We start from the raw sequence: 72,089 nt of genomic DNA, 5'->3' as shown, positions 1-72,089 counted from the left end.
TCTCCTCTGCCTGTTGGGGGTAGATGTCATGAGTGCTCTGCTTGCCAAAGGAAACCACTGTTGTATTTATGTATGAGAGCACAACTATTATTACAGGAGATGTTTTAAACAGGAGAAAATGGAGGGTAATGAATGAGGCTCACACATTCCACAATTCCAGTGGTTTTTCCCGCTCACCCCACCTCTGCAAAACAATGAGACATTGTCGCTAGAGAGAAGAAATCCCTATTGAACTCATTGCTGCTGTCGCTGCCTTTTTTCTCCATTTTTTTCCCCTCCCCTGTCTGTCCTCCACTCCTCCACTCTCCAGTTTTTTTTCTGCACTCACTTTTTCCTTATTTGTCGTTTTATTTATTATGAGCTCACTACGCTCATGCTGGGCAGCTCCAGAATGGAAGGTCCCCCTGGGGGGAGGTAGTGGCAGCCGGTCGAGAAAGGTGTGTATATGTTGCGTGTGTGTTAGTGTCTGTGTGCGAAACCGAGTGTGTGACCCACTGGCCACCCTTACACAGAGGGCCCTTTGTGCACCTCTCCAGTTTATAACACCTCCACTCTTCTCTCCTCCAGTCTTCTTTTATGCCATTCCCTTTCTGTGCAGCCACTGCCAATCCTGCCCACTGACACTTTCATGTACACACACATAAACACACATCAAACTGCTGCCAGGTTTTTACTGCAGGCAGGGATCACTCATTCTTTCCAGGGAGGGAATCGTGTCATGAACTCTGCAGCTCTAAGCCCAGGGCTCTGGCAGTGACAGCCTGTGATGCAGCCACAAATTCAAACCGGGTCCCCCTGGTCTGGAACATCTTGCTCCTGTGTGTCTTGCTTAAATGGGAATAGCACCCAGATGTTCAGATGTATTATAATGCTTTTGGTGTACTTGCAAGTCATGGTATCAATTTTCTCCCTTTCCCTGCTGACATATTCATCCAACCTAAATGTACCTTCAGGCCCTCACCAAGCATCACTTCCTGCACAACCTGCTACTACTTTCATACTACTGTTTTACTTCACCTCTATGTAAAAGATGGTTCGGCGGTGTGAATTATGTTGCCAAAGGGATTTAGACATATTATGTTACTGTAATGAATAGAAATTATTTCAGACTGTTTTTCTGTCTGCCCCCTTGAGCAGTGCTAGTCAATGCAGCAGTTTTTGGCATAGTGGCCACACTGCATGAGGATGGCACACCTCAGCATAAACAGAGCCCTGGTTTAAACAAATTCTTCCTCACTTATCTTGTGTCCCTACAAAGAGTTCTCCAGGTTATCTGGAGCAAATTCAGCTCAGAAAATGTTAATACAATTTGAAATTAATATAATTTTTTTTTTTGACAGAATGTGATACTTTCTGAAAATGAATACCTTCAAGCTGCAGCCAAAAAATCTACATGCCGAAGCAACAACACATGGTATCGCTGAATGGCAGTTCCCTTTTAACACCAAAGTCCTTTTCATCACTTCAATAAGAACAGTTCGCACATTCCTCCAAAATAAATGGTCTCATATTTTCTCCATATGCGAGTACTCATGACATCTGTCCGTTCCACTTTAATGAAAACGAATGCAGTTTCTTAGAAGAATCCCTATTTATGCATTTCCGTGCATGATTGTCAATGTGCTACGTTTGTTTAGTACGTCTGTAAAGTTTAAAAATTTTGTCACCAAAAGTGTGGCACATGGTTTTGTTTTAAAGCAATGTTCTCTGAAATGTATAAGGAATTTTGACAAGACAGGAAGGAGAGCACCAAAAAAGATTTATGAAGCTCCCCCTAAAAGTCAATATGGGTTTCAAGTTACATCTATAGAGCTGAAGAGATTTATGTTTAATAAGCTTCAGGTGTTGGCTGGTTTGGTTTTGGACTGGGGAGGGTAGGGGGTGTTGAATTGCTTGCAGGGAGTAGAGTGAGTGACTTTCACGATTGCACATGCATACACACATCCTGCTCACAGCCTATTCTAGCTGTCACAGTCTATACCGATGCTTCAATTTGCACGGCTGCCTTGCGTGTGGAAAAACAGAGCTACCTTTGTGCCCACTCCTCAAATGATTTCATGTGGCTGTCTGCATCGCGCATATGACAACACACACACACACACACACACACACACACACACACACACACACAGCCCATGAGGGGTGAGTGGAGACAAATGGCAAAGCTAATATACGACTAATAAGCAAAGAAGTTGAGGAATGTGAAGGAGAGGTCGGGGGGGGGGGGACTGACAGCAGTTATTAACACTGCCCCTTCCTTCTCCTTCCATCTTTCTACTCTGTGTTTATGTGAGCGGCAGGAACTTTTGCACACGTACAAACAGGAAAGAAGTCAGGCTGTAAACAGAAGGTAGTTCCACCCCCAACAACATACCCCATGGCTGTAGCTGTAGAAGCTGTCAAGACCACAGAGGAGCATCTTGAGTTGTGTGATGGTGGCGTTGATGTGGTTTTGATGTGCATATTTTACCAAAACTCCTTTTTGTACCTCCACCCACATCTGTCTGGTCTTGACCTGAGACCGCCTGCATAGACCCCATGCCCCTCCACTTTCCCCCAGCCCCTCATAAATCCTACCTGTCATTTACAAGCTGATTGTAAATCATCACAGCGAGCATTCCTCATGACACCTGAGAGTGTCTCAACAAGATGGACCAAAACTGCAATTGCTGTACTTCTGTATCCATGACTATGAAATGGAATGATGTGAAATACAATAGCAGGGATTGTGCCGTGGCTGTATGGCCTCCCTACCTGCTTTTCTCACATTTATTTCCCCATGAGACAGTATGAGAAGAACCAGCTGTAGTAAGACAAAAATTTTTTATCTTAAGCATAATGTTCCCTGGTCTCATTTCACCACTTTCAGTCTCACTCTTTTGTATTTCTGTAAAGGTAAACATTAGTTTCATTATAACCATTATGGGGGCTCAAGTGGACCACCCACATCAACAGGCTATTATGTTTGTAAAGCTGAAAATAAGTCAGATTAAAAGTAGTCTCTATGATAAAGTGAATTGAAGAAAACAACTTAATTGCGTCTCGCCTGGGCTCTTCACCCTAATCTTTGGTTGCAGAATCCCTGCATTCAAAGATAGGCATGAGAATCTATTGTCAAAAAAAGTGCATCACCTACTTTGCTTCCCAAAATATACACTGAGCTAGAATATACTTTTTCAAGGTCATATGCTTTCACTGAGAGGAACAATGGTATGCAGTGTTCATATGTGATCATGATATTGTTTAACAGTGGAGTTGAGGTGGGAAGTGATAGTTGCAAGTATTTGTACACAAGGTCACAGTACAGAAGGAAAAGAATAGTCTGTTGATTTGATTGGTTCATCCTGTGGTGGTGTTATTGTATTTTGTGTAAAATGGCACAAGTGGCTCTTATTCAGCAGACACACGCTGGAGGGCCCTGCCTTTCTAGTCTGCACAATGACCCACAATTCCCTGGGCAGTTCTCAGGTGGATAGCGTTACCTACACTCCTTCTGTGACTTACCTGAGGACCGGCCCAGCAGCTTGAAAACCCGCTCCAGACGCACAGAGATGGTTACAGTTACATACTTAGACCTAGATGCATGGATATGTGTTCATAAGCACATGTGTAACCACATTGACAATACACCTCAGAGAGACTTCACACTGCTTATAAATTGGTGTTTAAACTTCTAACGACTGGAAACCCCCATTCTTGAATACATGCACACACATGCTAGCAATTATGAGACATTAGTAATATACTTTCAGTGCATGGAAGCAGTTCATTCGACTATGTCAACGGAGAACCGTACACCGTCACCTAAGCTGCTGCTGTAGACTTAATTGTCACTCTCAGAGCCAATCACAAGTTTCCCTCCCAGCTGACTGTCCACGTGCTCACTGAACTGAGATCTCAGATTCATGGGGAAGATTAAAACTTGACACTTTCCCAAGACAACAGGGCAACCCAACACTACACCACACACACATAATTATTATCAGGTTTTGACCCTGGTTTCTGCCACTGGCTGCACAAGCAAACACCTTTATGCAAACACACTAACACACACAGCACACAGGGACAATTAGACATTGGGTTTCTTTGCAATCAGCTTTGTATGTGGCCTTTTCACCTGGTGGCAGTGGAATATATGTGATAGAAAAAGAGTTGCTTTTCATCAAATAATTGGGGTAATTATCCTTGACTCTGACAGTCAGCATGCCCATTCAAGCACTTAACTTTCTTTTCACCTTTATTGTTTTTACATCAAGACAAGGCATCAGATGTTGGACACATGCATGGACCCTTCATAAAGTATAAAGATAACTTTATTTAGGGTGGTCTGCACGGTTTGGGGCGTCCAACCATTTCTTTACAGCTTAGACACCTCTTTCTCGGAGAGACACAGACAATTACCCACAGATCCACACAGCTGAACTGTCAGAGTCTCTAGTAGTGGGTTTTATGAACATTGGTGGAGAGAAAAAATGAATAAAACAGAAAATGTATAAATGTGGCTAATCTGAGCATTGACTATCCACATATTTCAGTGTTTGACTCCTATAGTATTTGTATTTGTTTTTCAAAAATGTCTAGCGTGTTCGAGGGTCATTTAAACGAAATGGATTTGACAGATCCTGCAAATTAAAACTTGTGCCACAGAACTCTTATAGAATAATATTCTTTTTCCAAAGGTAACTTTTGGGAGCATTACCTCTCACAATAAGTCATAGAATAATAAACTACTCACGATTTCACATTATATGTATTAAAAAAAACAGGCCTTTATATTGCTTTCAGTCTTCATACTAACATCTGCTACTGTGCTCTGATACACTCTGCCCAGGACTTCACGTGGTGACATTATAATATAAGAGAATCCCCAAAACTTATTAATCAAGCACAAATAATAGAAATTCTCTGATTGCTTAGAAGAGACAGCCCAACTCAAAATTCTCTGCACTGTAACAGTGTTGTTCAGGACTTTAAAACAAATTCCCCTGTTCTCTTTAAACTGATCCATGTGGTGGGGTATCTCCACCGTAGCACTCACAATCCCTCTCCTACTACTGGAATATTTTAGACATCCACAAACTCAATTCCCAGTGAAAGTAAGTACTCACCAATCAACTCTACACAAGAAAGTAGAAGCAGCACATTCAATTGTTTGCATTTGATGAAAAAATAAGTATACATTTGTAAACTGGCAAAACCTACAAGAACACCACAGAGAGAACAATGGATTTTTAACAGAATTTAATTTGATGATGAATTATTTAAGTCTAAGTCCAGACTGGTTTGTTCAAAGGTGAAAATTATGGTGAAACAAATAATGGAAACTAAAATTGAATTAAATTAGTAATTGTATTTGTTATTAATAAAAAAGATGTCAGGGACAAAAACAGCACAGCACATGTAAAGGTGGAGCTGATTTTAACCCCTTAACGTCCACATAGCCTGACTCATATAGTGATTGGTGCTATCTCCTCGCTTCCTATACACTGACAAAGATACGAAGAAACATAACTCTTTAAAAAAAAATTATTATTATTTTAACAATTTGGATTTCTTAAGAGAATTAGTTGATTTCCAAAATCTTTTGTTCTTAAATCAAGGTACATTTCTGCTGGTGTAATGAAATTTTATTCTGGTACAAATCAATTTGTTTCAAGGGGCCATCTGTACCTGCCTGACAAAGAAAAGCAACTGCAGTGGCAGCAAACGCAGCCAGCGTGACAGTGTACAGTTCTCCCCTTGCACAGTTGAATGCACTGCTTCCTCACACTGAAAGCGTGCCGCTAATGTCTCATAATTGCTAGCATGTGTCAAAGAACGGGCTTTTTTAGTTTCCCATTTTATAAGCAGGATATTTGTGCAATCCCTTTCAAGTGTCCTGTCTGTCCTGTCTGTTTCCTAGGCATGTGGTTCAAAATAAGTGAGATTATTGTATAATGGCTTGTCATTGGGGCTGTACCCTCTAGAGGCCAGATTTGTGCCTTTCACATTGGGTACTTACAGTATATGGAGCCTTATGATTTCTTTGGAGCAAAGAGCAGCTGCAACAAGGCCAAGCAATTTCTATCTGGGGTTAATAATGTTTGAATCCTGAACCTTGGCCTGCTACAGACTGGCTTCTGAAATTGTACATTAACTGAATAAATTATATATATATATATATATATATATATATATATATATATATATATATATATATATGTGTGTGTGTGTGTGTGTGTGTGTGTGTGTGTGTGTGTGTGTGTGTGTGTGTGTGTGTGTGTGTTTGTTTTATTGCTAGGAATATATATGTAACTTTTTAGCCCTGAAAAGGTGCACATCATTACCTTGAGGGCCCATAATTGGCGCTAAAGGGTACATCAGTTTACTGTAAGTAAAAAAACAGTTGTAGGTCAGTTCGTATAATCTTAAAAAGTTAGTTTGCAAGTCTGTCAACAAACTGGTATAGTTGGGTCAAGCTTTTAAGAAGATGGGCTGAATGGTGAGTGGTGCAGACAAATGGATAGACAAATGGGTATGTGAAAAGACGGCACATAAAAACTGAGCAGAGAGAGAAGAGAAGCGGTTGCAGAACATCAGCAAGATTTACTATTTCTAAACAATTCTGGATGTCTCCGGCCCCTCATCAGTTGATGGATCTGAACAAGCAGACATTTGGACTGATGCTCGATTTCCTTCTGGAGTTTGTTTCAGTGCTCTAGTTCTCCTCATAACTCCTTCCCACAGCCCCACTGTCTTATGCACCTTTGAACTCCAGAAGAACCCCCTCTTGGTGACTCCTGAGCCTTAAAACCACTTGTTGCCAACCAGGTGCAAAGCTCCACTTACTTCCATCTGTACTGTTATGTGGCCGATGACGCTGAATATTGGCGTCTACTCGAATCCAACCAGACGATGTATAGAGATAAGGCAGAGAGCTTCATAAGACAGAAATAAAAGATTGGAAGAGGCTAAAGTCCAAGCAAAGGGAAGATTAAATTAGCAGGAAAATAGATGAGATGAGAGGAAATAAAGGAGGTTGGAAAAGGTGTGGGAAATGAGGAAAGTGCATTAGTCACCGGGTAACTTTAGCTCCCTTTGAGTCTGAGCAGAAAGAGATTTTTCATCATCAGCTGACTGACTTGGCTGGAGCAGACTACAGAACCACTACCCATGCCAGACATGCCATTTGTCCATCTCTCTACCTTTACAGTATGTCTCTATTTATGTATTACATCCACATAAAACAGTGCCTAAAGTAGACCCAAATCTAGGGTTGCAACCTGTCCTCCAACATTATGACCCAGGTTGTTTGTCTCCACCTTCTTATACAACCTGCTCACCCCTTTGCTGAAACAGCGACACCACAAAAGGAGGCAGTCGCTTGTTGGCATCGCACTCCTCAGGCAACAAAAAACAGCAGATAACGTTGCTTACAATGGAGCCAAAATGACGAACAGTTTCACACTTCTTTTTTGTTCTAAACATTTAAAAACATAAAAGTTAACTGTGCAAACTGAATAAATATCACGTTTCACAAGACGTGCATCATGTGACTGTTTACAAAAACAACAACACAATAGCGGTTGTTTTACACTGGACTTAAACACTAGGCTCCTGTGGTCCTGTATTTTGTAACCCATCCACCAGGCCAAAATGGATGCTGACAAACTCTGCAGAGTCTAAATAGGTTACAGCTGTCATATTTCACAGGACAGTCTCTATTGGATTTAAATTGCCTCTCATATTGGGTTGTGAATAAAGTTCTATATTAATTCTATACACAGTAAATTATTGGTGCTTTTTTTGTTGTTACTGCAGAAATTAGTAAAATTTTAATACACAAGGTAGTTTCACATTTGATCTCACACATATTAGACAGCAGCTTACTGCAGGTTGTTGACAGAATTAAAAAATGAGAAACAACATTTTGCAAAGGGAAAAGCAAAAATAAAATCGGGCTGAATCAGGCTTCCACTGCTAGGTCCATGTATTCTTTAGTTTGTATAGAGATATACTGCTGCTGTTATGTCTACATGTAGGTGGCTGTGCACACAAGTTGTGTTTGTTGTGTGTGTTGGTTGAAGGACATTAAAAGTCAAAGTTTCTGCCTGTTTCTCCGCCTTGCTCAGTCTTTGTCCTCTTTACCTCTCTCTCTTTGCCTGGAAGTCCTCATCACAGTCTCTCACAATCTCTGGGTGCTAGATTGGTGTGAAATGTGTTTCACTGAGTAGAAAATTGCTGTCATTTGTGTGGATGCATGTGCGTACTGTATCTTTGTGCGTGTGGGGGTCTTTGTGTGTGTCCTTGTGTTTTGTGGGCACTTTTCCTCCGTGACTCTGTAGTCCAGAACAACTGTCATCACCTGGCCATAAAGACAGACAGAAACAGAGCCAATTAACTCAGGTTACTAACCATACAGATCAACACACAGTCACAAACACACACTGGCATCACAACCTGAATTTCCTCCAGGCCATCTACTTTATCTACAGTACAACTTAAACATATACGTAAAATGATATTGTTTCAAAGTTTTGCCTGAATATTGCTCACTGTAAATATGGGAATATATGTTTACGAGTGTATAAATGTACATATAAATGTACAAATAAATACAGTTTTTTGTTATTTAATTCCATTCATAGTAATTCATTTCATTCTAATATTTTTTCTCCTTTTCAATGAATTGTTTTTCTCATAATAAAACAGGAAAAGAGAAATAAAACTTTATCTGAAGTGGGAGAGTAATAGATTTGCAGGATGCATTTTTTAAATTAAATTAAATTAAATTTTATTTATATAGCATCAATTCACAACAAAGTCATCTCAGGGCACTTTAGAGGATAAAGTCAAGATTATAAAGATGTATAGAGAGAACCCAACAGTTCCCCCTGGAGCAAGCCATAGGCAACAGCGGAGAGGAAAAACTCCCTTTAACGGAAGAAACCTCCAGCAGAACCAGGCTCAGGGTGGACAGCCATCTGCCTTGACAGGTTGGGGTGAGTGGAAAGTGAAGAGAAAAAAGAAGAGAGCAACAAAAAGCAACAACAAAACACCAGGCAGGTTGGTAGGACCAGTAGCTGCTCGCTGGAAGACACTGAGCTTCAAAGCCGGGGACACCTGCAGAAAGGGACAGAGAGAGGGGGACAGGGAAGGAGAAAGACAACTACAGGAGAAAAGACACAGAGTTAATGACATACAGTGGTGACAATTGCGGGGTGAGAGGAGAGGAGAGAGGGTCAAGCGGAGGAAAGGAGCTCAGTGCATTGGTAGCCCAAGGTAGCCCTTGATGGCTGTGTGGCACCACACTTGTTGGGGTGGGATTCGATCCTGTGGCCTTCTGCATCCCAATCTGATGCTCTACCCATTGATCCACCAGGCCCCCTGGTGATATAGCTCTGCAGTGTATTCTGTGTTATCTCTCATACAGGCATGGTGGCTTGTGAGAATAACAACAATCACTGTGTGTGCAATTAAACAAAATGCCGATAAAAAGTGAAACCTCACATCAAATGACTGATGCAATGATAACAGCCAGCTGCCAGTTTAAAACACTTCAGACCACTCTGTACAGTTTTTGCAGTTTGTACAGATGGTGCTAAAACAATAACTTGGATTTCTTATCTAGCTCTTGGCAAAATCAAGCACATTTGTGTGCTTCCCCAAAATAAAATTGTGTTAAAACCGTGGCACATAAAGCTAACAATGCCAGCTAAGTTGAGACTAAGTGTAAGTGAGAAAACATGTTTTCCTGATTTTGCTGAACTATTTATTGACAATTCAATCATTCACCCTGAATACTCCATTTTTGCCTCCAGCACTTTTCATCAGTGGGAATGAGAATCTCTGGCTCTTGAACTGCTGTGCCTACATGTGTAGTCATGCAAAGTGACTTCATGCCATAACTGGGTGTTTTCATTAAGGCTGGGTGCTGGAGAGCCTGGCGGGTTTTTCAGAGCATCTCTGCTCTACGTTTTGTTGGCAGGTCGCAAACAGTCAAGAGCAAGACAGAGACAGAGAGCACTACTCCCAGGAAGACACACATGCTGCAGGGCAGAATTAGAGATCATAAATAAACCACTTGGAGGAGATTCACTCAAGTTGTTCTTTTTTTAGCAGTGTCCCAGCCTAGCAGGGCTATTATCCCACCCTTGCTGTGGATGTGTGTGGTTGTGGTATTTCACACTAGGTTCTTGTCTAATTTTCTTTAACCAGGTGCAGAAGAACAAATTGTACTGCAAAAAAATAAAGCTTCTAGTTTTAAAACACATTTATCTCTGAGCGGAAGGTAGTAGTAATTTACCGAGTAATGCTCCAGACTAGGCTACAGGTTGACTTTTTTAAAATAAGTCCTCCGGTGTTTAAAATTAAAAATCTTTGACTTTTTCCTACGTTTTCATTTTGCAGCAGTTTTTTTTATTACTACTACTCACAAATGACACCAGAATAGATGTTCATGTACCACCTGTTATAAAATGTTTTTTAAAAAGTCTGTTAAACTCAACATTTTAAGGACAGGTTATTCCAGTGATAACATTATAACAGCTGTTAGACAAGAGACAAAACTGGCAATAACTGTACTCTACAGCCAATTGGTTTTACATGCCACATACCAGTATCTCCAGTTGATCCTTTCATTACTGCTGACCATGTTATTCTGCTAGTTTCAGTATCTGAATTATTTTGCAGAGATTTGCAACTCAATGACTAGTTCATTCCTTTTTTTCTTGTTATTGTCACTTGAGAAGACAGTTGTTTTTACAAAACCTGCACTTGCTGTAGGTTAGTTTCAGTTTTAGTTTCTTGTTGTGTCTCAGGTGACAGAGCACGCCCTCTATGAACTGCAGTGTCGGCAGCTTGATCGTTCTCTGGTTTAGTCGTCTCTGGTTTAGTCTTTGTAGTGGATTTAAGTAAGACAGTGAACTCTACCTTGCTCTTGTGTATGTTCACTTGTAATGAATTTAAATAAAAGAACCTGCCAAATGACTAATGTAAATGTGAATGCAACAGAAGCTTGCCAGTTGTGCTTATGAGGCCAACTGGGGTAGTAACTCTTACTTGATTAGAGCCATTTCAGGCCACAGGACAATCTGATCATCCATCTGTCCTGTCGTCTCACACTGAGCTGCTAAACAGTCAATAAAGTAAGCCAGGCTTTCCTGACTAGACCCTCGGGTGAGAGTGATCTACTGTGCAGACTAGTAAAAAATGTTTTCCTGTCCCTCTCACTCTGCTTTTCCTCTCCTTCCTTCCGCACCTTTCTTGTCTGTTATTATGATCAGCCAGGTGCCTTTGACTCATACTATGGGACATGCCTTTTATCAAGAGCACTTGGCGAATGTGCTTGTGTTAAATACTGTCCATTTTATCCTGATGTCTGGTGTCACAAGATTCTGGTTTGTCTAAATGTTGCCCAGCACTGCAGTTCAGGAAACGGCAGCAGAGCTGAGACTAACCATTTGGTAACACATCCATCAGTGATCTTCAAAGCCACAGAGTAGAATAAAACATTGCATAATATCTTTTCTAAGCTTGGTTTTCCTCTCGTTTACCTTGTTGGCTTCTTAAGTACACACACCACCTGCTCTAATCCCACACAACATCTTTTGAGGACATTTTCCATTTTTCACAGGATTTGGTGACTTTCAGAGCCATCGTAGATGTTCACTCATTACAAAGGGAAGGCACGTTTTGACTTTAGTAAACCTCATAGAACAGGGCTTGTAATACAAGAGAATAGAAAGAAACACAATTGTATAATGTCAAACAATGTAAGATACATGCAAACTGGCATGTTTAAGCACATAGTCAGTCTGAGCATTTCTAAAACATTTGCAGAACTGAGTGATGATCCACACTCATAAACTGCACTGTTATCAATTAGTGTAGCTGGTTGGAGCATCGTGACAACACAGGCGAGCATAAATCTCTAGCTCTGTATATGAGAGAGAGTGCATGTGTTTTGTGGGATCAGTAAAAGTTTTATTTTCCAGCATCAGCCTTCATGTGGATAGGCTCTCTTCTTGGTATACCAAAGCTCTCAGGGCAAAACTGCTGTTTGTCAAATGAGAGACTTCCACTGGATTAACTGGAAACATCAGGGCTCTGGTCAGAGCTACAAGGCTCATGGAGAGGTTGCTGTCTGGGGGAAAAAACAAAAACATGTCCCGAGAGTGAAAGGGAAGCAGTAACAGTAACATCTGAAGTCAGTGAGGTAGTGAGGGGAATAGGTTTTTCCACCAATCAGGTTGTTGTTGGTTTCACTTAACTCAAACCAACCGTCACCTCTGTATCAAGATTAAAGCTCATGTTTCTGTGTTCTCTTGCAGTTTGACCTCTTTCTCTTACTCAACCCAAGAACGTCTTCCTCTCTTGACCCCTCCCATAGGACCGACAGCCTAGTTTCTGTGTTTCTATCCTAACAAGAGGGTAGAAAAATTTCAATTTCACTTCAAAGCACAAGAAACATGTATCAGTGAGCGACAGAGATGTTTGCCTTAGGCCTAAAAGGACACAATGCAAAGGAATGCAAAGGGGGACCACACCATGACACACACTACTGTCTTCTGGCCAGTCCAGGGTGGTGTGCATACAAGCACCCCGCCAACACTTTGCAATAAAACTGGTGACGCAGCTGCTGGGCTCTCCAACACAACAGGAACAGGGCATGACAGTTTATTAAATTATAAATTCATTCTAAATAGCTACAAGACAAGGAAGAAGGCTGATGTCATAGAGTGGGTGGGCGGCAGTGGCTACAGTGCAGGTGCTAGCTGATTTTAAATTATGTGTGTGTGACGTGCGTGATTTCACAGCATGAAGTAATGAGCATGGTGTGTTCGAAGTCAAAATGAGAAACAAAAGTTGCAAGTGTGCATAACTTGAAGAATATACATACGAAACATATTAAAGATGAATTGTTAGCTTTTGTAGTGAACCCCTAACAGCCCATTTCCCCTCCCAGCGATGCAGTGCCGGTCCAAGCCCGGTAGAAATTGGGGAGGGTTGCGTCAGGAAGGGCATCTGGCGTAAAAACTGTGCCAAATCAACATGCGGACAATGATCCGCTGTGGCGACCCCGAACGCACGGGATAAGCCGAAAGGAGAGTAGTAGTGTAGTGTATTAGTAATCCTGGAGATACAACAATTAAGCCCTTTGTCAGCGTAATACAGACTCTACACCATTTGATGTATTGCCATTAAAATAGGTACAGTCATTCAAAAATCCAGTTGAAAACAGGATTCTTCCTCTATTTACAAGAAATAAATGAGTAAATAAAACAGTCTGGCTTAGGTTTAATTAAATCGAACCATTTCCTCTCTTTTTCCTTTCACTTAGCTTTTTTGCTTGCTTTGCACCTCACGTGTAGGTCTCTCTGGATAAAAGTGTCTGCTGAATGACTAGTCCTGTATGTAAATGTAAATTATGACAGTAGCCATCAGCTCAAAGCATTACAGCATGGCTGTAGATATGTCATGTCCCCCACAGATGTGCCAAAGTCTTTATTAAATAAGACAACAGGTTCACTGTATGAGCTAAAAGTGTTGAAATAAACCCTAGCTTGTCATGCCCTCTCAGACCCAGTCATGTGGTAAATGATTGCCATGATTGCCACCTTACATCACTGAGTTTTATAATTTAACAGGATCCAGCTAAGCAGATGTTTAGTGCAACTATTAGTGTCTTCTCTTTCTGCAGCTACATATCAATATGCCACAGAGACCGCCAGCTCTGAGCAGGTGTTTCTGCTCATGTGTGAGATCATGATTTGTGAGGGAGACATTACAGCATTGAGTAGCTGAGAGTCTTTCTTCCACAATCTTCATTCTCATTCTTCATCCCTCGCTTTCTACATCTGGAGTTCTATCTCTAACCCATCTTCTATTAATTACCACATCGTCCATCAGCAATAATGCCAGACGCTGTCTGTCTCCTCCCTCGTAATTCAGGCTTAGCAATACTACTGGTCTGATATCCCCACTGCACACACATCAAAACACATAGACTCCATCACCATTACCAAATCCATCAACCAAGTTATTTTCATGTTAATCACAGGGCTGTTAGTGCCTCTGCTGCCCTGCTCACCCCTGCGCTACCTGCCCATTCACCTTGCTGCCCGCTCTGAAAAGCTCTGATTGTCCCTGAATTTTCAGGTGCCTTTGGGTGACTCTGGGACAGAATTGTTTACCCACACCTCCTGAGAGAGGATCCATCCAGCCACCCAGTCAGGTGCTTATCTGATGCAATGGACCATTGATCACCTTTTGCCCCAGCAATGAATCAACTCTCTGTTAGTTGAGCAGAGAATCATCCATTTGGTAACCTAAAACTAAGCCAATATATCTATAGCTCCTTCAGGTTCACCAGACCTTCACTTGTCTGTGTGCTTGTGTTTCATAGAGCATCTGTATTTGAGGCAAAGTGGATCAGGTTCAGCAGCCAATAAAATGAGAAGTTGCATTTCATTTAAAATGCGTTGACGCATGTCCCAGGTTCAGAAGTTTAGCAGCAACTATTGGATGGCAGCACTTTGGATAATCATCCCACCAAAACAATGAAGCAAAGTGACATCATCAGAAATTAAACAGAGAAGATGAAGAAATGAGAAACACCCTATTTTATAAACTGTCATGTTCGATAAATCCCACCAACTATTCCGACCCGCCTCATCCTAAGAAACCATCAAAAACCTGATGAATGACTTTTCATGTGTGCAGTAAATATTTATCTACTGCACAAATCCAAATTCCATTATGAGAGTAAATATAAATATATTTCTTTCTTAAGCAGTCATACATGAAATTAAACAATATAATGCTGACAAAGAGTTCAACTAAGTGCCACCATATGGTCAGTGGTGGTTCTAAGAGCTGCATTGTTACTGGAGTTGTGTGTTCTGTTTCTGACAACAGCTTGGCTCTGATTGGCCCCTCATCTCCAAACATACTGCATGTGGTGTTCCCACCAACTCAGAGCACTGAAATCGTTTGTAATTTGTCACAACTGTTTCAAGTTTGAACTGATGTGTTTGGGGTTGTGGAAAACATCCACTGAGAGGGGGTCGATGATGAAGGAACTCGTTTGTTGTGGGTGTCAGTGACACAATAAATGGCTCACACACACTTCTGTGATGTCCACACGCCTTTGTAACTGGGTTTATGTTAGTGCTCACAACCACAGACCTGATGGGTGCCAATGCCAAGATATGGTGAACTTTTTACTCTACATTTGGCAAGTAAATTATTTCTGTCTTGTAATGATGTGCAACATCCTTATATAAATAATTTTGCAACTCTAGGACCAATTTATTTAACACAGCTGTAATTCAGGCAAGTCCGTCCTGAGTTTGACGTATTTTTAGTTTATAGTAGGTCATTCAGAGTGAAGGAAGTGAAATGTTTCCTTTACGTAGCAGTAACAAGATACATTTAAATCCAAAGAAAGGTCATCTTCGTTAATTACAGTAAACGATATTGCAGGAATATATATTACAGGTGAACCAGGTCTGGAGTGAGCTATGTAGTACCTCTGAGAGCTCTGCAGAAGATACACGGGGACATGGGCCACATTGTATGCTCTCATTTCTGTTTTGGGGGGCATTAGCCACCATTTGGTCCATTACCGTTTCCGGACTTCGTGGCACCAAGCTGTCTGCACCCATAGTTTTCTAAGCAGGTCAATGCAAGAGGTTGATCCTGTGTGCTCCCCTGAGTCTGAGAAGATAGCATCGCGCCAGCAGCAGCAGTTAGACACTGAAACCTAACGACCAGCACCTCCCCTCTATCCCCCGACTTAATGAGGCCATAATTTTACTGTATGCAACAGTGTGGAGACATCAGGGTTGAAGGAGGTGGGGGTGAACAGGGGCTTAACAGTGGTTCCAAAAGACCCATTAAAGGATTTCAGCAGCTTTCCCGGACTCACAGTGTCACTCACTCCACCACAAATGTTTCAGTACAAGTCAGCATTTCTTGATACGATCAGCAGTTTCAGATCAATAATAGTTGCCAAGCTGCAACCCAGCAACCAAAGTCCTTAAATCTAAAACATGGTTTCACCATCAGCTTGGAGAAAGTACTTTAAGTACTTTCCCTCACACCAGCACACTGAGGTGAGCCCTATGACTCAAGAATGTAAAAATGGGTAAATAGATCAACATCTCGTCCTTCATGTTGTTTTCACTGGAGCCTATCCAGTTGGCTTATTAGTGAAAGAAACGATGTGTCCAGTGTGTAAGCATTACTTTGTCAACTTTCATGCTCCACCTTTCAGGGAAATGTTTGCACACACATAGACTTTTTACACTTTGACACATTAATTGTCTAAACACACCCACAACTGAAAGTAAACAAGTACATTTGTGGACACTGTCATATCTGGTCCAGATTACTCAGCAAATGATTTCTTCAACTGTCCCACAACCTGGAAAAACACAGACAATAATCAAAACTTCACACCTGAAAGAGGAATGTGTTTTTAACCATTGGAGGAAAAAAAGCTACTCCTTAATCGCTATTTTTGCTCTGTAATTCTTTCAGACCCAGCTAAAACCACACTCAAGCACAGCAATCCCAATTTTGGTGGAAATGTGTGGATTTAATGCAGCCAGATAATTAACAAGGCAGTAAATTATGCTATAGTAAATGGGGTAGGCTGTTGTTGGACAACCTCTACATTTAATGGCTTTTATACTCACATTCTTTCATGGAAGGAATGTAATAGGGTGTCAATACAGCGCCAAGAATTACACAGATTCAATCGCCCTGTAGGTCTTTCTCCTTCTCACTTCTCTTTGCACTGTACTATCCACTCTTGCTCTCATCACACATTCGACTCAGTCCCTGACTTGGTGGTTTACTGCAGAGAATCGTGCTGGCATGCATGTGTGTGTATGTCTATATCCATACAGTGTGTGTATGTTTAAACACAAACACATTGGTCGTTTTTATTGCTTACACTTATTTCACAATCGTTCCTGACCTGGAGGTAGAGGAAAGACCAAACACCCTCCATCGTAAATATTCTCCCAGGGCACAACCAGGAGAATATGCCACACAGGAAACCACGCACACACATACACATGCACACAAACACAGCATCACATATCACAAGCACAAATGAAGAGTTTATTTCAACAGAGACTATTTGCCATTTTAACATCTACTTTAAATAAAAGGTTTCCAACTGTGGATTTGTTGTTTTAAAAGTTATTTAAAACAAATTTAATTCATTACCACACCTTATTTCTATTTCACTTCTCATATGAATAAACATCATATCAATCATGGTGAATGGTTTAGGGTTTGTGACTGTCCCTCTTCACTTCAGCAGACTAATGTGAAATCAAATCTGGGAATGTCTTTAGCCCATTGCTCATCCTCAGGACACGTGCCCAATTAAATGGATTCAATTCATCAGACATGATTCATCTTCAACAGCAACTCATATTTACTTCCACTGTGATTGATGAGGATCGTTATGATGATTAAATTTGGTCCAAATGTGTTCGTATGACAGCTGTCTTTGTCTTCACAAAGGGTTTCTGTCTGTCCCCAACAGCACTGTAAATTCATTTCTCTTTTTTTTTTTGTGAGTGGGGGCAAAAGGGGAGTTAGTTTTTATTATAAGCAGTGTGTGCATGTGTGCAGTATCAGTATCATTCATGGTGCGTGATTGACTTCTACTGCTACATTTGTTACTCCATGGTCTCACATGTTTCATGATTTTGGTTTTGGACTCAAGGAAACTGGGCACTCTCTGGAATTTGTGGTCAGTTCTTTTGTTACACATACAAGTTTTTGTAGCTTTCGCACACCACAGCACTAGAGAGGAGCCAGGGCAATGTGTGTTTGTATTACCCAGTGTTTATTTGGTTTCTGTTTTGAGTGTGTATGCAGATATGCACAGTAACAAATGCAAGGCATAAGGGAAAGAATGAGATTTTTATTTGCTTTTGTGATGACATTCATGTCGGGAAAGCAGTGGAGTCATTATTTGCTATTCATTAAGTTCACTTTAACTGTTTGTATGACCTTGACATAAAAAGACATATGACTGGGCAGACAGATGCCTGGGACATGAGTATAGAGACCCCCCTCCCCCTTTCCATGATGGGCAAACACACATTCACATAACTGTGCATAAACTCTGTTTTTACGAGATATTATTGTTGCTGAGTTCAAACTTTGTATATCCAAATTGCAAAAATGTGTATGTGTGCAGATAAACAGACCCAGTTCTAAATACAGTAATTACTGTTGTTTATATATGAATATTCATAGAGTATATACACATTAATTATTTTAGTGTGTGATTTTCAGGGTGGTTTCATTAATGCATTCTTTTTATAGAGTCATCTCCCCATGGTCATATATGAACTAAAGAAGTGCTGTTGCCAAAAAGTATAAATCCCCCATCTGAGCTCTAATTGCATGATTTAAAGCATACAGAGGCCCCATACTGACTCTGTGTGGCCATTATACTAGAAGGCCTGCCCAGGGATAAGGAGGGTAAAAACTCAGGGCAGGTCAGAAAGGTATAAAAAAGTTGCAGTTGCTGATGTGGGACCTCGTTGTAAAGGGTAATACCTGATTAGATTAACATACGAGCAAAGTTCCAAAACTCTCCCCCTTTTTTAAGTCATGAGGATTTCCCATTTAGGTATTCATGCCAATGTATTTTTAAAATGTTATATTATGTTGCACATGATTTTTATGACTTCAGTAGCACATGCTGTCCTGTGTGCTGTGACCTCCAGAGCAAGTGGAAACCATAAGTGAATTCCCTCTCATCTACATGCTGGTAAACTTGTTTTCTTCCTTTAGCATTTGGATGCTGATAACTTACTAAGATGTCCTTTAAGTTTTGTTTATTTATTTCCTTTATTATAGAAGGGGGGAGTAACGTCTGACATGTACTTCTCATATAGAAGGGGCGACTGTGGCGCAGGAAGGTAGAGCGGTTGTCCACCAATCTCACAGTTGTTGGTTCAATCCCCGGCTCCTCCAGTCACATGTCGAAGTGTCCTTGAGCAAGACACTGAACCCCAACTTAGTTGCTCCCGGTGAGTGTTGGCCAGCTGCATAGCAGCTCCCCCATCGGTGTATGAATGTGTGTGTGATTGTGAGTGTGAATGGGTAAATAAGAAGCAGTGTAAAGCGCTTTGAGTGCCAATAGGTAGAAAAGCGCTATATAAGTGCAGACCATTTACCATATAGTGTAGCATCATGAAAATGTGTATATTTACGGTCTATATGCTCTAATGGCTCCACCTTGCAGCTTTGGTAAGCTCTCTGTCACTGAAGTTCTTTAACTTTGCCGTTCTGTTAGCCTATACTTGTGGAAAAAAGCATTAAGGAAAATAAATTAAGTAAAGTAGACGGAGAGACAGATTAAAGAGTTTCCTAGTTTGCAAGCTAGAGCCCTCTGGAGATGCTCTTTTGTCACTCGCACTAAGTGCTGGTCCTGGAGGAGGTTTAAAGCTCCCAAAATCCACCTCACCACACTCATAGCCATGAGGCCCAGGAAGATCATAAAGCCTTTTTTTACAAGGTGACACGACATAAAAAGTGAGGGAGAACAGAAAAGAAGGAGGTAAAATGGGTGAACAAAGAAGAAAACCTTTCTCATTTACTTTTTCCTTTTCTATTGTTTGTATTGGTGCTCATTGTGTGTGTGTGTGAGAGAGAGAGAGAGAGAGAGAGAGAGAGAGAGAGAGTGTGTTTTTCCATGTTTGTTTGAAGCTGCATGGCTGGCTTGAACTGGGCCTGTGAGCCGTTCTCTGTCTGCCATCACCCTTGTCCACTTACGCACACTTTGGGCCCTAGTGTGAATGAAGAGGGGATTATAGCTCTGACTGATCCTGGAGGGGCACACACTTAACACTACTGTAAACAACAGTGCTATTAGAGCATTTCACACCAAGCTTGAACTGGGGTGAAATCTCAGAGAGACAATCTGACTTCATATACAATCTTGTTGAAGATTACTGATATATAGCAAAGCAGTGGTGTTAAGTGTTAAATGTCAAAAATCTACCTTAGTTTAGTTATTTTCATGTCTTAAAGATACCTCAAATTAACTTGCCTTTCAGTGATGGTAAATTATTACTCACTAAAGTATTTGCTGAGATCTGGAAAATCGGTGTTATTTCAAGACCAGATGGGAAAGAAACAAGTAAATGAAACGAGATGGGAACAAATGGGGTATAAACAAACCAACAGTTCACATAGTTGATCTAAATTATTTTATCTGAGTGCAACACTACATGAGTGTACTGTCCAGAGAGTCAAACCAGGCAAATGCTTGACCCCTGCCAAACAAGTAAAGTGTCCCACATGGCCACTTTTGTTACAGTAATGCACTTTACACAGAAAACTATATAATTAAATGTTGTTTAATACTATTTATTCACCTTCCAAGTGATGAGAAAAAGATTTGTTGAGCCTCATTATGGTTCCAGCTGAGATTGGTGGGAGGTGTGTGACCCAACTCCAAAGTCTCAGAGAGGAGATGATGATTTTTTTTAGATATTTAACTATGATTTAGTTACATTGTCCAGGCCTATCAATGTGATTTGCAGTTTTTTCCTTTGCTTTCTCTGAAGTGGTCTCTTCTGCTCTTTTGTTTGCTTTCTCTCCCTTTCAATTAGGGAGGCCTGAAGGATTCATCATAATGGCCTCACTCAGAGAAATGGGATAAAACAGAGCCCTTTCCAGGAGAGGGGAAAGCTACAGATGAAGCTTAGTGATGTTTTTGCGTGACAGAGGTTCATATAAAAAGATTTTGCTCTATAATTTGCTTGGCTTGGGCAAGCTCCAGAAACTGCGAGGAATTTTATTCTGTTGCAGGAGCTGGGGGGATGTGGATCCACGGAAGCCTGCTCCACTAAAACACCTAACACAATATGGTTCACATTTTTCTCCCTCATACTAAATGTACCATGAATTATGTTGCTTTCCAGTTGAAGGGAAGATTTCATCTAATGTGAAGCAGTGTGATTGAAATGCTGCAGAGAGTTGTACAGTATATGCACTTAACAGACCAGATCTGAGTCTTTAGCAGTCTGATTCCCAAGCCAGCACACAGACAGTGAGTCTTGCAGCCTGTACTTGTCACTCCTTCATTGGATCCACTTCTCCTGTACTACATAAGTCTGGACTCAATAGGTAAACAAATCTCGTGAAAGAAGGAGTGAGACAGGAGTCTGCCTGTCTCGGCTGCTTTACCTAATTGTATCTGCGGCACCATATAGTGTGCTGATCATTCCCACTTGTTTCTGCTGATGACAGCCAGGGCATAGAGTTCCATAAACATAATAAATCACCTATGATAAAAGAGACTTATCTCACACCATTTATCTTTCTTTTTCATCAATTGTCAAGGCATTCTGCACGAGCAGCCAAAAGCAAACAGCTTTCCGAGTGCAGCTCAAATATCATCATCATTATCATAACAGTCCAATACAATCATCAACAAGGGAGATCACATTGATGGATTTGTTTAAGAAATGTATGGAGCAAGATCTTTCAAGTTTCTCTGTGCCGTACTCTGCTACTCAGTGTGTGAGGTCAGTCTGCTACGCTCCCATGGGTATGATCTTCAGTGTAGAAGGTGCAGAGCCAAGAAATTTCACCGAAGTACCAGCGGTTTATTTTTGCAGCCCTGTGTGGCGTGTCTCAGCCTAGCCTAACCAGCCTGGCTCTGTGCAGCACACGAAGCAGTTCAGGAAGAGCCCGTCACTCCAGATGGTAGTTCAGTCTCTGCCAGTGAGAGGGGCTGAAGGCCTGGCTGCTGGCCTAGAACCACAACTTCTGACAGGCTAAAGCCTCAGGCCCTTCGAAACCAGCACAAAGCACCTTTTCAGGGGCCCTCTCTCTTTTTCTCCCCCTCTCTTAGTGCTCAGCCAGGGGCCAACCACCTCATGGAGCCTGGAAGAGATTGTATTTACAGCAGAAATGGGCTGAGATTCAATGTGTTGGTTCATATTTTCCCACTTGGTACAGATGCGTAAGACCAGACAGTCTTTATAATCTTTATGTAGATAATGTCAGATTTTAGACAAGTTCAGTTTGCAGAGAGGGCAGAAGCACAGCAGCAGTATATTATTGATCAATATCGTATTGATCCATGACAAAGAGTGAGACTTGCTGGAGCAGTTTGAATTCACACAAACTCTCCTCTGGAAAATGTGAGAAATGAGCAAGTGTGTTGAACTTGGAGAAGATGGATTCTATAACCTGTGAGTGAACCCAAAACTCTCAGTGTGTCTGAGTTTTAGCCTGCAGCACACCTTGAACTGTTTTCCCCTTTCTGTGCATGTACAAACCCTCTCAACCGCAACACTCTGCTCACACCCATCATTGTCTCTGAATGAAAAAATAACAGTCCCTAATGTTGCAACATTTCACTACTGGCAAGTGGCGGCAAAAAAAAAAAAAAAAAAGAATAAGAGAGGCATAGAGAACCAAAGGGCTTTGAGGTAAGTGATTAAGTCAGGAGCTATAGTTATCCCATCTTGCCTGGGCAGGACAGAGCAAGCTCTTGTTGTTTCTGAGCAGACAGGCAAGTATAGAGGCACGTCACTCATTGCACATTTTTATTTAATGACCTGCTTACTGTAGAGAATGAGAAAAAGGGAGAGAAGTTTTCCTTTACCTGCCCTCAAACTTTCAGCAGCACACAATCAGTCAAGCTATTCAAGTCAGAAAGACGTGAGGGGAGACTTGTGGTGGTGGTGGTGGTGTCTGGACACTCAAGCACGGGCAGAAAACTAACCAACAAAATGTTGAAAGCATATTTGAAATTGACAAATTGAGCTGGGGGACGGTCTAGGGAGATGAGTTGTGTTGGCATTCAGAGGAACAGTGGACTTCTTGTTAGCTGGAAAGAATGATGCAGGTGAAAAGGAGAGGAGGGTCTTATGGTGATTTATTTCCCATGCAATTTATTTCCCTTGTCTGTCACCATGGCATTATCAGGGTGATCATTTGTCATTTAGATTGTGAAAACAGCACACCTGACAAAGTTAGGTGCCAACATTTGCAGCTGAGTATGCGAAAACGTTCCTCCTGAACTCTGGTGGGAATTTTCATTTTACGCTGTTTGTATAACATTGTTTAGACCAGGAAACGTTAGGAGAACATTGCCTTATGGTATGAAACCAGGAAGATATTCATCTTCTTCCCAACGACTAAAAGTAAAATATTAAAAGTAAAATGGCTGCTGGGGAGGCTGGGTTGGTGCTCTGAATCATGTCTTTGACAATTGACTCTTCTATTTTTACTTTTGGACACTGAAGCAGCTCTATACTAACTTCTTCATTCCTGCTTGTCCTCCCTCTGGGTGTGTGTGTGTGTGTTTGTGTATGCGCGTGTGTGTCTGTGTGTGTGTGTGTGTGTCTGTATGTGTGTTTGTGCGTGTATGTGGCTTCTGGGAGCCATAGCTCTGACAAACTGCTCTTCTGCACAATTTCAATTAAACATCATTTATGGGCACTCTTTTTTTACAAGCACTTTTTTATTGGCCTGGGCCTGTGTTTGCTCGTGACAGTAACAGTACTGGAGTTGTTACCTCCTAGTTGTACACTGGTATATATCATTATCAAGTGTGTCTAAAACAGAGGCAACAGAATCTTTTTTACTATGTACATTTCTGATCTCCTGTCAGTTTGTGTGAGGGGAAAATTGCAGTTTATCGGTGACATAACTGAAATACAGTATTCATCCTTATCTTCAATGGAAAGCCTGCGTTACCAATTGGGGAATATTTGAAGGACATTAACAGTAAGGCCTACTGTAATAATAGACACAGTTGAGTTGCATTAGGGCCAATGTGGTAGTCCATGTTTTATGATGTTTTGTCCCAGATCGGATATAAGAAATTAGGTATTGATATTATAACTCTTGCTTTATTCATTTCTAACACTGTTATCCCCTCCTCTGCTCTTCTATGCCGAATTATTCATAAAACCTTGCCTTAGTCACAAGGTCGGCTATAAGCCAAAATAAATCTTTACGTGAGGCATTTTGTTTGTGAGCAGAGTAAAGAATCTAGTCATTGGAAAAGGCATGTTTGACACCTTGGCAGAACATGAGCATGTGTCAAGGTTTATGACTTTTGATGTCAGCAATGACATCATCACTGCAGGACAAGACACGGGGGAATAAAGCTGACCGATGGGGTGAGTGTTGTGATTGGCATCACTGGGCAGGGAACATTATGACTGAGCTCATTTACAGAACCCACCCAGAGCTGTAAAACATGCCACATTATCCCAGTGCAACAAACCTCGCACAGTGCAGACTGCAGCATCCTTTGGCAAGGTGAAATTGCAGTACGTGCTCATAGATCCTCACTAGCCCTGTTGTAGTGTGTGCAATATTTTACCTACTTAAATCTCACTAAACACTATTAAATGGGGCACATTATTCCCCTGTCTCCTGCTTAGTCAACAAACAAAAGCTGTTTAAAGTCTGCTCAAAGATGTTGTTGAGTTCTGGCAATTCTATCCCATTATCTTCCCCTAAATTATTTATTTATAGTTCTTCTTTTTCCACTGGTTGCACTCCAAGAACTGTTACATCATACCTTTAGACATAGCAAAGTCAGCATATAAACTAACTGAAAGTGGAATCCGTGAATTACAATTGCTCAGACACAAATGCGCCATTAGCAAATGTTTAGAAGATCCCACAGGGCAACAAACCACACACGTTCTTACTCGCACATGCACAGCAGTACCACATTACAAACACACACTCGACTTGTTTATTCTTCCATGCAGAACCAGACATCGTGCCTTGCAAGCCCTTAATCAAACACAAGTAGACCCCTCCCTCTCACGAGCACTGACCTAGCGATGAACCATTCATTATCTACTACTCAGTGCAAATGGTAGGTTGAGGAGCAGAGCCATGACAGAAACACACTCTGACCCAATGGTCAATGGCAAGAAGTTTAGTGAGACATCAGCTGTAAATGCAGGAAATATAGTAAAACATTCACTGTGGCATGGGGGTGGGGAGTTTGGTGACGGGTGAGATATAATCGGGGTTAAGTCATGTGTCTCGCGGTCACTTGGCAGTTTTGTAAACTTTATGTCACCCTCTAACTACACTCACCAGTCTCCCACCCTCTGACCCACACCCTCCTCACAGGGTCTTATCTCCAGTGGATGTGGGCTCCTTTTGGCTTCACACAAAGCTGCATGTTGACATTCCAGAGGACCGAGCCTTGTGCAAACACACCAAGCCCCACCAGATTAGTTTGGGTGAAAGAGGACAGGCCTAGGACACAGGACACATTGGAAGATTAGGACGGACTGGAAAAAACAGCAGGGTCTGAATGAAAATCAGTTTTACCCTAAAATGTCAGGTCACCCTGAGCAACACCCTGCTCTGTCATGCTGCCAGATGGCCTCCGGATCGACCCTCCTGTCAAACTTTCCTTAAGCAAAGAATGCGTGCACACACACACACACACACACACACACACACACACACACACACACTCACATTAAACATTTTATTTAAAACTTTCAAATAAAATAGTCTATCCTCAAGCTACTGCCCCGTCTCCCTAAAGTTATTCAAAGCTAATATTTGAGGGTCACTGGGTTAATCTCCAGGGTATTAGGTAACCATGGAATAAAAACCCTCCAAATGAAAAAGTCATTTAGGGCTAGAGCATGGTGGGTCATGTATATCTGTGGAGGAATAGTATCAGTGCTCCAGTCTCTGGATCATTTATATAGAAATAAACATACCACTACATTCAAAGTGCTGTAAATACATGTTTTTCTAATGGTCAAAAATGGCCTGTTGGCTCAGTGGTAGAGCTTTGGGCTGGGATGCAGAAGGCAGCAGGGTGAAATCCCACCCCACCAGGTGTGGCCCCACCCAGCCACCACTGGTGCTGGTCCCAAGCCCGGATAAAATGGGAGGGTTGTGGCAGGAATGGCATCTGGCTTAAAAACTCATGCCAAATCAACATGCAGAACATGTTCCGCTGTGGCGACCCCTGAAGGGACAAGCTGAAAACCGTTGATCTTACTAATGGTCTAAAAGGTCTAAGTGAGCATATGTCATAAATTTATTAATATAACCATATGAGGAAATGAAAATAAAATCCATCTCTAGAATCACCTTCACATGTGTATCTTCACATGTGTATCTATATGTTGCTTATACTGTGCATCATATCATTTTGTTACAGTTTTTTCCACTTCCTAACAAGTGATCAAAACTGAAGTTGGTCAAAACTGAAGTCATATTTTCAAAACTCTTCACAAAGTCAGCGAAACAGTATATATGTGGAGCAAACTGCAAATCACTTTTTATTGCTTTCACACCAAACCAAAATTCCTAAACTCCTTTTTCAGTCAGAGACCATCACAAAACAATATACTTCTGCAGCACAGACCAGCTCCACATATATTTATTTTTTGGATAAAGCCAGATTGAACCTGGCAAAAACACAGAAAGAAAGAAATGTAATTGGGCACTGGGCAACTGTGGATGTTCCACGCCAGAGAGGAGAATGTGTGCAGCCCTCTCCAATGATGGTTTGCTTTTGTACAAACCTCGCATACAATATAGAGAGGCTAATTCCTTTTCTTCGATGATCTTTAAAATGATCTTGTGCCAGTAGCGGAGAGAGGTCAAAGGGCGAGGAAGACAACATTTGTAGTTGTATGGGAAAATGTGGCTGCAGTCACTGACTGGTTTGCTGCACATCCAGGGATGTTGCCTCAATAATTGCCCTTCCTGAACCCTATAGAAGAGTTTTTCCCCACGTGGAGGTGGATGATTTATGACCACTCTCTACATGACCAGCTGTCCTTACTGGATGCTATGAATGCAGGGTGTGTAGATATTTCTCCTGAAATTTCGGCAGATTTAGACATTCTAAAAGATTTGTTCCCAAGATGCATTTCCAGAGAAGACATAAGATGGGATGTTGACAAAAACATGTGGCCAAATGCAAATTGCTGCATTGTTGATTCATTCCAGTTACAATATACAATATAATATTCAATAATTTAGTACATGCAAAAAAGTACAATGATCTTATTCTATAATAAAACACTTATTTATCTGAAAAAGCATTCAAACTTTAAATATAAAATGTCCCTTATGTAATGCTCTCTGTATGTTAGTGTTCTGTAGTTCAGTGTGCTAAGAGTGACAGTGTTAGCTTCCCGGGTGAGACTTTTTGCCAGTGTTATGGATGAATGAGCTTATTATGTATGATATGTTTTGTTGGTGAGAAACAGTTTTGGAGGTGAGATGAACTTGTTTGCAGAGATCTGTAATGCCCACTGTGTGGAGAGTTTTGAAAAAGTGGTTTCAGAATAGACCAATGCTTGTCAGCAACTGGAAAAACTCTATTGTTGTTAGATGACATGAGTCTTTTTGGTTTTGCTGCATAAAAACATAAAAACCAAAGATTTAATGTTGAGTTCTTTTTAATTAGTTGTTTCCCTAACATGATAATTGACTTATCAAAGAAGTCACTGGTAAACCATTTCCTTATTTAACTGTACAACATTTTTAATCCTTTGAAAGAGCAGGCTTTGCACTAAGCTTGGATCCACTGTGCCACAGCTCACATCAGACAATGTGTTTCTCAAATAAAAGCAATAACAGTTGAGAGGGCATTTTGTCAAGATGGAACAACCTCATGTTATCTTTGGTCTCCCTAGAGTTCAGCCCTTCTGGTTCCATGTTGGCGTGTGTGTGTGTGTGTGTGTGTGTGTGTGTGTGTGTGTGTGTGTGTGTGTGTGTGTGTGTGTGTGTGTGTGTGTGTGCGGCATCAGCCTGCAGCACAATAGGCAGACCTTCTGATAAAAGTGCGCAATAACTAGTGTGGATATCCGGCTGCCTTTCTCTTCACTCCCCCCTTTAATGAGGGTGTATAATGCTGTGGTTTATCCTGCTACTTTTTTTTTCCAATCCCCCTCCAGTCCTGTAGGACTGTAGCTGCTTTCTTTCCCACTTCATTCTATAGAAAAAGAATGTTTTCTGGCTGACTTTTCCCTCCAAGCCTTTTTCAGGTTCCGGAGGCATGAGGGTACATGTCTGTTGGAGGAAGACTGAGGGTTGTGTGTTTATTCAGAACAAGTCAAAGCTTGGTAATAGTGGGGATCAATGTTTATCTTAAAGAATTCCCTTTTTTTTTGGTTCTTTATTTTTTTTTCTTTCATATATCCACCTTGGCAAGAACCCAATCTCTCATGTTGGCTGTTTGAGTGTACAAGAACATGACTTATGAGCGTAGATGTTTAACTTCCCGATTATCTGTCCTTCCCTCAATTATATCGTAGTATGCAGTAATCCTTACTCAGGTTTTAGCCAGACTAGATCTAGGGATGGCAAAGTCAATCAGTCAGTCTGCCATCAGTTTGTTCCACACAGACTACACAATGAATTTGTATGCAGTTGGCAAACATGTCACGCACAGGATGAATTTTCTAATGCTTGAGTTTATTAACATATGTATTGATAATGAATTCAATTCTGATCAGCCTCAGCTGTTCTTTGTCTTGAATACTAATTAACAACTGTAGAATACTAACATGCTAAATTAAAATATTGAAAATCGGTGTTACTGTAGTATTGTCACTGTGGCCATGTTAGAATTCTGACATTAACATTGAACTTCCTGGGGCAGCTTCACCAAGCTTGATACTGGGTGATGCTTATCTCATTAACCTGCAATGTTTACCATTAATACCATTAATGTGAGTTTTTTCTATGCAGCCATTGCTTCAGAAGATCTACTTTATGCTGTTCTTGTCAAACTATGTTGCCAGTTGCGATAACCCCTATTGATGGCTGTCATTATTACTCGCACTCACTAATAGATCAACTTTGATTCACTTACATTAAATTAGATAAATCAGCTGCTCACTCTGTTCAATTAAATCCTTTCTGATAAGAGAAAATGGGAAATCAATCACCTAATCATGGTATCTATTAGTCTGCCCAGTGGCAAACAAAGATTCTTTCTCTGATCAAAGTCAGACAGATCAGGACACAGAGCTGCACATCACAACAATAATTAGTTTCCTGTTCATTAACAAAATTGCTTTGACCACTGGCATCAATTCAGTAACTTGATCACAGTTACTGTGTGCTGAGCTTAGCACTTTTGGATAAAAACTTGGCAAATCAGGACAAATGGGAATAGAATTGTTACCTCTATTACAATAAACTAAAATAAGCTTAACCCACTAATTAAATCCCTGCATATTAGTCCGGTGGCTCTAAAATAATTGCAGATGCAGTGGAAAATCTCATCCTTGCATAAAACACAAAGAAAGCACTGAGTAGTTAGTAATGAGAGCTAAATCATCTCCAACCATATCAGATGCTAAGGGGGATGTATAGTTTAATGATAACACATGCTCTTATACAAATGAAACAGAATCAACCAGTTATCTATGTTTTTACTTACTGCAAAAATGCCAAACTCAGTGCAACTTACACATTCGAAATCCAAGTCAGGGATTAAAACAAGAATATGTACTTTTCCATCATTTATTTCGCAAATGTGCCATGTACACTTGCAAAAGAACATCTTAAAGTTGGTCCAGTAGAAAAAAACACTTTGTTGTGAACAAATACTTTGTTTTTGAGCTTTCAATTCTGTAAAGTAAATTTAATGTCTATTTTTATCCTGAAAGTGGGAGCGTATTGCTAGTAGGTATTTCCAAAATCTTTTTCTTTCAATCATATATAAATATCCAGAAATCAATCTTGTTTCCAAATGCAAAGCTAATAAAGAGTAAAACGACTGGATAGAAATGGCATCATCTACATAAAAAGGGATTAGCTGACTATAAAATGTACAGTTTTTAAAATTTAACTTAATATTCACATTCATATATAAAACTTACAAAACCTGGATCTTTCAAACCCACTAAAAATATTTTTTCTGTTACTGCTGAAAGATCATTTTAAATTACCATAAATTTAATGGATTATTTGTGTATTATCAGCTTCATTAATGTCATAAATTCTGCCATATTGTTTTTGTTCTATTATCCAGACTTTTATGATTCATTTACAAAAAAAAACACAAGTCAATAAATTAACATGCTACCTCAGTCCCTGAAAGCCAATACTCATCTGTGTTATCGAGTGAGAGTAAAACAGGTTTTTGTGTATATTAGTGTGTATCTATGTCTGTATATGTGAGTGTGTGTATGTGTGAAAAGAAATATAGGACACATAACCTGTTAGCATTTCTGCCTCAAACTCAAAATATGATAGGGAGGGTGGGGTTATTTTGGAGTCCATACAAAAAATAATTCATTGTAAATATATATTTATATATATTTATACATATTTGAATATATTTACAAATATACCCAGCACTATACATTATACTGTGTATCTCCAGAATAATTGGGGAGGTTTATCAAGAGAACTGAAAAAGAAATGCATCAATATTACAAAATAAACCAGAGAGCAGTTTCTATATGTGCTCTCCTTCTATGCCTCTGTTTTGTTAGTCAGAGCTTTGTCTCTCAGTCCTTTTCCGATTTTTCATCAACTTCTTGTCCCTTGTTTTAAGTTCACATCGGTCCATACATTCCTCCAGGAGCAAACAGCAATCTTGGAATGCCAGCCACTGGAATGGGGTCACCAAACAAGTAACGTCATGGATTGCAATAAAACTCTCTGGGTACAAACTGAGAACCAAAATGAAAAGTCTGTGTGTTTAGGGAGAGGGAGAGGAGGAGGAGGGTCCCCAGAGAACGGCAATTCATTCAGTCAGTACAAAACAGCTTCTGTAGGGTCCCTGTCCTCTCATTTAAGACCTCGTGTGAGCGTGTAGTGTGTGCAGTGTGAGTGCATGAGAGTATGAGTGTGTGACAGCAGCGCTGCCACCAGCCCAGTCCCGTCTGGGTCCATTAGTCCACTGGAAGCCAGAGGGGAGGTGGGGGGGCAGGAGTTTGGGAGGATTTAAGAGAGGATAGGGTGCCTGTGCTGCGTATGTTTTGGGGGGTTGAGGGGTATGAGGTCAAGCTAGGGTAGGTTGGATGGGGGGCTCATGTTTTGACATTTCCATTGACTTGCTGGTACTTGGGGAGGCATGGCTCGTCCGGTAAGGGGTCGTGGGAAAACACAGAGTCATCACCGGAGGAGCAAGAGCTGCGTGTGTCAGGGAAACTGGGGGAATACTGCTCTGTTGGGGCACACAGGTCCAAATACTCCTGCAGACAGGAAAAAGAGAGGGTTGAGGGAGATTATTTACACTCAAACGCAAGCTCATATGTTACGGAAGGAAAAGACACTTTGAAGGAATGAGAGTCGAAGGACCTAGAGCGAGCAGAAGAACATAAATATCGTGCTGAAACCCACTCAAAAGGAACAGGGACTTTCCGGGGGGGCCGTAAAGAGAGGTGGAGAAGGCGCGTAATACCGTCATAATAATATTTATCTAAACCATTTAAAATCACCCTGTAAGGATTTATGAATCAGAGCCGAGAGAGGACTTCAAACTGAATACTGTATTAAAATATTTGCAGGACTAATGTAATAAATTGAATGTTGCACTGCTGACTGGTGGGGCAGGAGACAGCTGGGTTGGCCTAGTTGCAGTTTTGGTGCTTTACAAAACAGTTTGTGTTGTTGTTGGGGATATAGGATACATTTAGACCAGAGAACTGTGGCAGACATGTGGCATCTCAGGCTTTACAGCATCCCAGCCCACATAACTCTCAAGTTCAATCAAAGCTGACAATTGACAGTGAAACACCTAACATTATGAGATGTATGGAAAAAATAAAGGCGCTGGCAAAAATACATAACACTCCCCCAAAAAGATGAAGAAAGATGAAAACCAAGAACTCCTGTATTTAATTTTTGACTTGGTCCACTTTTAAGTTAAGTCTGAGGCAAGCTTTTCTCCCTCCTCTTTGTACTTTATGGCTGTTACAGGGACTGGTTGTGAGGAAGAAGAGTTTGGAAGAGGTTGAGTTTTCTAGAAAATAATCACTGGCTTCCATTTTCCCAGCTCAACAGGAGAAGGCTCATATTACTAAAAAACGTCCACATCTGCCAGCGGTTTCGGGCAGAGGGAAAAGAGGGGGGTAAAAGGCAAGAAAAGGGCGCTTTATTACATTTCAAAAGTTCAAACTCAAAGTTGGAATTTTTTGGCATAAATGCATAAACTTCCAGCTCCAAAGCAGACGACTCATGACAGTTTTCCATTGATGGCCTCTTTTCAGGTCGGCATACAGATATCACACAAGACAGCAAGGGGAATGGACTGAAATATAGTCCATTAAAGGGAGTGAGGCATGGATGTGATGATAGGGCAGGCTTACTGGGCTGTAGCAGCCATGTTTGGACCAAGATCAAATCACCCAGCCATTTTTTGGTCACCCATTAGGCCTGGTTTCAGCACCAGGGCTGCTAATGTTCCTAAAACTTTCAGCAAGATTCTGCTGAACCCTGCATGTACTGGCAAGAGTGTGATTGACTTTGGATAGAGAAACATGTTTCTGTGTGTAGGAATGTATTTTATTATTCTATTTTATTGTTGTGAAATACCAGTCTCCTGTTTGCCAGGAAATTATAAGGTTTGTGTAGCATGATTTCTGACCACCCTGAATCCATAAACTCTGGGTGAAGAGCTGAACTCACCTCGTTGGTGCTAAGGGTAAGGATGCGATCTAGATCCTCTACTAGCTGCTTGAAAGTGGGTCTCTGGGATGATATGGCATGCCAGCAGTCTTTCATCATCATGTACCTGAGAGAGAATATCAGAATCAGTTCACTCAAAGGAAAGGAAAAGATGAAAAGTGAGAGCAGAGTGATTCGGAGTGGTAGGCATTATTAAATCTGTCTAAACTCAAACTGTGCCACTCCTACCTTGTCTTCAAGTTTCAAAATTTGTCAGCTGAAATGATTTAGGACTCTGACTCTCCATATCAAAGAATAACTCAAAACAGCCAGTGTACTTGGACACCACCTCATTTTCTTACATTTGACTGCCTGCTGCTGATCACAAACATGCCTCCCAGAGCTAAAGTACTTGTGTGTGTGTGTGTGTGTGTGTGTGTGTGTGTTTGTGTGATGCATTGCTTTTGACTTTGTTCTCCATCAACCCTCTCAGTGTGGCACCATGTCAGAGCACTGCCATTGTCCACTGACTGCAGTGAACTCATTGTGAATGAAGATACTGATAGCAGGCAGTCCCAGCTGTGCAGAGGTCTGACAAAGTGGACTAAGAGTCGTGGATATGATGGAGACTGGGGTGGTGTTGAATCTGGGTGTACAAGGTAGTGTGCACTTGGTTAGAGAAGATGTCAGCTTCACAGAGAAGGGTAATACGTACAGCTCATTGGTGCAGTTGCCAGGCTTATCCATGCGATGGCCCTCTTTGAGCAACTTGAAGAGCTCTTCAACAGGAATGCCAGGGTACGGTGACCCCCCTAGGGTGAAGATCTCCCACATCAGCACCCCAAACGACCAGCTGGGAAGATACAAAAAAAGACATGTATGTTATTAACGCACTGTAGTCGTGATATCTGTTTATCATTACATATTGCTGGAGAGGTCCTGGCTTAAAATGAGTAAGATTAACGTGAATGAGTGTCTCTTTCTTTGAGCTTCAGATAATTTACATAAAGTCACTTGGGCGACATTTGGAAACATCTTAAACTGTGTGACTGCAGTGGTGTCAATGCCCTCTTTCTGCCATCCGGTGGCTTGTGGCGCGAACCCTCTCCCAGTGCCACTCTGGCCCTGATGTCAATGACGGCTTTTGTGCCCGGCTGGCCGGTCAGACAGACCATCATTGTCCAGTCATACCACACCAAAACAAACACTGGATGACCCACAGCAGACAAAGGAGGAGGGAGAGATCCAGAGATTGCGGGTGACTATTAACTACTTCCTTATCACTGTATCTGGTAGTTAAATATCAGTGAACCCATGCTGCTGATCTCCATCACTGTCATGCTGCCTCATATGAATACTTCTAGCGCTGACTGCATGCTTAATTCATGTCAACACAGAGGCTTTATTATAACACAGAAATATGCTTACAAACACAAATATGCACATATGCATTCAGTCATGCCAGTGGTCCAATCAGCAGGTTGAGTGTTTATCAGTGCCTCCATCTGTTTACACAAACCTCCCCAGGTTTGTTCACTCCTTTATCACTGCGTTGTATCTTTCCACTTGTTGACACACTCATCTTATGCTTCTTAGTTACTTTGTAACAATCTCTCAGTGCCTGCCAACCTGTTGGCCTGTGAAGGTTCGTGTCCACCTGAAACCAGCCGTGACTCACCAAATAAACCAGCTCTACTACATGTTCTGGGTCATGTTAAACAGTCCGGGTAGAGTCTGCTTGTGTATTTTCTCAAAGCAGATGCATAAACTAAACTTGAGCAAACAACTAATTAGTATAAAAGTGATAAAGGTAAATTAGCAGCATTCACAATGATATATCTGGAATTTATATCCCAGCCAGTTAAGGCAAAGTATATGTATGATACCGACTTAGCATGAATATGATCAGAAAACCACTCAATACATTAACATATATCAGTGTATAGTTGTGTGCAAAAGTTTGCAAAAGCCTTATTTTGATGTTTTAAGATCACATCGGTCCATATGAAGTTTAAACTTTGTTACCAATTTTTTCTACTAAACTTTTCTTTTATATATATTCTTTGACCAAGTACTAGCTCAGTCTGTATTATTGTTGTGTGAGGATTAGGGTTTGCATCCCCTTACTTTGAAATGGCATATAAAGTAAATGGTAAATGGTCTGCACTTATATAGTGCTTTTCTACCTATTGGCACTCAAAGCGCTTTACAGTGCTTCTTATTTTACCCAATCACGCTCACAATCACACACACACACACACACATTCATACACCAATGGGGGAGCTGCTCTGCAGCTGGCCAACACTCACCGGGAGCAACTAAGTTGGGGTTCAGTGTCTTGCTCAAGGACACTTCGACATGTGACCGGAGGAGCCAGGGATTGAACCAACAACTGTGAGATTGGTGGACAACCGCTCTACCTTCCTGCGCCACAGTCGCCCCTAAAAGGGGTGCAGTTAATCATAAACTAATAAAAAATAATAAAAAAATGAAATGTATCTGATGGAAACATCAAAATTCAAGGCTCTGATATGTAGTATACACTAGGAGGTAGAAATGAAGGATTTTACATTTTATTTGTTTTGTTGAAATGCCTCCACCAGGCCTGGTTGTGATTCTATCTTTCTGAGCTTGCGGTACAACTCCTGTCACAGCTGGGGCTCCTGGGCGCATTTATCAAGGAGTGAGTTTCATTGGAATTCATGTATTCATTTAATCTGATGTCATGTATGGATCGCCTGTGCTTGTGGTGATGTTCGAGTGGAAGCCCTCCACCCTCCACCTCTCCGACACCTCTCCTCATCTTTCTTTTCTCGTCATACGCCACACGAAAAAGCCAATTACTAAATGTGAGTGATGAAATGCAATTAGCAGTGAGCTGATTGAAAGGACTATGTAGCCACTTACTGCCTGCACCCCTCCACCCCGTCTTAGCCACCCACACTCCCTGAAGGTATTGATTGGTGCTGCGCTATGCAACATGAAGGGCATCGTGTGTACATACACATATTATTTATGTGTACATACAAATATACACGACCATAGACAGTAGAGGCATTATCCAAGTGCTCAACTGGATAAGTGCTATGTTTACCATGCTGCTGTTGTATGACTCATAGACACACAAATGCACACGTTCCCAGGGGTCAGCATACAAGGCATTTATCTAATAACCACATACACTTTCTGCTGCTGATGTCTGGAGCACAAACTTCAAACAACACTGTCAGAACGTATAAGACTCAAACACCAAAAACAGAGGGACGCTATGCCTTTGTTCTGTTTTTAGAATGAGTACTCTCGAACTAAAAAAAGCAGAGACAGAGACGGGTCAGCAATTCACATACCAGATGAATGAAAACAAGAATGATGGGGTGAAAAGAAAAAGAGGGGGGGGGGGGGGGGGGGCTTATTTTGATCATGGAATGGCTCCATGAGCCACATGTTCAAAGTGTTGCTGAATGAGGAGCGGAGCGTGAAGAATAGATTGCAGGGGGTTAAAGGAGGAGGGTGCAGAGGGAATGAGGCTCTTAATGGAAAACAGCAGCATTGTTGCGTTCAGACGTGTGGAGACCCAAAAGGAGGGGAGACTTCCGAGCTGGGCTGGAGGAGAGAGCGGTAAGGCAGTGAGGGGGGAGGCCCTGGTGGGCTCCAAGGCTCTTCCTGGGCCCTTTGAAGCCAGTCAGATTAGTAACACGGCATTGGCTGCAAGTCTAGTGTAAAATCCTCACTTTTACCACAGAACAACCAAGGCTGACCCCCTATAGACAGTCACCCCCCACCTAACACTAGCACTGCACCAAAACACCTCACCAACTCCCTGGTCTCTTACTCCTGAAAAACAACCCTTGGATCTGACTGCAGGTCACAAGAAACCAGTTGAACACCTCACTAAGCACCGATTGTCTGTTTTACAGCATTTTAATAAGAAGGGTTTGTTCCCATCACTGATGTGTGTTTGATTTTGTATAATGTATTTGTAGTTATAAAACAGATATACTTACACATCACTCTGGTGTGTGTAGACCCGGTCAAACAGCGCCTCTGGAGCCATCCATTTTACCGGGAGACGACCCTGAGGAGACACACAGGTGAAAGAGGTCAAACTAAGTTCACATTCAAAGTGTCTTAATTTCTGGCCTGCTCAGCATGTTTAAAAATCATTCAGGGCTGCGGAACTCATTACTCCTGGAAAGGATGATATGTGAAAGCAGCCTGGGGAACAACACGTCTGGGAGGAGGAGGATTTCCCAGAGGAACATTTACATTGTTACAGCAATAGAGCTGATAAACAGGGTCACAGTTAAAGGAGCAAGTTTATCACTCCGAGCCATTAAGATACTGCCTGAGAAGCTAAGCGCAGCTGACAAGGGGCCTGGGTCAACATGTGTGGGGTCCTAATGGCAGAAATATGTGTCTCATTGCTGGTACAACACCTAAATAGGTCCTTATTTTCACCTGCTGTAAATCAAAATGTAAAAAAAATCTCACTACAAACAAAATCAGAAGTATGCAATAACAATGGTGAGAAATGTACATGCAGGTTTCCATTCATTACATGAACATTGTCACTTTACCCAGTTTACATTTCCACAGGGAAATACGCCAATATTTGACAACATCAATGGCCTCTGTAAACTACTGCTGTTCTATTAGACTGAACAAATAACTAACAGAAAGTTAAAAAATGTAGGACTACAATGATAGCTCTGTCCAGACTGGTCAAAGTAAATCATCATTATTGTTGCTGCTGTCTTCATCCTAATCACCATTACCATAAACATCACTGTATACTGTTGTTGTTGTCAGCTCATTCTCAGCATAATTGTGCATGGGATGAAAAGGCAACCACGCATATTAAATGAGGATGTGCAGGCAATGCTGCTCTGCTCTCCACTGGGAAAGAAAGACACCACCGGGACACTTTGGATATGTCAGTTACATTTAAGCAGTTTTCCTTTCTCTCTCACTCTGTCTCTCTTTCTGGCTAATTGAATAAGTGTCCGTAGAACCAAAGGAACAAGAGACTGGGGGATAAACAAGGCTGAGTATCCAGAAGCACTGCATTCACAAGCTGCCTGGGAACCTGTGGCTTCTGCCAAGACACCAGCCAAGGGAAAGAGTGAAACAGAAAAAGGAGGGAAGGGAGAGAATTAGAGAAAAGAGAAACGGGTGGACTAATCTCACACTGTGGCAAATATTCTCCTCCCTTAAAGCCTACATCCCTCAATGTGCGGCATGCAGGTTGAAGACTCACATTGGTCGTCTTTTTGTAGTAGTCGATGTTATGGACGTCCCTGGCCAGGCCAAAGTCAGCGATCTTCATCACGTTGCTCTCTGTGACCAGTACATTCCTGGCTGCCAGGTCTCTGTGTATACACTGCAATAGAAAGAATGAGAAAAGATGGTGAAGGGGAAAAAAGGCAAAAGAAGGGAGGTCAAAGAGTGGAAAATGTGAGGATAAAAGAAGAACAAAATAGTTACCACAGCCCGTAAAGGAAAAAAAAAAAAAAACAGGTGTATGCGTAATTTCAAATGCTGTTAAAATCTCTGTGGTACATATAACTGAAATCTCCTGCATGAAGGTACCACCTGAATAACGCCACAATGACTGCACCAAGATGAACATGTCTGGATAAGTAAGGATTCCTCACATGCTTTGCCACATACACTATATGGCACTTTCTGTGCAACGGTGCGCATGCGCGTCTGTGTGTGTGTGTGTGTGTGTGTTTGTGTGTGTGAGAGAGAGTAAGCTCTGTCACATTCCACCAGTGAGAGGGCGTGTGAGGCTGTATTTGGCCAATATGACTGCACCCCCTTTGTAGAAACTTCACAATTCTACTACACAGAGGGGCTTTTGTCATGGAATGAGAGACAATGCACAGATTGAGGGTGGGGGGGGTGGGGGCATACTGTTTTTAGGAGACAACATTCCCACGGTGACACACAAGCAAGCTTACTACGTAAGACCTTTCTGAATGCAACAGGTCAAACATTCTGTGTACTGGGCTGTCTGGGCAGCTAGAAGTGGGGGTGGGGATGTGAGAAGAAGATATTTTGGATGTTGTGCGTGTTGAGTGTGTGGCCTCTTACCTTCTGTGATGCTAGGTACTCCATTCCACGTGCCACCTGGTAAGTGCAAGAGACCAGATCTTTGAATGTTAGCTGTTCATCTGAGACACGGGCGATGTCATAGGAGTATTCCATGCCGGGCGGCCTGCGGGCTCTGAGGTACTCTCGAAGGTTGCCTTTGGAGGCATACTCTACTATCACATAGAGGGGACCTGCAGAAAACATGAGACTCACATCAACACATTACACAAACAATTACATTTCAAATGTGGTCAGAAAAAATGAGAAAATGACACTGGGGAATTTCAGAGTGAATTGTTATTGAAATATATAAAGAAGGGGCAATTTAAATGCCTTAAATTTTATGTTGACATCTTATTGAAGTCTGGATTAAATTACACCTGCAAATGGTCAGACACGCCCAGTATTGCAACCACAATTTATGTTAAGTTCATGTTCAAATCGCCTTCTTAAGGGACACTGTGTCCCACCCTACTCACCGTCTTGTGTACAGGCCCCCAAAAGATTAATGATGTTCTTATGTTTGCCGATCATCTTCATCATTTCCATCTCTGACACCAGGTCAGACAGGTCTTTCTCAGTGGCATCATCTAAGAGCAGAAAAGGTTGTCAGGAAAAAGTCAGCAAAACTAATCCACCCCAGTCATGTCTAATCTTTAACAGTTTGACTCAGCATTCAGGGCCTGCCCTTTCAGACTACACTTCATTTTGTAGGTGCTTCTGATTAAGTGCAGCTGACAGTTAATATGGACTTAAGTTACCAAAGCAAAAGAAGTTCACAGAGGCCACAGAGGCATCCTTTTAGTGCCAGGGGAGGAACCGGAGGAATTAAAGACGTTCAATCTGGATTCAATATCTGCAGGACAGGCTCCTTTTTCATAGGACTTATTGAAGCAGAAGTCGTATCCAGACAGTCAGAATGGCATTGCCTGCATTCCTCTGCACCATTACGTTACTGGTAGTTGTTCTAAAGAGCAGATTTCAATTGTCAAGGTAGATAGCTGCTGTACCTGATCTAAGTGCTCCTCCAACCCTAAACCAACCCAGTTCCCCCTCCTGCTGCTTTCATTAATCACAACAGTGCTGCTAGTGTGGCTTGTCTCTTTGTGTGGGTGCTGACTGAGCTCCAGCCAGCTGCTACTCTGGGGTCAGGTTTGTGGCCACCCCTAACCCTTACCTACCCTACCCACCTCCTCCTGGCCATCACTCAGCAGCCACCAATAACAAACAATAATGACAGCCCCAGGCTCCACCTTGGCCTTTTCTGAACCTTCACTGGAGCATAAATTACACATGACATAATAAGGCAGTGAACATCTTATCCCAGTAGCCTGATTTAAAACACAAACCTTTCAGCATCTTGACGGCGACAGTTACAGCCTCTTTGGGTTTGTCCTTATCAATGCCCAGGGCCTCTGCCATTACAACCTGTCCAAAGCAGCCTTCACCTAGGGGCTTGCCCAGGGTCAACCTGCAGCCATCAGACAGCAAACACAAAAGAGGAACAAGAAAAAAGACAGGAAATAGATTAGCTGCTAAAACACAAACTAAATCTCATTGACCTGATCTGACTGCGGCATCGATTCACTCCCTGTGCAGAAATAAACAGGTTAGATAGAGTGCGAGATTGAGACAGGGAGTGAAACCTGGCAACAAGCCAGTTTCTCAACTTCACCCTGTCTACTTTTCCTTGATTGTTCTCTCTCTTACAGGTGTGTGTTTGTGTGAGCGCTTTATTGGCGCTGTGACTGCAGCCTGTGCCAGGGCAGTAGGTAGGAAGGCAGACGTGGCAGCGATAATCACCCGATAAAGCCAGGGAGAGGCACTCTATTCTAAACTGTTTATCCTGCCTTGGCATGTTCCAATATACACTCTTTACAAGTTATTACACCAGGCTTAGCTTAGCCTCGTCACATTAGCTGTGACAGATGGAATGCTGGCTTAGTGTTGCCATACAGGTGGGTAATACCAGATGGAAATTTAAGTACAATTTTATTATAAGCCATGTCACAATGGCTAGTGTTTCAAACATTATGTCCAAACTATAGTACACTGATTGATATAGGCAAGAAATAATACTCAGCGACATGCTCTTTCACAGCTTTCCATCACAGTCACACCTATCTGACCCCTGAACTAGCATTGTAACCTGGTGTCCATTCACTTGATTGTAAGCTGTTGGTCCCACCCTTAAGGCCGTGGCTGTGTAAACATGCCACAAAGCCTATGGCCTGAGGCCAGCAGCCGGCCGTGGTAACACAATTCCCTAACTGTCCACACATACTCGCCGTGCTCAATGGCAACTATTCTGTCCACTCAGCCGCACATAATCAATGTTATTTTCCCTCCACACAAAGTGCTAACATTCGTCAACATTGTGCAATCCCAACATGATCCTTCAAGTGCTGGGATGACAAGTGAGAGACACACAGATTTCTTTGTCTAGGCAAAGCATTCCCTTTGGTTGAAACATCAATTAAAATCAAAACTTTTACCAGAAGACCCGTTTGGATCTTCAAAAAGATTCAAGCCTTACATTAGAACTGTTTTTTTTTCCCACTGATAAGTGATAATAAAATTTATGAGCCTGACTCTTTTTACAACCATTTTAACAAAAGACAGGCATTCAGGTTTATGCTTTGGGATTTTCCCTTTTCTTTCAAAACCAGAGGCCTTAATTGAGTATTAAACTACTCCAACCTTTTCTGTCCTATTAAATCTACCCTGAAGCTTATCACTGGCCACTGCAACTGTGACTAACCGAAACCTCAGCAGTGCTAATTCCTCTGGTATGAAACTGAGCAAACACTCTGGGCTCCAATAGGCAGATGAAAGCTGCAAGTGTTAACCACTAATTAGCACGGATTCATTCTTCATCAGAAGCATGTGTGTGTGACTATGTGTGAGTGAGTGTGATATAGCAGCAATTGTAATGATGAGGCAGGGACAGGGTGCCAAGTTCAGGTCATTTTACTAAAGCACCAGAAGATGAATCAGCAGCCTTTATCTCAGCCATCACAACCATTATTTCCCACTTACTACAAGTATTGCTACTACTGTTGCTTATTAGCGTTGCAGTCGAGTAAAAAAAGTTTATAGCACTGTATTTTTTACTGTTTAAAGGGCGGCTTCACCAATTTTCAACTTGCTGTCCATGGGTTTAATTTGGGGTGTAAATATACATTAATGCTTTTAAAGTTTCCTCTGACTTCCCTTTATTAAAATATTTTTTCTGCTTTTAGCTGAAAAACTCCTCGAGATGACATCACCCAGAGGAGTTTCTCATCATTAGGAGTTCAGATGATGTCATCTGGTGGAGCTCTGGATAAGCAGTTGACCATGATTACAAACTCCATAGTGTGAGCAGCAAGAACTGAAGGTTCCTCCATGTGATGTCATCTGGAGGCCTTTTTCAGGTAGAAGATAATAAGATTATTTTGATAATAGGGAAGTCAATGGAAAGTTTAATGTCATTCAAATAATCAAGTCAATATAATTTTATGTTGATAAAAAAAAACATTCACTTGATTTGCCCTTTCAAGGTAAGGGGCTGAAAAGCTTTGCACTTACCTGTAATGGCATTCAATAGTTCTCAGATCATTTAGCAGCTGATAGTGATAATGAAGATAGTAGTAATGGCACTGAACACAGGTGCCAAAGATATAGAACTAAAAGTTGTCTTGTATACTGACAGGTACTGTACGCAGGCCTTGAAACCAAAGTGCTAATAAGTACCTCTGTGGCACTGCATGGCATTTCAAAGTTTTTCTATATTTTATGCAGGGGCTAAAAGAGTTTCACATAATTATACATTATGTATTCTTTAAAATGGTAAGACTTGCAATTAGGACTGGGTGATAATTACTATTTTGGACGTAAAACATTAATCTACAAGAGTAGCATGAAACATGAAACCAGCAGAAAGACTAACATTGTTTCTACAATAAGAGCAAGTAGAAATCTGCATATAGAAATAAATAGAACCTTTATAGTTGTTTCTCAGTTGCAAGATAACTAATGAAACAAGAACAGAAAGTGCTCACCTGTCTCGGGCAAACTCCCAGCGAGGGTCCTCAGGAAGGTCGTACTCAGGGATTGGCTCATCGTGTGCAGAGCTCCGGCGTGTTGTGATACGTACCAGGGGTGTACTGGAGTTCATGGAAGAGCTCGAGTCTGCCGACACCTACAGGAGGAGAGAGGTTGGCTGATCACTGCAGTCTGCGTTCATAGGTCAACTATAGCTCCAAGACATCGTTAGAGGAGATTTTCGTTTGAGCCTTTTGCCTTTTATCAATGTCGGTAAGTATGGTACAGTAATATGAAGACATCCTTAATTTCTATAGTTAATGCTTTAAAATTAAAAAGTCCTTTTAAAGGTCAGAGATCATATTTCACTGATCATTATAAGGTGAGCAACAAGTCATTTTGATGAATGCATGTTAATTACTCAGCCTCACCACTATCCCACCTCTGCTCTCTCCACCCTCATCTTACCTTTACATAGGAATTCGTCTCTCCGCAGAATGTAACCCAATGCTCTTTTGAAGCATAGCTTTTGGTTTCCCTTGAGGGAAAAGCATGACTTATACACACGCACAGTCACGCAAACACACAACCACACACATGCACGCATGCAGACACACATGCGCGCACACCCACACAATCCTGTGGCTGCAGTTTCACTAAATAGTGCTGGGAAATGCATGCCTTCTAAATGAGCTGGAGGTTTTAAAATACCAATCTATGCTATTTTATGTGAATTTCTGTGTATATAAAATCCAAAAATTAGTATTTAAAAAATGCAAAAATGTATTTTATTTTTCAACTTTACCCTCCTTTTTTTAATTGTCTGTCACTGTATTTCTACAGCATGTCTGCAGTGTGTGTTTATCTCCTCTAGGGGTGTTAGATGCCTTTAGAACTCTTTATCTACTTTCTGTTACCTGGCGGCGCAGGGGGATCTGCTTGCTCAATTTGTGGACTGCTGGTTGGCCCCCGAAGTCAGGTTTCTTTGCAGTGTTCTTCATTCGGCACACCACCACGATGCCGACCATGCAGGCGATGAGGAAGACTCCCGCACAGTATATTGCAATCTCCAAGTAATCTGGCGATATGGGTCCTGCGGTTTTCTCGAGGGCTGAGAAAAATATAGCAGGAGTCGAAAGGTAGAGGTCAATAGAGTTAAATATAAGGAAAACTCTCACATATACATATGGATAACACAGCCACATCTTTCATTGAAGACTAAATAGAAACACGTGGGTATCAGACAGTAAACACAGAGACTGTATCTGCAGGTGACTCATGTAAATGTAATCACCATCACGAATTTTGCAGCATCAGCACACCTACGTTTTTAATCTCACAGGCCTGCACATGGCTTAACAGTTTAAACAGATTTTAAATCTTCACTCCTCCAGTCAACCAGGTGTGCAAACGTCTGGATTCTGTGCTAATAGTGGGGACACGCGAGCACACCCACCCACAGACAACAGAACAAATCATGAACAAGGGAAAGCACTGCCTATGGTGATTATATATGGCCTGAACTTCCAATCTAGGAAATGAGTAGCATGTCTGTGTTTCTCTCTCTCTGTGTGTGTGTGTCTCTGTTTGTGCTATAGAAATGGACTGTTGCATAATGCATAGCCCACGAACAAGGCTTGCAATACAGCCAGGAGCAGCCTGCCAACCAGCTGGAGGTGCAGCTACATGTAGGAACCTTTCTCATGTCTGCTTAGTATCTTCTGGTTTCATAGACTACATTGCACATAATGAAGCCAGAGCCTCAGTGGCGCCATTGGTTCAGATAGAGCACATCCAGAGCAATAAATATTATATATTAGTCCCAGAGGAAGTGGTTCAACTGTCATCATTATGCTGTGTTGTTTACAGACAAAACAAAACTATTACCTCATTACAACATTAAGGCAGGGGTTGATAAGAGTTTTCTGTGCTCGACTGCAGACAGAAAACTATTCTAATCGATGTCATTTAATTCCCAACCTACTTTTGGCTATATCTTGCCAAGAAACATTCATCTAGTCTGGAGTGAACTTAGAAAAACATTAATTTTTATTTGTCCAATGCTTTGCTATGTATTATTATTGTATAGGCATACAGCAATGGACAAAAATAGTATAAAACAAGTTAATAAATAAGAACACACAAAGTGAGGGACACACATTCACATTAACCACGTAGTAAAAGAGAGGTTTGGCCCTGATAACTGAAAAAGTCAACCCGGCTTGAAGCGAGTGTTGAGCTTTCCCTTTGAATCTTTTTTCAAGGAGAAATTAAGATCTTAAAAGTAGGCAATTATCAGGGCCACGATAAGAGGTGGAGATTTTTTCAGTTAAATGCATGTGAAAAAAGTATTTCTCTCACATGAACACGCACAACCAAAGTGTGGCACTGAAATACTTTCCCCAAGGAGCAGAAGAGAGATGTAACAGAAGGAAAAGACAAGGCAGGAGACGAACCCTCCCCTCCTTTTGGAGTCTAGAGACACTAGAGTTGCTCTGGGAGCTTCACTTCCTTTTCAGAGTTATAAAAGAATCATCGGCAAACAGCTCATATTATCTGCTCAGAGCTTTCAACAGCTTGCCAATCCAAAACATTTCAAAAAATATATGCTCCCTACCCTTTTCTTATATTGTCTTGGAATTTAACTGTACTGGTTATCACTGTTATCTGATATTTGGCCTACGTGCCTCAGACTCAGATGGGAGGAATTGGGTATCATAGACTGAAATTAAATAATCCAACCATATTAGAAAGATAGGAAAAAGGAAAAGAGACGGTATAGAAGTGTATATACCTGGAAGCACCGTCAACCAAGCAGTGTGATAGGAGATCCCAATAGAATTACCCGCCAAGCACGTATACTCCCCAGCATCTTCAAATGTTACATTGGGCAAGTAGAGAACTTCTATCTCCTTATCTGTGGTGTTAACACCTGCAGTCTGAGAGAGAAGGAGGAAAAGGAAGCAGAAGAGGAGGAAGAGAAGAAAGAGAGGGTCATAGATAAGAGTGGAGGGGGAATGAACAGCAGAAAGTAAGAGGACGAGTCATAGAGAAACATGGGGGAAGACAAAGAGAGAAACAGAAAAAATGAGACCCACAACACCAAGAGAGAAATAAGACGAGCTTGGCATCCATGGTGGAGATCCAATCTGGAGCAAAGGATTTTGTAAGTTTCCATGGCTGAGTAGGCTTTATAAACAAAGACACAGGTACAGCCCAGTATGCCACCAAAACTTGAGAAAATGGAGCCAATACAACACAAATAAAGTTTCCCATCACCAACAAAACCTGCTAATAGAGGCCAGTCCATTCCATACATTGGACTAGACCCATGCACAAACAAACATAGAGAGCATGGAGAGCACTGCACTGCAATACCCTACACCATCTTGACACAGCTTGCAAGAAAAAAAGAAGATAAAGTGAGATGCTAGCTGTGACAATTTCAGTGTTTAGGTATGCAGATCCAACTAGTGCTTCCATGGCTACAACAGTCCCAGCAGCTGAAATACAAGGTGCTAATATTAGAAGAGAGAAGATTTGTGAACCCAAGGACTAGCAAGAAACCACCAGCAGGACCATCACAGCAGTTCAGGGGCAGACCCGAGGAAGCCACACCAGGGGGAGGGAGGGTAGGTGGTGTCCAGTCTCAAGGGTTACCTGGGATGACAGTCAGCCAGCCCGACTGGCTGGCCTCGCCTATATAATTGGAGACTTTACAGATATACTCTCCAGCATCATCCTCTGTGACGTTGGGGAGGGTGAGCATCTCCACGTCTGAGCTGTTAATGCCTGAACGCTGCAATCCACACATACAAATATTTAGACATGAATATGTAGAATAGAAATTGCAAACATCACAAATGCAGCTTCTGTATATGGATCTGCAGGAGAGAGAACAGAGCAGGAATCACCACCAAGAGCCAGCATCGTAAAGTCCTACGAGTTTATAAGGGGAAAAATACACAGTAATGGTTACTTGAATCATTCAAAACACCTGCAACTAATGGTAAAACGCCAAGAAAATGGCAGATTTGCTTCTAATCAAGGAAATGAAACCTTAAAGAGGAAGTGCTGCTATGTACCTTTAGCACTCGGACGTAGGGGTGCCCGTCGGGGCCGTAACGACTGCCATTCTGAGTTATATGTTTTAGCCACTGGATGTGAGGTTGGGCATCGCTGTAAACCTTGCAGACGAAGCGGGCGTCCTCTCCGACATGTACGGTGGTGTTAGCCGGTAAACCAGCCTGGAGAATAGGCCGGTGAGGGGATCGTTCTGTTCAGTCAAAGAAATGTCACATTTTTAGCAGCTGTTTTACAACATAATTTCTTAACAAATATATTGTGTAACACTAAAATGTCTCTAAAACGTGTTATTTACTGTTTTTTATACGTATTATTTAAGTTTTTAGGATGTGCCAACTGTGTGAGAATTTATCTTTGGAAGAGCAGAACCTCACGTGCTGTGAGTGTGAATGCTTCCCAGCAACCTTGACAATCACAACTGCACTGACTCTGTCTTATCTCAGGAACACATAAAGGTTTCACACTAAAGAAAGAGAAGAGGTGGAGGCATTTATCTCTGAAAGATAAAGAACAGGAGAGGACTTCTATAAAGTGTCTTGTTCATACTGCATGTGAAGAAATGGATTAAAATTTAAAAAAAATTGCCAGTCTTGGAAAGTAAAACACCTTCTTAGCTCCCCGACATCTTCAGCTATCTGCGTTCTTTTATAAGCAAACATTTGGCCAGGGAATCTAAACAGAGCGAGACCTGATGAACAATGCCCCCTTTCAAACGCGACCCAGCCTTCACAACTACACTGAGGAGCCCACCAACCCCCACACTGACAGCAAAACTCCTCTACTGCCACACACTCACATTATACACACACATATAAAATAAAATCACTCAGCCTGAAGCACTGCATCGCCTTTCCAGAACAAAGCCTTAAGGTAGATTCAGTGAATTCATTTGTGTGTGACTTTGTATACGATCAAGTCTGGACCACGGGGGACGGACAGAGAGTGAGGCTGTGACATGAGGGATAGAGACTGAGTACATGGAAGAATTAGAAAAGAATTAGCAGGGCGAGAGTTGGGAAGAAAAGGGACCAACAGATGGAGAGTTGAGAAACTAGGGGCTAGAGACTTCTTCCATATGTCTGTCTGCCAATCCTCCATCTTTATGAAATCTGTCAGATCAGATGATTCCCTCCCCTCCTTCCCCTCTCACCCTCTTCCTCCTCCTTCCTGCACATTCCTAGGGCTCGACTTGTTTATTGTCTCTTTTTCTCTCCCCCCCACCACACTTTTTTCCCTTCTCCTCCTCCATCTCACCCTCTCAATCTTTCCTGGGCAGAAATGGGAGATCAACTTAAATCTAACTTTCTGTCATGTGATGCTCTTTTTGTAAAGCCTGTCAAGCCAAATACTATCTAGTACAATATATACACCTTTTACTAAAACAGGCAAAATAATTAAATTGGACAGTTTTTTAGAAGAGCTTCTATTGAAAAAAACATTTATTATAGGTGATCTATATGGTAGCTTCTGGTGCATTCAGATCTGCATCGCTCAAACCAAATGACAGAATGGGTATAAGATTCAAGAAAAATTATATAAGTTAGCGGAGAAATTGTGCTTAACTTAAAAAAAAAGTAAAATTGTGATTATGTGTGTGGGCCTGAGCAAGTGCAAAAAAAGCTCACCCACTCACATACAAAAACTGGACTCAAGGAAGGAAAGACATTAAGGATGAAAACTGTAAAATAATGATTTGAAAACCTTAGCCACATCCTCTATGTACGCAGCAAGGGACAAAGGATGGGAAAAGAGAAAGAAAAAGCAGATCCTGATCATGGTTTCCATGTTGGATGAAAGAACAGCCCCTGTGGTGCTTTTTGATGTTTTTCTGTGACCAGTCTGATGTGACCCATTTCAAACTGAATCCATCCATGAATTAAATCATTAGTGGAGTAATTTTATGGCAGCTTTGATGGGACAGAAGCATGAAGAAGTGTGAGGAGATGGACCAGAGGCATTCCATGTCGTCCCATGCGAGACTACTGAACTGCAGGTGACCTGGTGGCTTGGCACACTGGGCCCTAAGGTTCAGGGAGGGTTAGAGGCACAGGAAGAGCGCAGCATGGCACAGGATGGCATAGGGATAGTGACAAAGTGCCGCGCGGCCACTGGGTGCCACAACATTAACTGAAAGAGCCGACGTCTGTTTTGACTCATTTGTGTCTAATTATCATGTGTTCTGAATCTCCAACTGCGGTCCTTTCTGCAAAAGCCAGTTTGAACCAGAAAAAATGGCCCTTTTAGTTTTAATGGCTGCTCCTACAGATCATTTGGAGGAAAAAAAAGACCTGATACGAACAGGCTTTCTGTCTCTGTTTCACCCCTTTTCACGTTTGCCCCCTCTTCTCTTTCTTTCCACCCAACAAAATTAAGCAAAAGGTTGCAGGGGGCGGTGGCTGCAGAACGAGACATGGAGGGGGTTTACTGCGTCACAGTAAAACAGAACAAAAACAGAAATATGCAGTCTGAAGGGGAGCTTTAGCTAACTGCGGAGGGGAGCAGAGAAGGGGGCTGGAGTTGGGGAGCATGTGCAGGTGTGTGTGTGAAACATTACTTGTTTGTGTGCATGTGCCTATAGGCTCATTGTGCACATTCCCTCAGGTATTCACTCTCCATCTGATATAAGGAAAATACTTCTTATTACCATGGAGACGCTTATCAACACAGAAGTATGTAATTACAGTAGGTCTGTTTGGGACAATAGTGACAGTAGGGGAATGATTCTACATAAAGCACAAGTTAGTGACACGTGCAGTGACCAGTTGCCCCTAAATGTTCTTCTGTGAATCAAACGTGTGCAGCTGGTGTTTGGGTCTCAGTGGATTATTGACCAGCCTTAAGAAGAATAACTGACAGATAAGCCTTGATGTGGACTGATTTCTTGTATGGTGATTCCAGTGAAGCAAAAGAAGTGTGGGCTGGCATCGATTTAAGGGCAACGTTGCTGTACACTCTCACATAAACACACGGGCACACATTGATCTACTATCTTTGGTCGTCTCCCCTTGTTGTTCCTGCCATCTATCGATTCTGCAAACGGAGCAGAAAAACACTCTTTGCTTTCTGCGCTCCAAAGGTCAAAGTGAGGGTTGACCAAGTTGGGTCTGAACTCATAGTAATAGTGCTGAGACCAGCACTCTGTGTCCTCAGACAGCAATGCTGAATAATCTCTCACATCCGGTTTAAGTCGGCATCACGCATGGGCTAACACTGAGGGATCAGATAAAACAAATCACACACACAAATTTCTCCCACCTAACCCCTGTGCTATTTCAGGAATTGAGATCATTTTTGTTTTATTGGCAACGTTTTTGGAGCTCAAACCACGAGAAATCTAAAAAACTGTGTCCCTCAAATATAAAAATGTAAAAATAAATCTTAAAATATTTTGGGGGGGATCTAGGTGGAGGAACATTCTATATAGAAAACCATGGTCGATTTAGCCGACTTGGAGTTGAGATGAAATGAGATTTAAAAAACAAAAGCAGAAAAACATGCACACCACAAACACCATAAATGGGTATTATAAATATACAACACAATCATAAAATTGGAACTTTATTAGATAAATTATTTATGAATAAAAACTGTTGACAGGTGCATCTTTAACTAACACACACTTGGCAGGACACTTTGACCTGCACCTGCTTCCCCGGTGCACCTGGGCAATCAAACAGCCCACACCTACACACATTCTCACTGTGATAACTCTTTGGGCTGGCCTCTCCTTCCTCCACTTCCCTCTCCCCCCATCGCTCTATTTCTCTTCACAGCTTCACAGGTGCACACTGAGCTTCAGGTGTGAGTCTGAGCGACTGTTTTGTGCGCGGTACTGACCTACTACGTCCAGGGTATAGGTGTGGTTGATGGACCCGTATTCATTCTCCACCAAACATGTGTAGTTGCCCTTATCCGACGGCACCACGCTCTCCATGATCAGGGTCCAGTGCTGGCTTCGCACCTGCATACGAGAGGCAGTGGTTGGAAACGTACACACACAAATGCACGTGACAGATAATAAAGATCATTAAGAGCAGACGCTATATGAGAAGAAAGAATAAAAGAAATGATAAGAAATGATTTAGTTGGACGAGTGAAAGACGAGAGTTGAGGATAACTCTCATGGAAAACAATATTGAAGGTGATGACAGGCTGAAAATGACTCTACATTATCATAACACTGTCTTCCTGCTAACTGCTGAGAAAATGTCCACATTTTTATATAATTACTTTTAAATTCTTTAGGGAATTCTTGACAAGATGTCACTGAGAATTTAATGCAACAAGTGGACAGACATTTAAAAAGGTAAAAATAAACCTACATATTCCCATACTTCTCTTTAATTATCTAATTCATCTGCCAATCGCTGTTGTCTTGGGCCATATAAAACCCAACCCTTCTGGTCTAAGCAAACACTCAGTTATTAATAATTTGTAAAAACAGTTTCGCCTCTGTGGAATCCACAGGTGTGAGTTAACAATAGTGTTTCCGTCTACAGACTGTAGCTACTGCTTTTACAGGCCTAGATTTCACACAATGGAGAGATTATGCCACAGGGCTGGGCTCAGGTACAGCTTTTGTCCAACACTTGTTGACAAAAAGAGAGAAATGAGTCGTCTGCAGATTATCCAACAGCCTGACTGTATCATTTCCATCACATCGTGGCATTTATTTATTTTTTTGTCCACGCTGTAATGAGGGCCAAAAGAAAGCAAAATTAGCAGCTACATCAACACAATCTGTTATTAAACTTTCCTGGCAGGGAGAACCATTAACCAGGAGCCTTGATATAATTCAGCCCCGCTGGATTGTTACATTAATTAATTTCATAACTGCCTGTTATTCCCATTGATTAGTACAGCTCCAACATTTACAGCAATTGATGCTTTATTTGACACACAAAAAGACTTTTTGGAGCTAAATGACTTAACTGCAATCTAAATAGGCTTTGTCACATGGGAGGAAATCCTCACTCCTCATCGTGTAGACTAGTTATAGCTATTTGCGTGCTGTTTTATACAGAGACTAAATAACATGGTTTCTTTTTTCCCACAAAATACAGAATGAGGTATTGTCAGCATATGTGAGAACAGCATTAATAAATGAACACAGGCTGTTTGTTGTCTAAAAGAGAACTAGAGACAATATCACAAGTGTTTTTTTGACTTTGAAACTATGGTACTGTGCATAAAAAAGTTCATTTCTGACATGGAAATAAAGTTATAAACAATAAATCCACACTTTCAGAATTTGGGAAAACATTGAAGTTTTTTTAAACTTTAAATTTGACATAAAATTGTAAACACAGATTTTGAAGATAGACAGAACATTAAAATTCTTTAGTTTAAACTTTACCAGCTCAGGATAAGCATTTGTAATTCACATTTCATAACAATAGAATCACATCCTGGAATCACATACTAGTCTCCAACCAAAGCCAGTGGGACCTGTTCTCCCTGATTGAGTTACCTCAGCATTCTCAACTCATTTCAACCCTGAAGCTTACCTACTTTCTCTATACATTACTGTCTGGGGGCATTTAACCCTTAAGTCCTAGGCTTAGGTTTCTAATTGTTGAGGATAACGAACCATTTCGAGTTACAGTGAGAGGCTCTACAAACTATTCCGGTGAGAGGAGGCACACGGATGAGCAATTGCAATTTCACACCAGAACCCTGTCCTCGTTTCCTCTGTCTACTCTCTTCCCGTCACTCCAGTGAAGGGTGGAAAAGGGGTGAAAGGACAACCAAAGAACGAGTGGAAGAAGGAGGCACATTATCCTTTGTAAACTCCCTTCACACGATGTCCAGAAGTGCTGCACCACAGCAGTAAAAAGCGAAGGCAGTGATTTGACATTTGTAATAAAAAGTGTGACATATTACTGTTTATCCTACCTTATACCCTCCCATGCGGTCCTCTTGGCGGAAAGGCCTGTTGTTCTTAAGCCAGCGCAGCTTGGGCCGGGGGTTGCCTCCTGCAGCACAGCGGAACTTGACTGTGTTGGCAGCTGGCACGGCATGCAACTTCTTCTCCATCTTTGCTGATGAGGTCCAGTACGGAGGGCCTGAAACCAGAGAACCGTTGTGAGATTTCCTAATCTTGTCCTCACCATTAACAGTTTGGCTTGTGAGGGCCTTGGACTGGCTCAGGGAGATACACATGAAAGTGTGACTGCAGACGAGGCAATCCTGAACCACTACTAACACTCCCAGAGACCCTCCCTCCCCCTCGCCCTCCTTTGGCAGCAGTGACTGACTCGTCAGCTCAACGCACATATATTTCAATAAAACATGCACTTTTGCTTTAGATTGGGCAGGGTGTCACCAAGGGGGAAAAAACATCAGCTCTGATGGGGGGGGGGGGGGGGGGCGGTCTGGGCGTTGCCAAACTGTAACTAGACCATCACATTTATTTCATTTTATTCCACTTAGCAGCTTTTTTCCCTCCCTCCACTTCCTTCAATTACCACAGTTCCCCTGTTTATCTGCCTGTCACTTGGCTGAGATAGACAGCAGAGTGAGGAATGCTTATCATCATTGGAAACTCATAATCCACCATCAGGGGAGAAAATGAACGTCACGTTTAACCAACGAGTTCTTAACACGATCTTTTGTCTAGATTTTATCAGTGCCAAACTGAGACCAATTCTCCTACTGAAATCTGTCACCTCCCCTTAGATTTTGTCCATTCCCTTGTTCCTTCATTTTTTCTCATGTCTGAGTGTCAGTCAGCTGGATTTTTCTCCAAGCCCCCCTCCCGCCCTTTCTCTCTGCACCTGGGAGTGTGATTGCCTAAGCAGATGGGGCTCAGAGGGGAAGAGAAACTCAAATTCAAACAACAACCCAAACGGTCAACACCATCACTTCCTCTCTGTATAGCAGGAGTGAAAGGAACAGAAAGAATATCCAGTTATGTATACAGCCCACCGCCGACTTTAGTTTGACCCTCAAACATTAGTTCATGTCCCATGAGAATAGTGTCTTCAAGTGCCCTCTACTCGCTTTCTTTTTAATCTGCATACTCCAATCTGTACTTCCCATCATTTTCTCTGGCACGCAAAATCGTTGAGCATACTTGGATAGTAAAGTCAGTAAACAGTGCTCTTCCTTCCTAAATGGATGAATACAGTAAGTGCTCAAACTATAATTAGTCATTCCCTCTTTCTTCTTACTCTTCACTCTCACTATCTGTGTGTCTCTGCCTGAGTCTTCACATCTCAGTAGCCTCCGTTTCTCTCCGTTCACTCTGCCTGTCATCACTCTGTCCCTTGAGACAGAGACAGATTAGGTGGAGAATGCCCCCTGACGAGGCTGTCTCTCCAAAATGACGTCTGACCACAAACTGGCAGCCAGGTCAGAGGATGAGGTTGAGACATGAAAGGTGAGCAGTGCTGTTTCCCATGCTCTCTGTCCAAAAGGGCAGCACATCAAACGAGACGACCCTCAGAGTTCTCTCCAGAGAAAGCAAAACTTTCACTGGCTGGACTGCTTTGGCCCTGAGGAACTCCAGCCGCCCCCAAATTGCATCCGGATCCCCACTCGCGGCTGTTTATCCTAAGATGACCTGGGGTGAGCTGAGGTTATCTAACTCCTGTGCTATCAGTAAAGATTTATTTTTCTCTAAATTCCTCCTTAAAGCTAAATCCATCAGTGTCCCAAAGTAGTTTTTGTAAGTTGAACTGATTAGTTGCTAAAGTGGGATATCCCTCACTTTACTATTCATCTATGCAAGCTGAGAAAGGCAGCATTTTACACAAATTATTAGAGCCACTGTTGGAGCTTTTCCTAAGATCAACTAAGCTTTGTGATAATGCATGTTTAGGTGACCAAAAAGAATTAAAACTGGTATATTTTGAAATTATTCAGGAACACGTAAAACTTAAAAAATTTGTAGTTACATGCTGTTTGCAGAGCATTCATGTTGTAACTTTTGGTGAAGACTATGACCGTGACGTTTATTTGACATATGAGTTAATAAACTACTCTCTGAGTATTTAAAAGCTCTCACAACACTGTGCACCAGTAAATGTGAAACAGTCAAAAACATACTGTAGTTACAGTGAGGAGGTCTGATCAGAGGTGATCGACAGTGACAGAACAGAACATCAGTGGCATCTCATATTGATTCAAACATTGCAAAATCTTCTTCAGCCTCCCTAAGTGTGACATCATCAAAAAATAAACATACAACTGATATTGTGAAATAGTTAAATCTGTTCACACTTCACTTAGGATAACACTGTAAGGCATAAGTGAGGAAGTTTTAAACACTTCACAATTTTCTAAATATTACTAATTTCATAACATTATTACTTTATTCTCCATAAACATTTCTCTTTTCTATATTGTGACTTCACCCTCACCATATAAGTTTTATCAGAATATCAATAAAGATCTAACCTCAAGTGTGTAGCCATAACTTTGATTGTGTTGAAAGGATGGGTCTAGTCATCAATAAAAATCCTCACAGCTTTTTAAAGAGGAACACTGCACCCAAAGACTGATTTTAAAAAAAAAATCAACAGGACAAGGACAACAGCAACAGGACAGACTGTTTGAAAAAAGCAACACTCCACATTGCTTTCCAACTTCATCATGACATCACTGCTACCCCCATTCACCCATCCACCCTCACCCTTTCCATTCATGCCGCTTCTCTCACAGATCCCTGTAGAGGGTCATCTATTTCACCTCCAATAACACCACCCACTACTGATGATGGACAAACACTGTCTCTCTTTTTGTTTTTTTCCACGACTTCTGTTGTTCAATCATCTATACAACGTCAAATAAAAATGCTCTGTTTTGCAGTGGCTTGATGCCCAACATATTCAGAGTGCTCCAGAAGGAAAAAAAAACCACAAACATAAAGCTACGCCCCGCACTCTCCGCTCTCATTCCCTCCCACGCCTTACACACACCACCCCTTCTCCCCCCTCCAGCCCTCGGCCTGAAGCCAAGGCTCCACGCCATGCTCAGAAGTGCTGGTTCTAGTCCAACAACCCCCCTCTTCTTCTTCTTCCTTCCTTCTTTTAATAATAATCTCAGTTTTTAATTTTCAGACACACACAGCAAGAAAATGCAACTACATTGCCAGAGCCTTTCTTATGTTTTCAAAGAGCTTATTACCCCCCATAATAGCTGGATCTTTTCCCACTCCCCCATATTTTGCTTTTGCTGAGTTCCTTTCTCATCCTTATATTTAATGCATTTCAGGCACTTACAGTCAGCCCAAAAGTGAAGGAGGAGGAAGACTCAATGAGACCCATGTGGTGAATTTTAACAAGATGTGGAATCCCTCATCTTTACTTTAGCCACCTTTTTGTGAGAGTATTTGAGTGTGTGCATTTGTGCAGCTACATAAACACATTACGACACCCAAATACTCGCACAGACAAACTTCAGTACAACTTTCCCTTTCTCATTCACACAAACATACATGCCCCCAGGTGGTTAACTGGGTCCAGATGGGCATCTTTCATAATGGATGAGCCCAGCTGACTAGCTGGCTGTCTAGTTTGGCTTCATTAAGCCTGACTACCTGAGAGACACAAGCTATATGAATGTCAGGAATCTCTGCACTCCCTGCAGCTCCTAGCCTGGAAGACTATGTGAAAAGCAAAAAGGAAGTTGCAGGAAATTTTGGAGAGACCCTCCACTTTCTTTTCTGCCTCAAATATAATCACATAATCTGAACTGTGCTAACACTGATAGAGCCAAGTAGATTATTTCACTGAGGGATTGAGTCTTTCCAAGACTTAAGGCTACCACGATCCGCATTTTGGATTTCAAGTTTTGACCTGTTGTTAAGGACTGTTTATTATTCGTTAAATGAGGTTGTGGCTTAAAACATGGGAAGTACTTTAAGACTTTTTAAAGACCCAGAATCATATGTGAAACACCATCACAATACATTGACACACAGGCTTGTTTGCAGCTATCAATGCCTGTGGAATATTACAAGACAAAGAAAGTAACTAGAGAGAATACAGGTTAAGATCAGTGTTTCCAATGGTTTCTAATGTCCTTTTAAAGTGCCTTGGTCAAGAACACTGGACCTATGAGAACTGTTTAGACAGCGAATGTACATCACAACTCGTTCACCCCTCCATTCGTTCCTCCTATACTCACTTAACTGCTCTCCATCTGCCCCAGTGTCCTCGGACCGCTCTGTATCGTCCTCATCATCCCCCGACGAGATGGCATCTGCACAGAGTAACCACGGTTACTGCCACCCTTTCCCAACCCATACACACACACGCACAGTATTGCATGCAGACATTTTTCATGCTGTCACATTCTTGCAGATTTGCACATAAAAATATAAAAGAAAATGCAAAAGTGGAGCAATTGTTTGATAAATTCCATTGTATGGTTGTACACACATACACTCACTAAACCTCTGTGTCACACGGAAAGACCAAATTTCAGACTGTTCTTCTCTGAACATGATCCATGGCCATGTGGACACAATCAACCCAACTCCCTGTCCCTTCCTGGCCTGTCCTCGCCTGCCTGAACCCTGACTCACCTGTGACATTCACTATGAAGCAGACTGTGTCTTTGCCCACGCTGGTGCAGGCGTACAGGCCCGAATCCTTGGGCGTGGCATCACGAATCTGCAGCACCTCCTGCTCTATCAGCGTGCGGTTGTTGGCGCCCAGAGAGCTGCCATCTTTGGTCCACGTAATGGTCCCCGACGCCGGCAGAGGGCAGCTCAGCTTCAGCACCTCCCCAGGGTGCACTGAGCACACCGTGGGCTTAGAAATTTGGTATCTGTTCGATGCCTCTGCAGAGCGAATGGAAGGAGGAAGGGGAAGAAGTTTAAGGGGGGGACAGATTGGAGGAGGAAGAGGGTGCACAAGAAGGAGGAATGAGAGGTGGGAGAAGAAGAAACAAGCCATAGTGTAAGAAACAAAAACACCATATAACCCCAGTGGATGAACTTAAATCAACTTTGCAGGAGGAGCAATACAGAAAAGAGGAGGCCCACTTTTCAAGCTGTCACACCAACATTCGCTACCACGAACCCAGAGTCATCCGTAAATTAAATGGAGCCCTTAGAAAATACCACTGTTTTATTACCAAGTGTGCAGTGTGATTGGTGCTTACAGATTCAAGAGCATGCAGTTACGGCCAGAGCAGCACGTGTGGGAAATTAAGCGAGCAGGTGAGGACTGGACATAACTGTGCTGAAATACAACCACCCTCCCCACAACCACCCCTTCTTTTTAGTTTAGATGCCAAGCAGTCAAGTGTATGTGGGTGAGTAGAAGCAGCATAGATCTCTTTAGCCTAAAAAAAAGGTAATATAACTCCCGCATGTCTGCCCAACAGAGAGGAAAGCAGCTAGAAAGGTCCAGTACGGAAGCAGTTATCAGGTTGAGGAAAAGAAAAGGAGGGGAGATGGGGGTGCTCTCTCTTTTTTGGCTTTTCTCTGGTTTTGACTGTGCGCCTAAGCTTTAAAAACATTGACCTGGCTGTAGTCTTCTGTTTTCCATCACTCTTTCTTCATTCTCTTTCATAACATGGCCATGAAGGATCTACAACCCCTGCACAAGATCCGTCAGCCAAAGCAGAAAGCGAGAGACTCCAAAGTGTATAAAATCTTAGCTTCTGGGAGAAAATCCAAGTCTGCCTGTGAGTGCATGTGTGTACACCATGTCCTCTAACTTGTACAAATGCACGGTGAGAACAAGGTGAATGTCCAATATATCACAGGGATTTCTGAAGATTCTACATTGTGACGGATTTTAGCGTATCCATGCAAACTCTAGACTGTGAATGAATGTTGAGCAAGAGGGAAAACCTGAGGGAAAACCTGACTGAAATACTGTCTTCTGCCATAGACACAAAGCCAATTCCATTCACCCCGAGGCTTCCACAGACTTCAACAAACACACACACACATTCATGCACAAGCATGTACATTCCCTCGGCTCAGACATACAGTAGATAGATCTCAGCCCCCGATTACTGCTAGAAGGTTTTCCTTCTCTTTGCACTGCAAAAATGTTTTGTGTGTGTGTGTGAGTGTGTGTGTGTGTGTGTGTGTGTGTGTGTGTGCGTGCGTGTGTTTTCTTAAGGGCAAAATGAAGGAAAGAGAGGGAATAAGAGAGGGATTAAAAAAGATTTGAGGGGGGAAAGCAGCAACAATGGAAACGCATGCAAAAAAGTCAGTGCTAAAGTAGTATACTGTATGTTGAGTGTTGATAGGTGTAATTATAGAGGCAGCAGCACCCCCAGCCTTTCCTGTACCTCCATACACCTTTTCAACAACATCCCTCTTCCATTATGTTCCCTACGTGTGTCTTAAATGTAAAGTACACACATACACACACACAATCTGACCTCAACAGGAAAAGAAAGTCATTCCGCCACAAGCCAGTGGCCAGGGCATGTGTGCAGGCCCCCTGGGCAAGTGAACACACAGGTACGGTCCCTGTATAGTGTTTTCTCTTCCTCTCTCTGTGTCTCTTTTTTCCTCAATCCGGAAATCATTAACCCCTCCCTTGCCACCCCTGACTGAGTGTGTGGTCTGATAAGAGGTGGAGCTCTAGTGCTGATTGATAGGAGCTGTCTCCGCTACCTTTTACAACACGGTTTTCCACACCGGAGGCTTGAGTGTCGACACAATTACTCACTCCAGCTACTTCCTTTATTGTTCAGTACAGGATTTTAGCCATTTCAAGATGTTGTAACTACTAGGACACACAGCAGTCTGGGTATCTGCTAGGGAGCATGTATGGACAACCTCAACTTGCGGGCCCTTAAGTGAGGTTAACCAAGCAACGAAACACCTGGAACACACACAAACCACTACTAGAATAGGTCTGAGGGAAGAGAAAAGATGGAAGGACGGAAACTAAGCTCAAGGAAAGAAAAAACGGGACAGGAATCCCTCTAAATGGTGAATAAAGAAAGCATGCAGTTAGTTCTGCCTTCATCATTTTCTTATCTCTGCTGTGTCCATCTGTCCCACTCCATCAACTCCTCCTCCTTCTGCTGCTGCTGACCCTGCTAACCTAAGCCTGACCCTTTTCAACCTGTTGACACCTTCAGCGTGCCTGATTCTTCATGGGAACGTATGTCATGTAAGCACACACATGGGATTGCAGTAAGAACTGTAGGGAGCCTTATACAGATGAAATGCAGCTGCATCGTAGTAAACACACATACACACACACACACACACACAAACACACACACACACACAACCACACACACACACTCAGACACACCTTGCTCTACCTGAAGAGGGTTTACAGGAATCCTGGGATGCATGCAGAGCTGAAGCACTTCACTGCAGATATTTCATCTCTGCAAAGTCTCATCCCCCACTGCACCACAGGAGGGGGTGGGAGCCTCTCTATCACACACACACACACACACACACACACACACACACACACACACACACACACCTGATTTCAATCAAACAGCTTTCTCCTCTTTCCACCCTTCATCATCACTATTATTTTGCTTCTCTTCTCTTCTCTCCCCATTTCAAAACCCATCTCCCTCTTCGTCTCTGACAGCTATTATATGTATCTATCAGGTGTGATAAATTCAGGCTGTCCACTCCTTCTCCACATTCTCACCGTCTTGCCTGGCAATAATCAGTTTCGGAGGCAAAATGCAGCAAGCAATTTTCACCAGTGTCTCCTTCACATCTGTCTTTCTTTCAGTCTGTCAAATCAGCAAGAGCCAAACTGCAATGTTGGCAATGTGGCGGGGGTTAAGGGGAGGGGGTGTTCGAAAAAGCCCTGAAGTTTTTCTTACATAAACAAGCTTATGAATGTATTTCGGCAGAGAGGCTCATTCGGCTCAGTCTCTTCTGTCATGTCCTCTCTGTCGTGTTCTGCACAATGGGACAGGTGAACTAAATGTAATGACTGCTATCTCTGAAGCACACCGTCAGTATACACGCAGGCCGACAGGCACACACACATCACACACAGCACCAAATCACATTATCTCTGCTGCCTTTCTTGTCCTTCTTTTTTCCTCTCCTCTTCTCTCTGTATCCTCCTCAAATATTCAAATCCCAGGACTTTTCGCCCTTTTTTGTCTCTCCTCCATTTCTGATGTCCTTTGACATTTAAATCCCTCCTTTTTCCTTATTTTGACAAAGGAGCAGCTCTATGAACTAGCTTCTGCTGGCCTCCATGACAACAGCCCCTCCATTTCCCCCCTTCCCTGCACCTATCACTCTTGAGGTATTCCCTGAACCGCAGCCTACCCCTTTGGCTCACTGGTTCCCCATTTCATCCAAAAATCAGTTTATAGTGAAGCTCCAAGGCTTTCGTTTAGAGCTTCCTTCCTCCTTGTGCTGAATTCGACAGAATAACATTGTGAATTTCATACTGAAGCTGAAAGTAAACAGTAGAGCAGCAACAAAAAGCTATTTTCATTATTTATTAATTAAACGCTTCATTTTTTCAATTAACCACAAATTTTCAAGCCCACAGCTTCCCAGAAGTCAGGATGATGTCTACAAATGTCCTGTTTTGTGACAGATTAATGTAAAGATTCATAGATTTTTTATTTTTTTTTTTATTTTGTTTACTGTTTTCCTTGATCATCCTTCATGTCATCTCTACTGGCTCTCCTGCGGACTGCCCAATGAGACCTGAGGAACAAGCTGGCACAGGTAGTCTCTTATCACACAGGTGTGAGATTGAGCGGTGGAGTGACAAGTTATTCTCTGGCACATCAGCCAAGGTAAATAACAGTTCCAACACATACACACACACACACATTCACACACACAACTTTAACCAATACACTCAAACCTGCAAGATTAACAGCAGCGTACAGCAGGCAAATAAAAGTCATTGTGTGAAGGCCATATTTTCAGCCCAACTGTTCCCCCTGTCACACCACCGGCTGACACTGTGCTTGTTTAGAGTTCACTTCCATTGCCAATGCCTCGGTCACACACACAACACACAGACACACATTCCGTGTCATTAACCAGCCAGCTGACACTTTTATACTTTTACAACTGTCCTCCTACTGTTTAGATAGCACAGTGCTTCAGAAAGGTAATAAGCTTTCACACAGAGGATCACACACTGACATACACCAACAGTCTACTAAAAACTATGATCTTAATTAACAGTCTTTAGTCATCATGGCTGTTAACAAAATAAATACAGTTGCTTGTCTTTCTAACTTTGACTATACTGTGCTGACTACTGTGCCCAGAAACTCTCAGAGAAATTAAACTCATCTTTTATTGATAAGCATTCCTTTCATGTGTCACTCAGAAAATGAAAGCCATAATGTAGCCGTTATTTATTTAACCACTCAGCTATTTTGAAGTGTTAGCCTCCATGCTGATCAGAGCATTTTTGAAGAACACAGTTTGGCAGGGAGTAAAGGAAAGTACAGCCAAACCATGAGCTGACTTTTGTCAGCTGCACTTGCATTCAGCCTGCGTTCCAATGTGCCTGGTGCCACATTTATTCCACATTAAATGCAAAGAAGGGGTTGAACAGACCACAGAGCAGAGAATACCAATGTTAAAGACACACTCACACACACACCTTCTCTGTTCGGTAACATTGTTATTCAGCTCAGTCGTTGTATTTTAATCACTGTGCAAACGGAGAGCGCTTGGACAAGGTAAACACTCCCGTAGATACTGAAGTGGCTACAGCAACAACAATAGGTCTGTTGTGCAGGCTTTAACCAGTGCACTCTCTCTACTTCTACTGTTACAGCAGCCACAGGTAAACAAACTACCAGGGCCACCAGGGGTGCAGGCGTGGGCTCCTTAGAGACAACAATGATATGCAATCTAAAGAATCTGCAGCAATTACAGCTCCCACACACACCGGCAGTGGTGTGACCGAGGCTGCATGGCTGCAAGGCAAAGAGGGGTCAATTGGTGGGGTGGAAATCCTAAACACCTCTGTAGGGGAATGCTCTGTCTCCCCAACATGTACAAAGGTGACAGTAGTGCAGCCCATCAGGAGCAGTTAAGACACCACATCAAACTAGAGATGTTAACACACAGATTCAATCACACAAAGCAACGGTAAAAAAAATCAGTTTGCCATGTGCAGCAGTGAAAACGACCCAGGATCAGATAAGTAGGCCAGGTTCCCTGTGGCCTGTTGATCCCTCATCATGTGACCCCAAGGTCTAGCTACTTAATCTCCAGTCACATGACTTCACCCCCGCTCAGTGCTATGTAATCTCTCCATCTAAAGGACAAGTCAAATATGCACAAATCCTCTTAGAACTTTCCTGGAGGATCGTTAAACACTGGAAAACTCTCTCCTCTCTTTCTGTCCTCTCTGTGGCCATGTAGCGTAATGTCCAGGCCATGTGGTGCTCTGAACCCGGTGGCTTAGAGCCAAACAGAACAACAACAACTGGAAAGGAGCTTTGTCAAGGTAGATAGAACAACACCCGACCTCAAGGGCAAAGGGCAAGAGAAGGTACAGAGAGTGGACAGTGTGTATACAGACCGCAGGAGATGGGGGAGTTTACCTAAAAAAAGTGATGATCTGTTGTTGGCCTAACATACAATTAGCATGCTGATTAAAGCCTGGGAACAAAGGGCTTTGGAATGTGAGTTACCATCCATCACAACAACTCTAATAATTAGCTCGTCTCTGACCAGACTCCAAGACTGGACAAAGAGATAATGGAGAAGGATAAAGGACCAAGAAAGCTGTCTGCACTATACAAGATGCTCTTTTAGTAAAGATTTACTATACTTATTTATTTATTAAATAAAGGTTTTCATTTTGCCAGTTAAGAAAATATATATAGGGATTTTAAATATTCTAAAATCACAAAATGCAGAAAGCAGAAAAAGACAGAAAGCAGAACTTCTTCCCCTCACTCTTTCTTTGTTCTTTCTGAAACCACATACAGGAATTTTGTGTAAGAATTTTTATTAGCTTTTTTAAATTATTTTTTATTAAAATAAATTTTGTATTTTCAAGCAAAGACTTCTAGGTTTTACAGTCATGTATGTTTAACTATTTAAATTAAATGTTTTCAGAGAAACAATACTAGTGTATTAGTAGATTTTACAGCATGCATTCTTTGAGACTTCAGAGACCCTTCTCTTCTGTAGTTTGAACTTAGAAAATGTAGTTTAAAAGATGATGAAAACTTTCTGTGTTTTTAGTACATATTAATGTTTGTGGTTCTTTTTACAATAACAATAAGAATGTGAAGCATAGTAAAGGTTAATGCTGTATTCAGTAGCCACCACCAGACAATTGGAATTTAACAAAATTATTGAGAGCAGCCTCAAATGTTGTCTTTGTATTGATTTTGGTACAAAACGACTACGCTTGAAAGTTTCTTATGTTGAATGAAGAAGTGACTCTTTAAAATTAAGAATGTTTAACAAAATTAGCTGATTTTAAGAAAAGACTACTAATGTTAAACTATTTTAGTCACTGTGTTCAAATAAGTTTAAACTTTTGGGCACATAAAACTGTTTAAGGCACTGGTTTTGTACTCAATTTTCTAAAAAAAAGTCAACTTCTTCAGGTTAAGAGTGTAGGTAAGCAGGGCATGAAAGCGATGCCACCATAAATAATGTCCCACCCTCCTTCACAACTCTCCCACACAGGGTCACACATCTGGCTTTCACACACTCAAATACTGTACTCTTCTAGCTACCATGGACATCAGAGAGAGAGAAAAAAGAAATTGTGAATCACACATCCGGTACTGAGAAAACCATGATGCTCACCATGCTGAGGTTAGCTGGTTCTTTTTCTGTTTATTGATTTTCTATTTGTTCGATTTTTTTATGAAGATTAAAAGAAAAAATAAATAGGAGACTAAAAAGAAAGGCTTAAATCAATGTTTACTCTGAGAAGAAGTTCAAATACTCAGCTGTAAGTTTTAAACTAACAGTGGAAACAGTGCAGCTTCAAATCAGAAAATTCATTCCCTCGTTATTTTTTTTACCAATCAACAGTAACTTCAAACGGACAAAATTGCAGAAATCTTAATATTGCTATATTTTGCTCCATGTTGGGTAATGAAAGGATACGCAAGTTAACCAAAAATTTAAAGTCAGTTGAAGGGAGGAAACAAATTGACAGACCTGCACCTGCTCTTTAAAGACAAATCCAACAAATGTTTTCTGACCATACTCTTCTCTCCATCCCTTCCCACCCTCTGCTGCTTACCTTCAGGTTCAAGAGTGGCCTCCTCCTCCTTGGTGGCAGTAAGTGGCGGCCTGGCCACGCTGACGGTCAGCAGGGACAGCAGGACAGCGGCCAGCAGCCAGGCCCACGATGTCATCCCGTTAGTGGGGGCAAGTGGTCCCCATACCCCCCTTCTCCACCTCCCCCTGGACACTGATCCCATCTGAGGGGGTCCGCCCAACCATCAACTGCTGCCGGATCGGCCTGTCACTTACTGGAATTCACCCAATCACCTGGGCTGAGAAGTGAAAGACGCAGAGAAAGAAAAAGGGGAGGGAAGGTGGTGGAAGGGAAAAGGTAGAGTAAGTGTGAACAGAAAGATGGCAAGAAGTGAAAGGAAAAAAGAAACATATCTATGTGAAATAGTTGCTCTAATTTCCAATAACTTGTTCAATTTGCTTCTCGCTTAATTTCTTACAAAGTCAGACAGAAAAATTAAGCAAGGGAAAGAAAGTGAGACACAATGTTTCAAAATGCCGTCCAACAAGCCATGCCACAGACATACCGAAGCTGTGAGGCACCAGCAGTCAACACACAAACATCCACTAGACTTGTGATCTATAATTATATGCATTAAAATACGTTTTACAGAAACCAATTAAGAGACATAACTCTGTAAGTCTTCAGAGTCTAACCAGTTAGAGCCACCGTTTGTCACTCATCTGCAGGACAGATCAAAGATCACACAGTTTATTAAACTGTAACCTCACAAAAATCTGAAAACTACTTAATCTCCAACATAATGTCCTGTGTCATTTTACCACGCTGCTTCTGCTTTTTCCTCCAACGTAATGAGAAAATCTAATCAGCATACGAGGCAATGTGGCACCTTACTATTCCCGTGCGCAACAGATGCACCAAACCTGTTGCCTTTGCTTATGCATTTGTGTTAATGGTATTCGTAAGGAGCGCTTAATGCATTCCCATGACTCAGTTATAAAGACAGTACGGATTTAATTGAATTGCAATATTGAAATATTGGGACAGACACACCAATCTGTTTAGCCAGACATCTGTGGCTGAAGCGCGCTGAAGTGTCTCTGGGGGTTTGGTAAAGTCACGCTTCCCTGCGCTCCTTCTGCTCCAGCTGGACGCATCGATTGGTTTTTACCCGCAAAGACACATGTAATCTGGCTTTTAGAGAGCGAAGCTGGAAACCTACACGGGACACGGACATCGTGGAGGACGGTGCGCCAATATATTTACACTAACTTAATTAGAGAAATGCGCAGATTTGATTTAGAAATTAAGGTTCTATTTGTGCAAACTGACAGCCCAGATATATGAATTGTAAACCAATACGTGTATGAATCAACTACTCAACTTACTGATGTTATTGAATGAACTGAAAGTGTGTATGTGTTAAAGAACAGTGAAATCTTTACTAACTACTGCAGCTAAATCGATAAAATACTAATAAAAACCACAAGAAGCGAAACAGAAAAGCAGTTTGAAGAGTTGAGCTTTTCATTACCAAACTCTGATATCTATGCTGCTGTTGATATAACATTTGGACTCTATGGGACTTTGCTCCATACATGAACGCAGCCTTCATTTAAGCTCAGGCTTTGAATGAACTTTTTTGGCACTGACTGAATTCCTATTGAAATTCAAATCAGTTTTTTTTTCCACAATAGGGGCTCATTTGGAGCTGTTCAGTGATTTAGGGCTCCGGCACCAAGCAGTGAAAAAACAACTGCGGTCACGGGATAATTGGCACCATAAATGCAATGTAGAAAATTAAGCAAAGTAATAAATAACCGGGACACTTGTTAATGGGCCTAAAGTAATGAGGCGAAGTGCTGTGTTCGTCGCCTTCTAAACTAAACAAGGATTAACTTTTAAATATTGACGACAGAAGTATCATAGAAAACAAATTTTAAACTAAACCCAATGCATTTTTTTTTCTTGGGTAAAAATTTTGGAAAAGTGTTGCATATTTTACAGATTTCTGATATGATTCCAAAAGTTATCTGGAAATCTGCACAAGCAACAAACGTTTTTTTATTTGGCAAAAAAAAAAAGTACAGACACAAAAAAGCAAAGTATTTCTACATTCTAGAAGCCGATTGGACATGACAGCTGAAATCGTGACAGATGAGATTGTGAGGAAGCTTTAGACGTTTCCCAGCTGAGTTTTATCGTAAACACTAAATACTTACCAGGGAGGACTAAAATCGTGGAGATCTCTGTTTTGACATGCACAGATAAGGGAGGAGAGAGCATGAGCTGAATCCAAAGGGAGGAATGTCTCCAACTCCACAATGCACCAGAAAAAAGTGCGAGGCTCTGCTTTTTTTCAGGGTAGTATTCCACAATCAGCCGGCATCAACTCAAATCAGAGGATATATTCCCAACACGACTGGCAGCGTAGTCCAATGCCATGCAAAGAAATCCCACTTTTACACGCGTTATCCTTCGAAAACAGCTCGGAAAACCATATCGCTGCCCCCCAGAAACTTTCCTCCCCGTCACCAAGTTTCTTCCAGGCAGCAAAACATGCCCAGTGTTCCCGAGCAGCGCACTTGTCAAGTGAATAGAAAGTTTGCAGCTACTAAGGAGGTGGGACTGTGTTTAAAATGCACAAGAAGATAGATGTCCGCTGCAAAATCTCATAAAATCCATCACCGTGCGTTTCCCCGCTGAAAAGTGCGGCTTTCTTTCGCGTCTCCTTCCCTTCTTCCGCGCACAGTCCTCGCACTGTTTCTCAGACGCTTTGTCAGGTTTACTAGTTTTTTTCTCCTCCTTACGTCTCCACACACTGCCCTCCTCCTTCACTCCAGTGGGTGTCAACCCCCTTCCCCCCCCCCTCTCCACCCCACTCCAGGCACCCCAGTGTAATTTGAGCCGCTTCCTGGCCGCAGTGCCTTTGGGCCCTGCCCTCCACTGCAACTGCAGCGAAGCCTGCCTGGCTGTCCTGCGCTCAACTTGCTCAAATCCGGCTCATCGCGAGGGCCCCTGCTCCGCTCCGGAGCTGCCAGACCGCAGTAACTACGCCCCTCAGTGGCCAAGGCCTGACATCTGCTGGACGAGATGCACGTAGCACCTACAGTCAATTTCTGCACGGTATGTTAGGATGCTGCAGTGAGGGAAGAAGTTTTAAGATCAATATTTTGCGTTACATCAGCACCACTACAATGTAAAAGTTTCTATTTGCGTCTTAGGAGGTCCTTGTAAATGAGATGCTAAATCTCATTTGACTGTCCTTTTACTAAATAATTAGGTAAATCAGCTGCATTAAACATTGTAAAAGAACTACATCAGCATAAGTAGCAATAGAAAGCATTTGATCAGCTTTTTTTAAATGATGCATTGCAAACTATCCAGCAAAGTAATTACACACAAGTAGTGATTTAACAATATTGTATTTGTCACATTGTTAAAGAAGTAACTAGCATTTTTATTCACTGTGCTATTATCAACCACAGCTGTGATATAAATGAAGTTCAAGTACATTGTTTGCTCTGAACTGTAGTGGAGCTAAAGGATAAAGTAGCATTAGAAATTATAGAAAATATTCCTGTAAAATGAAATGACATCAGATTCAATCTTAACTACAATACCTGATTAAATATTCCACTTTCCAGCACTGGGTGCTACATTACGCCAGAGTCACAGTGTCAGAGCAGCTGAGCTTTGTGTCTTTCTTGCTCTATGACACTTCAGCAAGGCCACAAACAATTTAGCTTCGGCATCATCTGCCACCCAGTTTTGCAAGAACGGGGCAGGTGATTACAGAAATATTTATATATGCATGATGAATCTTTTTAAAAATGTAACAATTATAGCAGGGCAACAGACTAGAAATAAAATACAATATTTGTTTGTTTTGCAGTAGTTCATATTCATTGGCCATTGCAATATAGGGAATAAAGATTTTGATTAATAGTGACTTACAAACTGCTGGGATGTTGCTAAACAAGCACTGTACACTTAGGTACAAACCTGAGTATTTCCATGCACAACTCCTCTATAGTTTATCTGCAGGTTAACATTTAGCACACAAAATGTGCGATGAGCTTATTAAAATGATACACGTTGTTATAGATGTCTACCTATAGTTTAAATAGTCATAATAAGCTCCACATTCAGAGGTGGAAATCCTTTTTCCTTTCTAATCCATTACTTATGATATAATAAAACCAATAGTAACATAACAATTTAAGTCTAATATAATCTTTTCTGACTTTGACTTTATTGCATTAAATACACTTTGCTGCCAGTACATTCACAGTTCTGATTAAATTCTTCAGAGTACTGTAGTATTACACAAAGTTCAACAAATATATATGATTTCTTATAATACCGCATTGTTTTAGAGTTAGAAATAATGAAAGTTTTTAACAAATGAACAGGTCTCTCAGCAGCTATCCAGATGAGAGACTGGTTCCCCGTAGCTTGTCCCCAACTGCTCAAGCTGTCTCCTGCATTGGTTCAGGCGTTCAAGTGCTGTGAAAGAGACACAGGGGAGGGGTGGCAGACTCTAATCTCCACAGACCTTTTATTTTTGTCTCACTGCTCCGCTGCTAAAGCCTTTTTTTTTTTTTTTAAAAAAAACCAGGGGAGGCAAAACACTTCCATTCAGTTTGAAAAGAGGCACTAACAAGGCAAAGGTTTGGCCTGTGAATGGCGACTTCTACATCTGTTTTCCTCTCTGCTCCCATCTCTGCCTCCACCAGTAAAGCCATCGGATAACAGTGGAGCTGACAGGTTGACTAGAAATAAAGAGGGACTGAGAGGTGAGGAAGGAGAGTTTGACTCATTTTTCAAGAGTGGCACAAAATACCCCCCACTGTTTCTCCCTCTCTGTGTGTCTCTTTCCTGCCACTACATAAGTCTATTTACAATTACCCAATTTATTTTCCCCTGCTCTGGCATCTCGCATTTGTAAGAAACCTCATCAAGCAGAGTCTCACGGGCCTTTGACTGAGAACTCGATGGACTCTATGGCCCTGCACTGTGGTATCTGTCAACTTGTCATTGTTCTTTTTCATCTCCAATCTTTTCTTCATTCCTCTTTCTTCCTGAATCCATTCTGCAACAGCAGTCACAGTGTTTGGAATGAGAGAAAAATGAATGTCCAAGGTAGCAGCATCTTAGTTTAACACATGGATTCATTATTATTATTGTTATTATTACCTGATAATACTGTGGCAATTGAAGCCCTGAGTGATTTTTGAGGCTGAGCCACTCATGAGTCATTACTCGTACCCCCTGCTGCTTTGCAAATTTGAAATTCTGTTTATGTGAGCTAATCAACAACTAGTCGTTCCCTTCCATTGTCCCTGGAATGTCTAATTGGTGCACATTAAAGCCCTTCCTGACTCAAAAAATGTGTTTTGATTATTGTGACTTCACTTGGATGTGAGTGTCCCTGTGCACAAAAATATGTGTGACACCCTCCACCTGTGGATGCGGTAAAGTTGAACTGTGCCCATCTCGAATTGAAGGAGGAACATGATTTACATCTCTGCTAATCTGTAAGTCAAACCACGTGCCAGTGTGCACAGAGGAACACATTTTTACATATTGGAAGATTTGGGATTTTTCCAATAAAAACGTACTTTAACATCATATCTATGTGAGTTCCCTGTACCTTTTTACCGTGCCACAGCCATTACTTAAACATGACAACATTGCTGTGTCACTCTGTCGGCTAAACGACCCTTTGGGCTCTCACTGAAATATCTCCTACAGGTATCATATAGACATTTGTGGTGCCCAGAGGATGAATCATTTTGTCATCCGCTGACATTTTCTCTAGTGCCAACTTGAGGGAAAATATTAAATAATGCTAAAATTCCCATCAACCTCAACTCTACTTGCAGTTCATGATGGGTCATGTCTCAGACAAGTCTATTTTAAGCAGCTGCAGTCATCACAATGCGTCTTCTCAAATCCCAACAGTGCTATATTAGTAAATATACATAGACATTAGTTGGAGTCAATCAACTAGTATACATTGTTGTTTTTCATTTATTTTTATGGCTGTGGCGCATAGACAATCTACTCCCATACAGAGAACCAAGCCAGATCTGCAATACCCCTCCCTCTGTCCTTCTGTGTGCAGCCTAACGGAGACATTCACCGCTGAGAATGGCCGAGCACAAAACCGACTTGTTCGCCTGTCATGGATCATTCTTTCTTCTTCCTTCAGGGTGCTGCTGTTAATCATGAATGGCAGTGATATATTATTGTAACGTCCCATTGCCAAATCTTAGAGAGACCTCTCTTTTTTTCTTCCAACGTATCGCTAACACCGCATAATTAAAACATCAAACGTGGGTGAGTCACATCCTGTACAAAATATAAAACAAATGTATGGAGCTATGTGTGGTGGGGGATGGGGGAGATTGGAAAGAGACTGAGAAGTGGATGCACGCCTCAGGGTCTAATTTAAACCATATAGCTTTTCAGTCATGTGGCAATGTGCACTGGCCCTGACAGAAAGTATGTGAGGGAAGAACAGGAGTAGTAGGAGTGCAAGAATTGTTTTTGAAAATGTCAAATCTGCTGAGGGAAACATCTCATCTTGTGAACACTCTGGTCATCTTTTCCATCCAAGAGGCCAGCTTTTACTGCCGGACCCTCTCACTCTGTCCAACATGTCCATCATGACACAGCAGAGTCCCTCTGGTTTTAGCTCAGGGGGCATCATTCCATGAGTCAGTGGGTCTTCCTCCTCTGTGTCACTGATATGCTGTAATAACCTCGTATAGACAACCAGGCCTCCTCGGTCCTTTCCTCCCACTCGGCAGGTAACACAGACCAGGGATAACAGGAGTGGGTGGAGGAGGAGTGGAGGGTCAATCAGCCAGATTCCTCACATGTTTCCACCTCAGAACTCCAGAGTGTTTGAAATAGCTGAGATGCCTGCAGATGGAGCTTGCAGTGGAGCTCAGCTGAAAGAAGAGCCTCAGGAGAAGCCAGGGGGGTTAATGTTTCCAGCTCGAAAAGTGGAGTTTAGTAGTTTAATCCCCCACTAGCTGCAATGGGCAAAAGCAAACTGCAGCAGCAGCCCATGAAGCATAAACACGGGGTGCACTGCAGGGTTGTAGTACAGATCA

General features: G+C 41.9%; 1 protein-coding gene across 7 annotated transcripts; it reads right to left on the bottom strand.

Moving 5' to 3' along the window:
• Positions 1-29,666: 29,666 nt before the first annotated feature.
• Positions 29,667-67,786, bottom strand: fgfr2 (fibroblast growth factor receptor 2). 7 transcript variants are annotated; one of them, XM_067526034.1, is made up of 18 exons: positions 67,185-67,786; positions 65,005-65,260; positions 57,363-57,620; positions 56,963-57,037; positions 52,727-52,896; positions 50,669-50,792; positions 46,831-47,021; positions 46,406-46,544; positions 43,657-43,856; positions 42,763-42,902; positions 40,069-40,190; positions 39,199-39,309; positions 38,720-38,910; positions 37,881-38,003; positions 36,628-36,698; positions 33,338-33,475; positions 32,644-32,749; positions 29,667-31,208 (listed from the first exon to the last, which is right to left on the bottom strand). In XM_067526034.1, exons 2-18 carry the CDS (start codon positions 65,183-65,185, stop codon positions 31,044-31,046), a joined length of 2,505 nt encoding a protein of 834 aa, XP_067382135.1. In that variant the 5' UTR covers positions 65,186-65,260; positions 67,185-67,786; the 3' UTR covers positions 29,667-31,043. The 7 variants fall into 7 exon arrangements, with proteins under 7 accessions (XP_067382135.1, XP_067382145.1, XP_067382106.1 ...); XM_067526044.1 differs by having other exon boundaries at positions 43,663-43,856; XM_067526005.1 differs by lacking the exon at positions 46,406-46,544 and adding an exon at positions 45,540-45,684 and having other exon boundaries at positions 67,185-67,785.
• Positions 67,787-72,089: the final 4,303 nt, after the last annotated feature.

Source organism: Channa argus, chromosome 1 (genome assembly GCF_033026475.1).
Source record: "Channa argus isolate prfri chromosome 1, Channa argus male v1.0, whole genome shotgun sequence".
NCBI classification, from domain to species: domain Eukaryota; kingdom Metazoa; phylum Chordata; class Actinopteri; order Anabantiformes; family Channidae; genus Channa; species Channa argus.
This window is presented reverse-complemented; position numbering and strand designations above follow the sequence as displayed.

Excerpts from the sequence above, each read along its gene's own strand:
- fgfr2 (XM_067526005.1), bottom strand. The coding sequence starts at position 65,185 with ATGGGATCAGTGTCCAGGGGGAGGTGGAGAAGGGGGGTATGGGGACCA. Across the intron at positions 50,793-52,726 it reads ACCGCATGGGAGGGTATAAG|GTGCGAAGCCAGCACTGGAC; the intron begins GTAGGATAAACA and ends TCTCGTATGCAG. Across the intron at positions 47,022-50,668 it reads CTATACCCTGGACGTAGTAG|AACGATCCCCTCACCGGCCT; the intron begins GTCAGTACCGCG and ends TTGACTGAACAG.